Below are 72089 nucleotides of genomic sequence, written 5' to 3'. Positions count from 1 at the left end.
TGAAGGATTCATCCCCCCCGCTTTCTTTGATCAGCTGTGAAGTTTGTTGGGGTTGCCCCCAAGATTGATTCGGACATCTACTTCGCGAAGGGCTTATCCCCCCCCGCTGTCTTTGATCAGCTGTGAAGCTTGTTTGGGTTGCCCCCAAGATTGATTCGGACATCTAGTCCGCGAATGGCTCAGCCCCCCTGCTGTCTCTGATTAGCTGTGAAGCTTGTTCGGGTTGCCCCCAAGTTGATTCGGACATACACCGATGGGCGGCTCATCCCCCGGCGCTACGGCTTATAGGCGACTCATTTTGCCCCAAGCTTGATTCGGACATCACTGCGGTCCACGGCGGCTCATCCCCCAGATTCTCGGCTTAGAGGCAGCTCATTTTGCCCTAAGCTTGATTCGACATCTGCGGTCCACTGGCGGCTCATCCCCCCGCCTCGGCCAGAGGCGCCTCAATTTGCCCCTTAAGTTTGATTGGGACATCTAGTCCGCTGGCGGCTCATCCTTCCCGCCTCTCGGCTTAGAGGCAGCTCAATTTGCCCCCCAAGTTTGATTCGGACATCTAGTCCGGGCGGTGGCTCTCATCCCCACTGTCTTTGGTCATTTGTGGAGCCCTGATGGGGGGCAGCCTCGGTTTGCCCCCCAAGTTATTTTCGTTCATAGCCCAATACTCATGAAACAATTTGAAGAAGTATGCTCTCGATTTCATTGATACAACATTTAACACAAACTACCAGTCCTCAGCTCACTTAGCAATATCTAAAAGCAAGCTTTCTCTCTTTTAATTGAAAAACTAAACAAAAACTCTGAGGTTCTTCGTATAGCTAGTATAGGGCTCGACTCTGGTCTTACTCAATGTTGTATCATGCAATCTACAGTTAATGCAAACAGTAAATTCTCTGATGATAATATATATAGTGTATGCAAATAAGGTAGTAAATGAGGTGAGATGGATCCATCTCCCAATACCAGCTCAAACTCCGCTCGGTTCCACGGTACCTTAAAGTCTTTTTTTTTTCTCAGAACTCTGAACTTTTCATGTTCGAGTATTGCACAAATAATACATGAGTTTTAACAAGGAACATTAATTCAGCATATGTATTTGCATGCAAAGATAACGGCGATCATATGCTCCAAACGGTGTACAATCTGTTTTACCCTACGGTGTATAACTGTGTTTCTCATTCATGGTCCGCGACCTCCTAGAGCGATGATAATATGTAAAAATGAATAGTTTACCTACGAAATGAACTACGAATCCACAACGTAAGTAAACTAAACTTGTCTTTTTACGTGTGTGATTATCAAAGCTTCTACTCTCAATGCTTAATTGCACTAAATGGAGTAATTAAGTTCGCTCCACTCCTAGTTCCCTAGCATGGATTGTTTTCTAAGTCTAACTAGTCGCTTCTTAAGTCAATGAGAGCTTTAATGGAAGGGTGTTTTACTACGATGAAACTAAAATGAGTCTACGTTGAATTTAACTACTTAATACTATGGAAATATGCTTGTTTTTGAATCTAGATAAAGGATTGTAGGGGAATTGAATCCACCTCGAATCCAACTTAATAACCTAGTATAGATTCTTGTATCTCGATTCTCACGCTCTCATGGCAAGAAATTCGAAGTTCTAATCCCTAGTGTTCATGGCATTTCTACCGAAAGTACTAACTAGCATGTGAAGTCGCCTCACCCATTCTCATGGCTTAAACACGACTTTCTAGAGTGGAATAGAATCTACAAACAATTCTACACTAACAACTAAGTTTTCATCAAGGCTTCATCAACCCCTCTAATGGAGGTTTTAGCCTTGATTCATTAAACTAACATTTCCCATTGAATCTAAACTAAACATAATGAAAAGATTCTAACTTTATGCGATTTCACTAAACAATAATCAAAAATCTAATTAATAACTATGAAATGATAACAAACAATAATGGAATTTAGATCTATAAATAAAATTGTCAAAATAACTATTTTTATTATCTAATCAATCAAGAACAATAATTTGAGAGTTTAATCTAAAACAAGAATTGAAATGAAATTAAACTTAATTAATCTAATGAAAACTAGATCTAGAATTAAGGTTTAATGGAGGCTAACTAATCTAATTTATTTTCTAACCTAACTATCTACCATTAACAAAGACTTAAGCTTTTGTTCTTATACATTCAGATCCAAAATTCGTGCATGGGCTTGAGCCATGTTTTGGGCCGCAGAATCGCCCAAAACCCAATTCTTTTCAAATTCAAAAGGCCTCTTCAGCTGCAGTTGACTTCCCCAGACTTTTCGTCCACTTCTGCTCCTCTGATTGGGTCAAGGCTTGGACCATTGCAAAGCTCTTTCCGAGCTGGTCGTTTTGACATAAGGTAGGCCTCAATCTGGAGGTCCGAGTCCAAAGATATGGCATTCGAAGTTCTCACGACTTTTTGCTCCTTTATCTCGCTTAAAGTGGTACATTTTCGCACATAATGGACTTTGAAGCCCGAAATGCATAAAACGCCAGAATCGGTGTTAACTCTTACTTATTATTCACATAATTGGTCTAACAAGATGATTATTAAGGGTTAAAACTACAGTTTTGGGCTCTTATCAAACCACCCCCAAACAAAGATTTTGCTTGTCCTCAAGCAAATATGAGAAATTAGAATAAGTGACCAAAAATGGAGTTCTAACTACTCTCGCTTTTCACTGAAAGCGATTGCTGACCATATGCAACAATCTTTAAACCACTAGGAATTCCTAGTGGACGAAGTTATAGCCTCGTGAGAGTTTTCCATTGAAGGTACTCACAAACTTCATCTATACTACAACGACTAAGAAAATAAAACTATTGTTTCCTTTATTCATGCTCAACTATCTATACATCTCTCTAGCAATTACACAAGAATAACCAAGTCAAAACCTAAGTTAATATATGCACAATAATCAATCATCTACAATACACATATATACAATGAGTACTACTATCAAATGTTTAGAAGGGGTTGTTTCGAGAACTCTAATAGCGCCCTTAAGTAGGTTCTCACAATAATAGTCAAGAAACAACACTGATTTTTCACTCAAGTTTTCAAGTATCTAAAGGGTACAAGCAGTGGGCACACTTTACCTTACAATCTCCATGACAACAAGGAAGCCGGGTCAATCAAACACATCCGCCACTTACTATCACACTAACCTATTCCTAATCGAGCTAGAGGTCTTTATTAGGTGTTACGGGATTAGGAGATGGTTTAAGAAGGAAGGAAATGGATATTCAAAAGGACAAGTCCGAGATAATAGAGTCTTCAGAGTATGTAACTTAGAGAAAACCTTGTTATTTTCTTTTTTTCTACACTTTGTTTCCATCCCAAATTTTTTTTTTTTTTTCCTTGGCTTTTGACTCCTTTTATTCTATTTTTTTTGGAGTTTTTATTTTATTTCTATTTTCTTTTCTTTGGATGGAAACTTCTTTTCTTTATTTTCCAAGCAAGTAACAATTTTGTTTTTTAATGTGTTTTTTCTTCTTCTTTCTTCACTCATTCTATTCCTCGGACTTATTCTAAATGGGTAGGTTGATTTATTTTTTTTTTTTATTTTGTTTTTGTTTTTGTAACAGTGGTAAAGGAATTGTGGTGTATGGAAGGCTAAAGAAAAGGCTCGAGTGGTGACTAGCGGAAAATAATTCATAGGTTTGAATTTTCGGCTATATCGATCCAAAGAGCGGCCTAAATTCTCACTTAGGATATGGTTTAGTGATCAAGCAAGTGGACGTGTGATTTTCTATCCGATTTTACTTCTCCCTTTGTGTCATTTCTCAAATGTTTCGGCTTCATATAAGGCTTTTAGGCTATATTCTCACAGGATTTGTAGAATAAGTACTCTAGCCTAGATTTTAAACTTCATCGCTAACAATCATAGATACTCATGTAATATATTTATAGATAGATGCAAAGATTATTACCTACGATTAACCTAAGTTTCTAACAATTATTTCGATGCAAATGACTATGTGAGACTTCTAGATTGTTAAAAACATGGAGAAAGAACAATACCAATATTCCTAAGTGTATAGCATAACTTATTTATTTATATTTTTAAATTTTTGAAATTTATAACTAGAAAACAAATGCATATTATATATATTTATATCCTAGCAGATGTCTTAATTACACGCGGTTTCTATGCCCCCCAAACAAGAAGCATGCTTTGTCCTCAAAGCATTTAAATAAAGAGGGTAGAAAAATACCATGGAAACGCCGCGGAAATTCATAAACATCCGCAAAACAAGGTTAGAACGCATCTAATATAGGAAATAAAATTGACGAACTCTATAAGAGTTCCACCCATTATGGGGTTAATGTAATGAAATTGCTTTTGGGACATAAGCATACACTAACGTAAACTAAAACTTACCTCCACTCCCCGGACATGCATATTATCTACCCAATAGCATCATGGGTCTTGTATTTCAAATGGGCATGGCAAGTCCAAGAACAATTGCTAGCAAGACCCATAAGCGGTTCCTAGCCTACGGTGTGATCACTCACAAAACCAAGCACCATAAGTAGTGCTTTGGAACAAATCTTTGAAAGACTGTTCTCGTATTATTATAGGAGATGTCATCTCAAAATTACGCCTGAATAGCTATGAATGATCCGAAACTACCCACCAGAAAAACGGAATTTTTCTCGTCCACGGAAGTCAGCTGGCGCTGGCCAGATAGGGCGCTAGCCGCCTCTGAAATTTTAGAATTCCAGTGTTTTAGCGCTGGTCGCGCATTAACTTTGTAGCGCCGGGCGCTTCTAAGTCCGATGATGATGAGGGTGGTCACAAATTTCGCTAGCGCCGCTTCTAGGTCCATAGATGAGTATGGTCGCCTTTGGGCGCGCGAAGCCCGAAAGCAAAATTCAGAACAAAAATATACAGAGCGCCGAAAGCGCCTCAGAAGCGAAAAGCGCTTCGAGAGTTGCTGAAAATTGAAAAATGAGACTAAACGGGGAGGAAAGGTGAGTGATGGAAGTTAGGTGTAGTGTGGGTTGTGAGTGTAGGATGAATGAAGTTTATATAAAATCATGCCGAATAGATAACACCACCCCCAAACAGTTTGGGAAGGTGGGATCAACATTAACTAATCACGACAATGAAAATAACGACATTATATTCATATTGTCATTCAAACAACATTTCACTACAAAAGTCAAAATTAACTACGGAATTTAACAACGTAACATCCTATCTACTAAAAATAATAAAAGACAACATCAAAACAACAAACAAGTAGAAATCTAGCTACTCTTCAAGGGAGCGAGGTGGGGTAAGAATAGGAATTTGAGTGATCAAGAATGGAAAAACCAAACACCCCATCTCCCCAAACAAATTTTTGAAAACAGTTTGTAAAAATTTGTTTTAAAAACGGGGTCTTTTAAAGTCGATTCCCGAGACTTGCTAGATTACTATTTTTATAGCTTTAAACTTTTTTTACTTTTTTATGAATTAGGTTTAATATAAAGGAAAACAATAAAGTAAAGACATAATTCACACCATAGAGAAACATGACTCAAAACCGAGAAAACATGCAAGAGTGGAAAACGGAATTATGTGAAACGTGGACTTAGGATCCGTACTTACAGCCACACACTCCATAGGGAGGGCCCGGTTACCTGAATGGTGCACTCACCAATATATGGAAATGAAAGGAAATGCACCAAACACAAAATTGAGTCGTTTATAGTCGATACCGGAGACTTTATCTAAATATATGTATGAATATGCAGTTTATCATATATCAACAACCAAATAGTTGTGGATCATTCCATAAATAAATATCAAAGAAAACATATCCAAACACAAACAAGCACCAAGATTTCCTAGGACATGACCCTAGTGGAATGAAAGCGGCCGGATAGACCTATAACATAACCGAGCATACACCTTAGGTTTCATCTTTGAACGAGAGGGTGTCCTAGTGAATAAATGTGGAAAAGTGAATGGTTGTGGAAGATATGGTGGATTGGGATAAGTTTTAGAGAAAAGCATGGAAAAAATGAGGATGTGGGTTTAGCACAAAACTCATTCATGGTGTAGTTAGTGGACCGCCCCCAAGTCTAAAAATGAAAGTGTCAAGTGGTTTATCCTTGGGAAGTATTTGTTTACTAGGTGGATTTAAAAAATCATGAAGCACGAGGAGAAACTAAAGGATCGAAAGTGCAAACTCGAGGTTCCTTTGAAAAGGTGGAGGGTGGGGAATATTGGTGATGGAAGGTGAATGATTCTCGCCTAGAGCCTCAAGTCCATATCATCGTAAATCTTGATATATGCAAGACATTCCTCAATAGGTGGGTCAAAAGGATCACTGGGATAAAGATTGAAAAATTCATCTTCCGCCATAGCATCAAGGGATGAATGGTTGTTGGCAAGGGGACTCGCTGAAGTGGTAAAGAAGTGGTGCAAAAGAGTTGCGTGAATTCTTCTTCGATTTCGCCTACTACCGTGGAGTCATTGTTAAAGTCGGAATTTCGGCGAAAGGAATTTGTTAAGTCTGTTTCTCCGAAACATGTTTTGAAGTAATCTTGAGCTAAGCTCGATCATGCTAACCTCTCCATGTGTATATGAATCGATATCGCGGTCCTAGTTTTTAAAACATTTACCTCAACGAAAGATGGCCAAAGGACAAGCGACATCGAACCATCGCTGCAGCTTTATGAGCTGGCGTTGGCGAGCCAAGAAAGGACGCCCTAATATGATCGGTACAGAGTCATTAGCTTAATTTCGTGATCGAGGATAACAAAATCGGCAGGATAGTAGAAATTTTGAACTTTAACAAGCACGTTTTCCACTACACCCTTAGGATACTTAATAGACCGATCGCCTAATTGCAATGTCATTTTAGTAGGTTGCATCTCCTCTAGACCTATTTGTTTATACAAATAAAACGGGAGTAAGTTAACACTAGCCCCCGTGTCTAATAGCCGGGTCGCCGGTGAGCATCTCCTAAGGTGCATCAGACAAGAGGGATCTAATTGTGGTCCTTGTACTTAACAATTCCATTATTTTCGATAGCGTTGGGAATTGTTCCGCTAAAAGGCGCCTTTTGGTATATTGGTCTTACGCCTAGTAGTACACAACTCCTTAAGAAACTTAGCATGGTGTGGTAGCTTTTTAATAGCTTCGAAAGGGAAGGTTTATAGTTAGATTTTTGAAAACGTTCCTAATCTCCCTCATAATTTGTATCCCTAGTTAACATGGCTAATTTTGGGGAAACGGTGTTTTCTCTATAATTAGCATATGGATCAACAGGATGTTTAACCTTGGCTTTTGTTTCTTAGGTTGTGGTTTAACCGGTACCTCTACAGCGGTTGTAGGCTCTTCGCTTTCTATTTCGTATCTAGTTCGACATCCGTTGTAGGAGTAATCGATGGGGTAACTATAGGCATAAGTTACTTTGTTATCAACCACTCTTCCGTAACGGAGAGTGGTGATGGCATTTAGCTCACCCACGCTTTGTAGTTTCCGTGACTAGTATTACCGCTTTACCTCAAAGCGCCGTGGTTTGCCGCTCTAGGGTTGGGTATCGCCGCCCGAAACACTTTGGTGGGCTTTCTCTTGGGCTAACCGTTGGTTTAAATTATTAACAGATTGTAGAATGTGTTGGTTAGATTGAGCCATGGTTTGGAAAAGTTGTTGGCTCACTTGTATGAAGGTGTCAAGACGATCCGGTTGTGTGGGTGTAATAGTCACGGGTGGTGCGGATCGAACTATGTCGCTGATTGATTATTTATAGGCGGATTGTGATAGTTATTATTTACCGAACGATACCTCTATTAGCATTATAATTATTATAACTATATTGACCTTTGTGCTTGACCTTGTCGAGGTCAGGCTTGGTTGTTATAATTATTATAATTACCCCGACTCGCCCTTGTCCCGAGGAGCTTGGTTATAACCGCGTGTGTTGGCCTAACATATTGATTATTGTACCTCGGAGGTGTGACTTGTTGGTTATTTCTCCAACCTAAGTTGGGATTTTGTCTCCATTTTTTTTTTTAGGTTCACTATTAATAGAACAAGAATGTTCATAGGCTATGGGGTGATGCTGGAGTCCGGGATGCTCGTGACTCCAAACGAAACTACATGGATTTGAATTTACATTCATGACGGGATAGCTTTTGTTGTACCGAAATGGCCTCAACCTTTTTAGTTAGAGATTCGATTAAAATTTTAAGTTCTAGATCGGGTTTTATCTCAAACATACCGGGCGCCTTTAACGCTGGAAGAAGAACTAATCAGAGAGGGGATATCATGACTACCCCCAATTGTTATTACGTTTAGTTTGATCTTCTAAAAATTTGTAAGCCTCCCGGAGGCTCCTTTACTTAGGAAACTACCCCCATTCATTATGTCAAGGACTTCTTTATGATGATGTTGAAGTCCTTTTGAAAAGGCACTAACTAACGGTCTTTTGCTAGGTTATGGTGTGGACACTCTATAAGCAGATCGGTGAAACGATTCCAAGCCTCGTAAAATGATTCATGAGGATTTCACGTCGAAGAAGTGAATCTTGGAAAGCATTTCATCCGCCTTTAGGGGTGGGTAAAATGTTCCATAAACAATTGAACAAGTTTGGCCCACGAAGTCCACGTAATTAGGGCGCTTGGGCAGTTAACCAAGACGCAGCTTTATCGGCCTAAGGTGAAAGGAAATACCCTAGTTTAATCGTTTCCGCACCAACGGTAGGATGATGGAATGTTGTAAGGACTTGTTCAATCCCTACGATGTTGGTAAAGTTTTTCATGGTCTAGACCATGGAAAACGGGTAATGATTAAATATGTTTGGGGAATTCAAAAACCATTGGTCCGCTAGACGATGCATGATTTAGGGCTATCGCCAAAGCTTTGTAGAAGTCGGAGAGAGAGGAGTCTCTTTCTTTCCCGCCATAATATCAGGTGTAGTGTGTGAAATTCTAGATAGGCGTGTTGTATTTATTTCTACGAAAAACAAGCCCGATTATACTAGAATTAAAACTCCTCCGACGTAAGATAACGCGAGGAGTGGAAGAAAGGAGTACCCGAATGCCTCCCTTGCTACGCTTTTTGAATAGCGTCTTGTTTACGCGTGTTCAGATTGTAAATAAGAGATTAGAACACCGAAAAACTTGACAACTCAAGTTCGAATCAAACCCGGGAAATCGAGAAATTTTCAGCTAAGGCTGGCGCTGGCTTTATCTTTCGCTGGCGCTGCCGGTGTAAATTCGAAGTTCCAAGAACTTAGCTGGTCGCTTTCTCATCGCCAGGCGTAGGCGCGGGTAAGAAGAAAATTCCAGAACTTAGCGCTGGTCGCTTTGAAGGGCTTTCGGTGTATTGTTGAAATTCCAAGAACATAGCGCTGGTCGCTCTCCTTTGGCGCTTCGCGTATTTTTTTCCGAATTTTTCAAAAAAAACGAATAACCACACAGATGAATCAAACAAGGGTGGGTGGGTTTAATGGACTTAAAATGACTACTTCTACAAAGAAAACAATGCTAAAGTGCAACTAAGATGGCAAAGCCATTTGATAATATGTAAAATGAATAGTTTACCTATTTTAAATGAACTAAGAATCCAAAACGTAAGTAAACTAAACTTTCTAACTTTTACGAGTGTGATTATCAAAGCTTCTACTCTCAATGCTAATTGCACTAAATGGAGTAACGGTTCGCTCCACTCTAGTTCCCTAGCATGGATTGTTTTCTAAGTCTAACTAGTCATTTTAAGTCAATGAGAGCTTTAATGGAAGGGTGTTTTACTACGATGAAACTAAAATGAGTCTACGTTGAATTTAACTACTAATACTATGGAAATATGCTTGTTTTTGAATCTAGATAAAGGATTAGAGGGAATTGAATCCACCTCGAATCCAACTTAATAACCTAGTATAGATTCTTGTATCTCGATTCTCACGTTCTCATGGCAAGAAATTCGAAGTTCTAATCCCTAGTGTTCATGGCATTTCTATGAAAGTAATTAACTAGCATGTGAAGTCGCCTACCCATTCTCATGGCTTAAACACGACTTTCTAGAGTGGAATAGAATCTACAAACAATTCTACACTAACAACTAAGTTTTCATCAAGGCTTCATCAACCCTCTAATGGAGGTTTTAGCCTTGATTCATTAAACTAACATTTCCCATTGAATCTAAACTAAACATAATGAAAAGATTCTAACTTTATGCGATTTCACTAAACAATAATCGAAATCTAATTAATAACTATGAAATGATAACAAACAATAATGGAATTTAGATCTATAAATCGAAATTGTCAAAATAACTATTTTTATTATCTAATCAATCAAGAACAATAATTTGAGAGTTTAATCTAAAACAAGAATTGAAATGAAATTAAACTTAATTAATCTAATGAAAACTAGATCTAGAATTAAGGTTTAATGGAGGCTAACTAATCTAATTTATTTTCTAACCTAACTATCTACCATTAACAAAGACTTAAGCTTTTGTTCTTATACATTCAGATCCAAAATTCGTGCATGGGCTTGGAGCCATGTTTTGGGCCAGAGAATCAGGCCCAAAACCCAATTCTTTCAGTCCAAAAAGGCCTCTTCAGCTGCAGTTGACTTCCCCAGACTTTTCGTCCACTTCTGCTCCTCTGATTGGGTCAAGGCTTGACCATTGCAAAGCTCTTCCGAGCCGGTCGTTTTGACATAAGGTAGGCCCTCATCCCGAGGTCCGAGTCCAAAGATATGGCATTCGAAGTTCTCACGACTTTTGCTCCTTTATCTCGCTAAAGTGGTACATTTCGCACATAATGGACTTTGAAGCCCCGAAATGCATAAAACGCCGAATCGGTGTTAACTCTACTTATTATTCACATAATTGGTCTAACAAGTATGATTATTAAGGGGTTAAAACTACAGTTTTGGGCTCTTATCGTTTACTAGGTTCGTGGAATACCAATGCAGGTCCCGAGACAATCCTAATCGTCCCCATATACATCTCTATTGAAAGACGGGACAAGGCTTGCTTGCCCCCAAAGTGTAACTTTTTATCGACGGCCGAAGTCACTACTCGCCTATCTATTATGTACATGACGGTAAAATAAACCAGTTACCGCAGCAAGCAGTGTCTCGCGATATCTCCTATAAGTATCTTACTATTCAGATTCGACGCCGCTTAATGGCCGATCTTAGTCTCAAACGCTGGATCTCCTTGTTCCTTTGCCTCGAAACAATGCATACTCGGCAATCAATTCTTGCTGGAGTAAAGCTTATTTCTGAAAGTAGGGTAGACACTATCAACACTATCGCGGCAATCAAGTTGACCTCCATCTGTTCCATATAACAACAGCAAGGCAGAATGCTATCATAATCCAGTTCGCCTCAGGTATGTACATTCGTCCATGTATCGGACTCGATGTATGAACTATCTTAACACCACCGAAGTGCTCGACACTGGTGGATAATTGAGTAAGAAGCTGAAATTGCTACTTTACTTCCTACAATCGTTGCCAGATGTGCAAGAATGAAAACTGGCCGAAAGATACGGTCAGGAATGGCCATGTAAAAGCTTCTCTTAAGGTTTCCCTTGTTCTTCTTGGAAAGATAAGCAGAAATCACGCGCGCAGTGTACCAGGACGCTGATATTTATCTCCTTGATGACCCTTTCAGTGCGGTTGATGCTCATACAGGCACCCAACTATTTGAGGAATGCTTGCTGGGAATTCTCAAACACAAGACCATCATTGACGTTACACATCAAGTGGAGTTTCTTCCTGCGGCTGACCTCCTTCTGGTGATGCAAAATGGAAGAGTTGCACATGCTGGAGAGTTTGAAGAAAGTTGAAAATACAAGTAGAATTTCGCAAATACCAATATCAGACAGCGAAGTTGATACAGACACCACCACAAATATAGAACTTCAGTACTTAATAACTCCTCTATGAGTTTTTTTCTTTTTTGATCCTTTTGGCTTTCGTTTCCGCTTATTGGGCTTGTTATTGCTACTGTTGTCTTGACCATTAATATTTGTTTGGAATGAATCTGATATTGATCTGTGAATAATTATTTCTTCTTCATCGATGAAACCGTTGATGCCGCTAAGGACATCGAATGAAAGTTTTCTTCCACCCATCAGATTGGAATAACAGAAAAACAAGAGGGTTTGGTGTCGCACCCTAATCCGCGACTCAGCATCTCAAATCAGCATCAGCATTCTCACGACTAAAGCACCCACAATTTCTTTTCAGGATAGACTCCCACGGCCCATGGCAAAGAGGCCCAACAGCATCCAACAAAGCCCCTTTTGACCTAATCTGAGATGGGTCCAACCCGACCCATTTCTCCATCTTCTCCACCCATCTCTCCACTCACCACCAGATCTGACCGGAACACCACCTCCCCACATCAACCACACATCCGAGATCGGTTTGTTCTCAAAACCAAACGCTTTAAGCCATTTGCTTCATCAAGTTTCATAAATAGTTGTTCGACACGCTTACCCACCTTCTATATTTGCACGATTCAGTTCAACGGAGAGTTCCTGAATTTTCTTATCCTCCTCATCCGGAGTTGGTTGTTCTTTGTTGGAGTTAACTACCATTGGATGATTGTGTTTCTTCCCAAATTTCGTGACAACCCATTTCCCAGGCTTCTGTCTCTTTGCCAGCATCATTGCCATGCCACCCTCTCCTTGAATCTGCCGCTTCCTAATCCGAACCCTATCAATCTCTCAACTACTAAGATTGAATCCTTCCTTATTACATGCAAGCTACGGCCACACATAGACATAACATGACTGCAGAATGTTAAAGTCCAAAGACATTGAAGAGAACAACAGACCGGAATTCGTTCCTGAAAACAATTACCAGGTATCATATAAAGGGAGCACTTCCTTAGTCAGCATTGTTCCTAACAAGTCTGCCCCAATAGCATCCACGACCTCCATCTTCCTCACCCTCTCTACTCCACTTATCCACAGAATAGGAACGGACCAGCAGAGTTGGAATAATGTCTTTCCCCACAGACGGCGCCAAAATGTATGATCAGATTTTACAACCTCTGAAATTACTATATCACTCTGGTGTCCTCTCTCTTTTCTTTTCCTCCCTTTCTATATATCCCATAACCGCTCTCTTTCTCCAACCGCTCCATCCTCTCTAACCGCTCTCCATGATCTCTTTTCGTGTCCCACGTCTGCCTCTTGTCCAACCGTCTCTTTAGGTATTGTGTCTTGGCTATCAGGTTCTCGCTACTTCTTTCCTTAATCCACATTCCTTTAGGCTCCGATATTTCACTGAAACTTATGCCTTTCTAGGTTCCGCGGTACATCTCTGTTCCGCGGGCTTGATCCGACGCTCCCACTCTTTCTCTGGCAGTGACAGGGCAGTTCTCGGCAGTTGTATTACCGCGGACACGATCCACTACATTAGGTCTCTTCTTCGCTATTCGGCATACGACCCACTTGCCACCTATAACCCCATGTGTCATGAATACGTCCTATATAGCTATAATATATATCTAAGGATGGACTATAGTGTAGGAATTAAATTGGTTTAAGTGCATTTGATACACCATGGGTTGGCAAAGAGACCTGGGTACCCATTACTAGTTAGTGAGTTAGTAAAAAACAATTGCTCTATTGGGCGGGGAAAAATAAGTCAATTCTTGTTCAGCTAGGGTTGTGGATCAATTCTCTTTATGTACTTATCTCACTCGAATCATTCAAAGGTAACACAAATTTCAAATGCCATCCAAGATACTGTAAGGTTTTTTGAACATGTAACCGGCCTTTAGCCATGTGTCCATGTTTACAAAGAATGCAACCAAGCAGCCAACTACTTAGCTAGTTTGAGAGGAGAGAAAGAATGTAATTACTTTGTACCTCCTCTCGATGAATGCCTTATGAAAATTGTCGAGGAGGATAAAGCAGGAAAAGTCTATGTAAGAAAGCCAAAATTTTAATATAGGTTAGGGAATTCTTAACACTGAGCTTCAAAAAAAAAAAACTTTTTCTTCAATTTCTTAGGGTTTAATTTATTTATTGTGCACCACCCATAAGTAAATTTACACTTTTTACATTTATGAATCTTCAAAATTTGAGGTTACTTTAGTTCCTGCTGAAAAACAGTTAAATCTGAGGAGAGTAAAAAATAAATTGGGATTTCGGGGTTTGCTTGGGCAGAATTAGCAAAGTCGGTAAAATCTTTGGGTGATGATACCAGAGGTCTGGGGCTCGAACCCCGCCAGCATCAAAGAGTTACTGATCTCATTTAAAAAACAGGCTTACCAATAAATAAATAAATAAATAAATAAACCTAATTAATTTTACTTTTTCCACGCGGAATTTTGATTTTGAATTCGGAGCCATATATATATATTATAGCTATACCCTATTAGCTCTATTTTTTGAGCATTCACAGAGTTTCCAATATTTGTAAAACTCTTTGACTAATTATGAAAAAACCAGACTCCAGTTTTTTCTAAACTCTATTACTAATTACTAAAAAAAATATGATATAAAGAAGGAAACAATCCCATCTAGAGTTTCATAGATTCTCCAACTTTTCCCAAACACTATAGCTAATTATGAAAAAATAAGAGACATAAAACTAAATTGCTAAAAACAATAGTTTTCACCGAAAACGATTTTTCTAAAACTCTTACGCCACGAAGAATAGTTTCTACACTAATCTTAGGTGAAGTTTAACATAACAAAATTTATTTTTAAAAAAAGACAATGAAATAACGAAGGAAAAAATAAATTGAGCTGCCTGAACATTTACTTTCTATATTTGTTAACTACACATGTGACTGGGATAAAAAAAGAAAAAGAAAAGTCAACTAATCATAAATAAGTAACGGTGTACAATCAAAACTAAGCGGACAACAAATAAATTGAATTGTATGCACTATATGTTTATATGGGCCTAAACAAATAAAGTTGGATAGATTTAATGCATCATCCACTTTGGATGCAAATTCATTGAACTAACCTCAAACAATAATTAACGGAAAATCGGAAACTAAATGCAAATGCAACCTTATCGAATAATAAACGAGAAATCAAAAATTGGATGCAAATGTATTAAAATAATCTCAAAAAACAATTAACAGAAAATTGGAAATTGGATGCAAATGCATTGAACTGACCTCGAAGAACAATTAATAGGAAATTGGATACAAATGCATTGAACTAACTACATTGAACTAACCTCAAAAAATAAATAACGGGAAATTGGAAACTAGATACAACTGCATTGAACTAACATCAAAAAATAAATAATGGAATTGAAAATCAGAAACTGAATGCAAATGCAATAAACTAACATTTTTTTTGCTCGGTAAGTGTAAATTGAATTAAGGAAAGAAACGAAATAAAAAGAACTCAGATAGGAGTGGTAGAACCTACATGCTATAATGATGTAGGCTCAAGATATTATAAAATAGCAACCATATGGAACCTCCCATTCATATAGCCATGGGGGTGCCATTTGATACAAAAGCCTCATTCTCGCCTAAGAAAGATCCAAATTTTGTCACTGTTTCAAGGGCTAGGGTTAGCCTCTCTCCGGTTGTTCGACACTTTCAAGCTTTGCACCTTCGTCGGCAAATTTTCCATCTGCATAGGAGTTGCCAAGGGATGCCCGGAAGTTAAAAGTCGCGGACAGCTCATGCCGAATCTAATTCCACCCAGAGATTGCTCTATCCTTTTGAAAGAGCAAGCTCCACACTCTCCAATATAGCCATACACTTGGCTGTATAGTTGTCTGCAATTCCGATACCCTTGCTCAAGAGTAAGACAAAATCACCATGAACATTTCTAAAAGATCCACCCAACCCAGTTAGACCTGGGTTTCCTCTAGAAGCCCCATCTGTGTTGACCTTAATTTGATCACCAATTGGAGGAAGCATTAAACTAACCTCAAAACATAGTTGTGTTATATGTTGTGGGAATGTCTCAATAAGTATAGTTTTGAATTTAAAATAGTGTTTATCTTATCTCTTTTCGTATGATTGGGAACGCCTTATTATTCAAGTAGTGTCAATATGAACTTCGCCTTATTAGGCAATCTCACAAAACTTTAATCAAACTTATATTATTAAACAACAAAATGAAGTTGAAGGGTTTTATCAAAGGTGAGTTTTTTTTTTAATGGATAGTGCGGTTTTAACATTATAAGAAATTTGGATGAGTGATCAATATAATATTCATATATAATAGTTATGTATATATAGTTGCAAATATTTTTCAAAATAATTAATATAACATCACACGTTCGTAGATAATCTTTGAAAATCCCACATAGTGGGTCATGTATAATTTAAAGAATAATTAACGGGAAATCGGGAACTAGATAATTTTTTATGATCCCACATGGTAAATCAAACATAATTTATTTTTATGCCCTGTTTGAAGTTGATATTACACACCACACTGGATAATTATATTAAAAAGAAATCGAAAACTGACTTCAAATACATTGAACTGAGCTCAAAGAGTAACTAACAGAAAATCAGAAACTTTATGTAAATACAATAAACCAGACTCAAAAAGTAATTAACTAAAAATAAAAAACTGGATGTAATTGCATTAAACTAACTTCAGAGAATAACTAACGAGAAATTAGAAATTGGATGCAAATCTTCGAAAAATATTTAACGGGAAATTGGAAACGGTATGCAAATACATCAAACAAACTTCAAATAATAATTAATGGGAAATCAAAAATTGGATGCAAATACATTGAACTAATCTAAAAAAATAATTAACATAAAATCAAAAACATAATGGAACTGCGTTGAACTAACCTCATAGAATAATTGGAGGAAAATCAGAAACTAGATGCAAATGCATTGAAATAACCTCAAAGAATAGTTAATGAAAAATCATAAACCAGATGTAATTGCATCGAACTAACCTCAAAACATAAATAATAAAAAACTAGATGCACATATATACATTTTTTGATGGTTGATGCATATATATTGAACTAACCTTAGAGTTATTAATGGGAAGTCAGAAACTGTATGCAAATGTAATGAACTAATCTCAAAGACTAATTATTGAAACATCGAAAAATGGATGCAACTGCACTGAACTAATCTCAATGAATAATTAATAGGAAATCATAAATTTGATGCAACTACATTGAACTAACCTAAAAAAATAATTAACGGGAAATCGAAAACTTGATATTGAACTAACCTCAAAGAACAATTAACTAGAAATCGAAAATTGGATGCAACTACATTGAGCTAACCTCAAAGAATAATTAACGGAAAATCAGAAACTAGATGCAATTGCATAAAACTAAAATCAGAGATTAACTAATGGTAAATCAGAAATTAGATGCAATATCTTGAGGAATATTTAACGGGAAATCAGAAACTTGATACAAATGCAATGAAATAACTTCAAATAATAGTTAACTATAAATAAAAAATCGAATGTAACTGGTCGAAATAACTTCAAAGCATAAATAACTAGAAATTTGAAACTAGATGCAAATGCATTGAATATCGAACTAACCTCTAAAAATAATTAACTGGAAATCAGAAACTGGATGCAGATGTATTGAACTAATCTGAAAGAGAAATTAATGAGAAATTGGAACCTCGATGGAAATGCAATTAACTAATCTCAAAAACTAATTAACGAAATATCGAAAACTGGATGCAACTGCACTAAATTAACCTTAATGAATAACTAACGAAAAATCATAAACTTGATGCAACTGCACTGAATTAACCTCAAAGAATAATTAACGGAAAATCGAAAATTTGATGCAACTGCATTGAACTAACCTCAAAGAATAATTAATGGGAAATAAAAAATTAGATGCAATAACTACATTGAACTAACCTCAATGAATAATTAACAGAAAATCGGAAACTTGATGCAAATGCATTGAACTAACCTCAAAATATAATTGTATTATTTATAGGGGGAATATAATGTCTCAACAAGTATAGTTTTGTATTTTAAATAATTTTTATCATAATTCTTTTATTATGATTGAGAGTGTCTTGCTATTCAAGTAGTTTCAATATCATCTTCGCCACATTGAACATTCTCATAAAACTTCAATTATTAAACCTAACAACTAAAAGAAGTCAATAGGTTTTATCAAGGTTTGATGTTTTCTTTTTATTGAGAGTGGTACAAGAAATTTGAATGAGTGATTAATATAATATATATATATATTATAGCTCTACTCTCTTCAATTAAGGAAGCGTTTCCAGAGTGTCCACATGTCAAGGCTAATTAAGACAAAATAGGAGATAAAATAGGAAACAAATATTTATCTTTATCCTTATATATATATATTATAACTATACCCTCACAAAGACTCCATTTTTTTTTAAACTCTATTACTAAATATAAAAGCAGTTTTTTCTAAACTCTATTACTAAATATAAAAAAGTAGGATATAAATAAAAAAAATAATCTCATTTAGAGTTTCACATACTCTCTAATTTTTTCTAAACACTAGCTAATTATGAAAAAACAATCACATCTAGAGTTTCACAAAATCTCCAACTTTTCCTAAACAATATAGCTAATTACGGAAAAAAAAATAGTAAACAAAAAACTAAATTGCTAAAAACAATAATTTCCACCGAAAACAATTTTCCTAAAACCCTTTCGATTTGATGAGTCATCCACTGTGTGATTTAGACATTTATTCATAGTTAAGGATTCAAAAAATCACAATTACGACCACAATAATTACGACATATATATATATATATATATATATATATATATATATATATATATATATATATATATATATATATATATATATATATATTCCAATTCCTTATAGTTACACCCTCACCAATCTAATTTTTGGAACACTCGCAGGGACTCCAGTTTTTTCTAAACTCTATTACTACTTATAAAAAAGTAGGATATAAATAAAAAAAACAATCCCATATAAAGTTTCATAGAGTCTCTAACTTTTCCTAAACACTATAACTAATTACGAAAAAACAATTCCATTTAGAGTTTCACAAAAACAATCTCATCTAGAGTTTCATAGAGTCTCCAACTTTTCCCAAAAAATATAGCTAATTATGAAAAAAAAAAATATGAGACAAAAAAACTAAATTGCTAAAAACAATAGTTGCCACTGAAAATAATTTTCCTAAAACCCTTTCGATTTGATGCGTCATCCACAATGGGATTTAAACATTTATTCATAGTTAAGGATTCCAAAAATCACAATTCTGGTCACAATAATTACGACAAATTCCAATTAAATTTATGAATTTATAAAAATTTTATATATATATATATATATATATATATATATATATATATATATATATATATATATATATATATATATATATATATATATATATAATTCAATGGAATAACGAGATTCAGTTAAAGTGAACGTTGGGCTTAAATAAATTATATGCCAAACCAAAACAAATTACATGTGGAAAATTAAATTATACAAAAAATAACATCACAAAATATATAATAGAAAATGAAAAAAAAAAATAACGGCAAAGCAATAATGATAAATATTTCAAAACATATATAATACTAAATGAAATTAACGTCAAAGAACAATTAATGGGGAACCGAAAACTAGATGCAAATGCATCGAACTAATCTCTAATAATATTTAACGGAAAATCGGAAACTGGATGCAAATACATGCATTAAACTAATCTTAAAAAGTAATTAATAGAAAATCGGAATATGGATACAACTGCATTAAACTAACCTCAAAGAATAATTAACGGAAAATCAAAACTTAGATACAAATACATCAAACTAATATAAAAATAATAATTGTTGGGAAATCGGGAACTGGATGCAAATGCATTGAACTAATCTCAAAGAAAAATTAATTATAAATTGGAAACATGATGCAAATGCGAGGAACTAATCTTAAAGAATAATTAACGGAAAATCGGAAACCGGATGCAACTGCACTGAACTAATCTTAAAAAATAAACTGGATGCAAATGCATTGAACTAACCTTAAGAAATAATTAACGGGAAATTAGAAATTGGATGCAAATTCATTGAACTAACCTCAAACAATAATTAATGGGAAATCGAAAACTAGATGCAAATGCAATCTTATCAAATAATAAATGAGAAATCGGAAACTGTATACAAATGCATTAAACTAATCTCACATAATAATTAACGGGAAATCAGAAACTTGATGCAAATGCATTGAGCTGACCTCAAAGAACAATTAATAGGGAATTGGAAATTGGATGCAAATGTATTGAACTAACTGCAAAGAATAATTAACGAGAAATCGGAAACTAGATGCAACTGCATTGAACTAACCTAAAAAAATAAAAACGGGAATCAAAAATTGGATTCAACTGCATTGAACTAATCTCAAAATATAAATAACGGAAAATCAGAAACTAGATGCAAATGTATTGAACTAACCTCAAAACATAGTTGGATTATATGTTGTGAGAATGTCTTGATAAGTATAGTTTTGCATTTAAAATGATGTTTATCTTATCTCTTTCCGTATGACTGATAACTCCTTACTATTCAAGTAGCTTCAATATATATGAACTTCGCCTTATTAGGCAACCTCACAAAATTTCAATCAAATTTATATTATTAAACAACAAAATGAAATTGAAGGGTATTATCAAAGGTGAGTTTTTTTTTTTAATGGAGAGTGAGGTTTTCACGTTATAAGAAATTTGGATGAGTGATCAATATAATATTAATATATAATAGTTATGCATATTTGTAAATATTTTTTAGAATAATTAATATAATAACACCCGTTCGTAGATAATCTTTGCAAATTCTAAATAGTGAGTCATGCATAATTTAAAGAATAATTAATGGAAAATCGGGAACTGGATAATCTTTGATGATCACACATAGTAAATCAAATATAATTTATTTTTTATGTCATGTTTGCAAGGACACTACAGATGGATCAGTAGAAGTTGGTATTACACACCACATTGGATAATTAAAAGGAAATCAAAAATTGGATTCAAATACATAACTGAACTCAAAAAGTAATTAACGGAAAATTGAAAACTTTATGCAAATACAATAAACTAAACTCAAAAAGTAATTAACTAGAAATCAGAAATTGGATGCAATTGCATTAAACTAACATCAGAGAATAACTAACAGAAAATTAGAAATTGGATGTAAATCCTTAAAAAATATTTAACGGAAAATCATAAACGGTATGCAAATACATCAAACAAACCTCAAATAATAATTAATGGGAAACTAAAAACTGTATGCAAATGTATTGAATTAAACTCAAAAAATAATTAACAGAAAATCAAAAATCGAATGCAACTGCATTGAACTAACCTCATAGAATAATTGGTGGGAAATCAGAAACTAAATGCAAATATGCATTAAAATAACCTACAAGAATAGTTAACGGGAAATCAGAAACAGGATGTAATTGCATCGAACTAACCTAAAAGCATAAATAATCAAAAACTAGATGCAGATGTATTGAACTAACCTTAAAGAATTATTAACGGAAAATTGGAAACTAGATGCAATTGCAATGAACTAATCTCAAAGACTAATTAACAAAACATTGAAAAAGGGATGAAACTACACTGAACTAACCTAAATGAATAATTAACAGTAAATTATAAATTTGATCTAAATGTATTGAACTAACCTCAAAAAATAATTAACAGGAAATCAGAAACTTGATGCAAATGCATTGAATTAACCTAAAAAAACAATTAACATAAAATTGGAAATGGGATACAATTGTATTGAACTAACCTCAAAGAATAATTAACGGAAAATCATAAAATGGATGCAACTGCATTAAACTAAAATTAGAGATTAACTAATGGGAAATCAGAAATTGAATGCAAATGCATTGAAATAACCTCAAAGAATAGTGAACTGGAAATCGGAAGCCGGATGTAACTGTATTGCACTGACCTCAAAGCATAAATAACTAGAAATTGTAAACTATCGAACTAACCTAGAAAAACAATTAACATGAAATCAGAAACTGGATGCAGATGTATTGAACAAATCACAAAGAGTAATTAACGAAACATCAAAAACTGAATGCAACTGTACTGAATTAACCTTAATGAATAAGTAACGGAAAATTATAAAGTGGATGCAATTGCACTGAACTAACCTCAAATAATAATTAGCGGGAAATCGGAAACTTGATACAACTGCATTGAACTAAGCTCAAAAAATAATTAATGAGAAATTGGAAACTGAATACAACGTAATATATTGAACTAATCTCAAAGAATAATTAATGGAAAATCAGAAACTTGATGCAAATGCATTGAACTAATAACCCTAAAACATGTTTGTATATATGTAGGGGGAATAAATGTCTCGACAAATATAGTTTTGCATTTTAAGTAGTGTTTATCATAATTTTTTTTATTATGATTAAGAATGTCATGCTATTCAAGTAGCTTCAATATTATCTTCGTCACATTGGGTATTTTCACAAAACTTCAATCAAACTTCTATTATTTAACCTAACAACAAAAAGAAGTCGATGAGTTTTATCAAGGTTTGGTGCTTCCTTTTTATAGAGAGTGGTGCGAGAAATTTGAATGACTGATTAATATAATTTTCATATCTCATAGCTATATATAGTTGCTAATATTTTTTATAATAATTTAATATAACGGCATCCGTTCGTAGAACGGGTTCGAAAGCTAGTATATATATATATATATATATATATATATATATATATATCAGTCTTTTTCAATCAATCATCCGAAGGAAGGGTTGATTTAGGACTTAGGGGAAGGGGGTGGGTGGAGGGAGGAAACGAGGGGGGTACTAAATTCTTGATCTTGACAAAGTGTAAGATTTAGACGGGTTAGGCACTTGGGCCGGCATCTTTAGTTGCATGGTTGGACTAGAGTGATGGGACCGCCTAATTGCGTTTGGCACGTAAGGTACCTTGACATTAAATGTAATGCAAGTGCTCTGGTTCTATGATGCCCTTTTCCCCGTTAGTAAGAGAATGTTACATTAATAATTGTAAATCCTTTGTGTTACATGTTAATAATGTCGAACAAAATGCGCTATCTTTTATCGTGGAAATAAACGTTGTGTTAGTTAAATGCTAGCATTCTGTCCTGTTTAGAAGGGATCACGTTTATCTAATTTTGATATAGACAAGTATTCATATAAGGAATGGGGACCTTAAGTGAGAGAAAAGGGGTTACTTAAGTTTAAACTAACCCTGCGATCTAGTGCGCCTATATTCTTAAAATAGATCTTTTTAGTTAGGTTTCGCGATCCTATCTTCTTTTCATCAAGTTTCTTTCCTTTTCTGGGCAGTTTTAGACCAATTGAGAAGAGGGTTTTTGATCGTCTGTCAACTTTTTCGATATGGCTTCATCTTCCGCTTCCCACCCCTTTCTCTCCCCCCCTCCACCATTCCTTTGGAGTTCGTTGTTCCAGAACTTGAGCTCAGCTGTTACAGCAACCACGAATTTAAATAGCTTTTCGCCCATCATGGAGGATGGGGCTGCAGTTGTCCGGCAAGAACTTATTGATGAAGGTATTGATGAATGGAAAGATACATTGGTAGGGTATTTCTTAGATAAGAGAATGGGATTCCCTTTTGTAAAAAATACTCTTGAAAGGACCTGGAAGATCAAAGGATCTATGGAGATAACAACGGACAGAGACTTGTTTTTCATTAGGTTTTATATGATTGAAGACAAACAGATGGTGTTGGAAGGTGGTCTTATCTTCATTGCAGGGAAGATATTTGTAGTTAGGTCTTGGTCACCAGAGATTGAAGGGCAAAGGAACAATACTAACACCGTACCAATATGGGCAAAAATCTTCAAAGTCCCAAAAGAACTCTGGACTAAGAATGGGCTCTCATATTTGGCCAGCTTGATTGGTGAGCCACTCTGTATGGATGGCGCAACATCGGAGAAAAAAAGACTCGACTTTGCTAAGGTCTGCGTAACCATTCCCCTGTCTTTTGATTTTCCCAAATCGGTAAAACTCAAACTCGGGGGTAAATATGTGTACCTGGATGTGGAGTACCCTTGGAAGCCACCCTCTTGCACCATTTGTTGTCGGTTTGGGCATACAACAACCAAATGCCCTGCTTCCCCACCTCATGTCTGGGTCCCTAGGCCACGAAATGTAGGAGTTCAAGAAAGGACAGCACCAGCTACAGTTAGGAACGTTGACAACGCTCCTGAAGCTGCTCCTGCTACAGCTCTGAATTCTGAAATATCTCCTGAGGCTGCTGCTGCTACAGTTGCGAATTCTCTTGGTGCAGCTGCTGCTATAGTTGCGATCACTGACATGTCTCCTGATGCTGTTCCAAGCTCAGCTTCTGACAATACTGCAGCTGCAAGACCTAGCCCCTCTTTACAAGTGGTATCCTCTGAGTTCACTGCGGAATTACATGGAGTCACAACTGGTCGAGCAGAGTCAACCCCGATGAGCGAGGAGGCCTTCTTTAGCCAATTCGACACTCCTTGTTAGGAGCTCGAGACTTGGTAGCGAGAGAGCATAGTATACCTACCGTATTGGACCTACCAATACAAAGGCACCAACAAAGAGTTACTCCTCTTAACCAACTCCCAATTAGTAGAGAAATAAACATGTATGAAGGGTTAGTTGTTGGAAATGAGGATGTAGAAGACGAATTCTCAGAGAGTGAATCTGAGTTGTTTGGGGATACGTATATAAGGGCTCCAACGCTTGCATTGCCTAAGAGCACATCAAAGTATCGCGGCGTCGAGAATCAATGGATTACCGTGGAAGCCAAAAAGAAGCAAAAGGATCCAAGAGCGTTCTTCAGGAGAAATAGAGCCTACACTTGCAATGATGAAGAAGGTTAAGTCGTTAACCAAAAACAAAAAGATGAGACATCTTGAGGACTATACAAAAGAGTTTTGGGATGACACTTTGGGACTTACTTATGTGTGTTGTGCTTGCGAAGGTTTCTTTTGTAACTATGAGAAAGCGCAGACTCATCTTAGGAAAGATCATCCTAAGATTGTAAAGGAAATCATGACTAGGAAGTAGGATTCCTAGCTCTACTTTCTTAGGGTTCGATTGTAGCATGTCTAGTGATCTCAGGTATGTTAGGTTTATAGTATGTCGATTTGCGTCTTTGTGTGCCTCCTTTTAATGATCTAACTCTTAGGGAGGCTTGTACGATTTACCCTTTTGCAATATAAACCGATGGGGGTCTGCCTTAACCCCATAACTATTTCAAAAAAAAAGTATTCATATAAGGAAACTTTAAATATGCTCAAGTCGCAAAGACCAAGTTTTCGATAGAGCCACCCTGTCCGATTATCCTTTAGGCAGTGACGATGGCCTCCAAGAATAATCCTATAGTTGCTTGGGTTGTATGTAGGCCTTATATATTAAAGAGGTCTACAAAAGAAAAGATTGAATTGGCCTCATAAAATATATACAATAAAGCTGTGCACATGCAGAAAATACACAGAAGCTTGAAACTATTAGAAACTGATCGATAGAAAGCTAGTGAACTGTTAAGCAAATAAAGAAGACGATAATCATGTCCTGTGTCTAGCACACTCCTACAACAGAACAACCCAGCCAAAATACATGCACTTAATTGGAAGACACATGATTGTTTGTGTTTTCTATGTTAATTGTTGTGACTTCACTCCCAATTCCTCAATCAGAGCAGTCAAGTCATTGTAGGAAGATCCACCTTTTGCCAGTCTGCTTTGCTGCTTCTCATGGCTTCTGCTTCTAGTACATTGCCCATGAGTTGAGTCACAACATCATCTATCCTTTCCTTTGTGACTGACACAATTTCAGGTTTTAACCACGGAGTCCAGATTTTATTACCTGCGCTGATTCCAATCCTCAATACCTCAGTGACAAGCTTCTCATTGTTAAATTGCTCGGCAAACAGTGACCACGTTTGTGATCAAGGGAACGCCTGCAGTAATGCCCTCAAGTGTTGAGTTCCACCCGCAGTGGGTCACAAACCCTCCAACAGCTGGATGGTCAAGTATGAGCACTTGAGGTGCCCAATATATCTTTGATTATCAAGCCCTTTCCTGCCATTCTTTCTTCAAACACTTCAGGCAAGAACTGGTCATTCTCCTTAATCCTGTTCATTCTTACAACCCAAACGAATGGGACTTCTGAAGCTTCAAGTCCCATTGCAATCTCTAGCAGTTGAGCTGTACTGAAGCAAGTAACACTCCCAAAAGATACATAGATCACTGAATTTGGCTCTTTGGAGTTGAGCCATTTTTTTTTTCTCAGTAAGCAAAAATTTGTATTGATAAAGGTGGTTGTGGGGGGGGAGAGTACATGAGGAGTTACTTACAGTCTACTCACACAGTAGCACTATAAGAACTTAACAAAACCTATAATAAACATGTTCGAACCTCCCATTTGGTTATCCATGGGGTTTTACAATAAAAACAACTTGATCATTGTCTTGCAACCGACCGAGTACTTTGCCAATTGATCTGGTTGTGAAATTGGCTTCTCTCCAAACCGAGTCAATTTGCGATGAGTCTAAAAGATTTATGCATCTCGCTTCATACACTAAGGTACACTTGAAGTTCCAAAAGCATTAACCGCAGATGTCGAAGTCCGACTCCACCCATACCTTCCTCCAATTTCTCTTAATAGCATACTCCCATCGCCTCTAGAATTGTTAAACATTCAGCTATGAAATTGCGTCGATGACCAATATTCCTGCAAAGACACGCTTAGGAACACACATTCATAATTTCTAAAGCACACACCATAGCCCGAAGGGCGGGGATTACCACAAGAAGCCCCATCGACATTAACTTTTATGATATCACCCTCAGGTGGGTACCATTTGCAATCCTTAATCCTAGGTGCCCTCCTTAGCTTGTTTTGCAAACCCCAATTCTTCAAGATCTGAGACTCACTACCCCTCTTTTCATCCGACCAGCAAAGGCAAAGAAGAGAATTGGATATTAGTCCTTAATTGTGCTTTTCTTTGACATAGACTTCGGTTGTTCCCCTTCAAAGATGCATCGATTTCTACTTCTCCGGTTGATGACCATGCCTCGCTAATACCGTCGACACCCACAACCGCTTAACGAGAACCGCTTCTTCTATGTAGCCTAAGTGCCTCCAAAAATTTGTAAAATTGTCGTTACATCCAAACTGAAATCCAGCCCATTCCCATAACTTCTTTGCCTCTGTACAATCCCACAAAATATGTTGGAGTGTATCACCGCATTACATCCCATGTAGCATCTAGAAACTAGTTTAACACCTCTTTTTGGAGAGACTCATCGGCAAAGACAGGTTCCTCAATAGCTTCCAAGCAAGATGCCGAGATCTTTGGTTGCAACCAATTGTGCCACAAATGTTTGCACCACCCAAGAGCCCGGTGCTCTCCTTCTAATTGTCTCAAATGCAGATTGAACTGAAAATTGACCTTGTTGGTGGGGCTTCCAAATCGCATGGTGCGCCCTATTGATAATAGGTACCTGATTTAAGTTAAACCCCGCAATCATAAGAATGACTTGAAAGAGCTCGAGGGATAGACCATGCACCATCGAGATAATCGCTAACCTTAGCTTTACATCCCTTGAGAACCTCTGGTTGTAATTGTAGCCTCTGTTGAATTGATTGCTCCCCAATCCAGCAGTCTCTCCATAGATCTACCTTCTCACCTGAGCCCAAAATCCACTGAGCCATAGAAGAAACTTCAGGCAAAGCCCACTTAATTCCTGGCCATATAGTAGACTTTGCATAATAGTTTATCAACTCTTCGTCTCTGTAGACTTTGAGCCAACGTAGACACTGGTGCTCATCAATGGAGGATTTTTTCCCTCGTTGGGCCTTATCAATAATACTACTATTGTAACGTGAAACGGGGCCTATGTGCCATGCTTTTCTTCCCATATCCTTTGTGCAGTATTCATCAAATGATGACTCCAACTCATATAAACTATTTACCAAAACTCCGAAGCTTTTCACCTCTGTTTCTTGTATTTCATCTATAAATTTTGCAAATGCTTTATCGGAATCACCCTGACAAGGTAACTGCAATTTTGTCATCTCGCACCACAAAGATCTCTGAATCAAATGTAACCTTCTTATGAGGAGCATAACGATTAATATTTTATGTTACACAGAGAGAAAAGTAGCTTGTTCCGTGAAACACAAGCCTTGGAATTTCATACTTATTAGCTGCATCTGTCATTCTGTTGTCCAAGGTAAGAACATATCAGATATTACACAAATGGGGTGATAAGCTTCTAGCAGCTGCTCAAAAGGTTGTTGGTCCTATATGTAAAGTCCCACATTTCTATAAGTGTGGACAGCCATAACTAGTAGTTTATATTATCATGTTTTTTGTTACTTCACACTCAAGATAGATTAAATATGAAACTCTGGGTGAGAAAACTAAAAAACTCTGAACTTTAACCCTAATCAATCTCTCAATCAATCAATCTCTATTCTTCTTCATTGTTCTTTTTCTTGGTTTCTCTTAATATGTCAATGTCACAACTCTCCTAGCACCACCACTAACATGGAATTTAACATTTCAGTATTCAAAGTTCGCTTTATCTCGCAATTTCTAGTGGAAGGCGCACACGCTTTCGATCCTAAGCCTTACGCTGGAGCGATGCGCCTGGGTCGTCGCTCTCAGATCTGAGGTCCAGCCAGATTCTTCTTCGGCCGGTTTCTCCTCGTCTCAACTAATTAATATGATTTGGTAGAATTCTTGATTATTGGTTGGTTGATAAGTTCTTTCGTTTGTAAATGTTTGACTCCCTTTCATGTCATGGTTCTGAGTTCTATGGTGTTTCACCGGCTTTCTATTTTAGCCTTCTTATTAAGGAGCTTCTCATATGTTGTTGTCGTTGATGGTTCAACTTTTCAGGTTTTCATTCCTTTTATGCCGCAGTGGTGTCCGGTACTGACCTTCCACTACAAGAAAATGGGCTTTTTGCCACGGAAGCCCGGTATTTTTACCCACGGCTACTCACCCTAGCTAAATATCCAACAGATGTTGGCCGCCGCTCTTCGCTTCAAAAAGTCCGTAGCACTATTTTGGAACTCGTGAGCCACTATTGTTTACACTTTTAGCCGTGGCTGTTGCTACGGTTTCAACCTGGGATACATGTGTGAACGGCTTTAGATCTTGTTATCTTCACAAAAGCCGTAGGCAAAGGTCCACCTTATCACATATTATCTAAAACACAAGAAAACTTTAGAAAGACAGCTCAAGCCGCCAGATTCAACACTTGAAACCAACGAGAAGATCGCCACTCCCACTTTCAGGGTATTTGGATGAATCGGAGTTATTATTTAATCGTTGGGATTTATGGGTGGAGGACGGATGCGCCTCTTTTTATTTCGATATTCAAAGGTAAAAAATTATCTCTTTTGTGTTCTTCCGTAAGGTAATTCTACAAATACCATCTTTTTTATATTTTCGCTAATTGGGGTTTCACTTGTCATGTTTAATTGAATTAATGTTGAAGCTTTGGTTTTTCGAGAACCCTAGTTCTTATAAGCCTAATTTCTTGAGTATTTAGGGTTTGGAAAGTTTAAATCTGATTTGAAAACATTTCTTGGATTTCAAATAGAAACTAAAACTACAATTGTTGAGCTCATATAATATGAGAGATAAGAGATCTGGCTTTTGAACAAAGGTAGTGGCTAGATTTACTTGAGTTTAATTCCCTTTTTCTGTTTTTGGTAGCATTGTGTTGTCTTGGCAATTAGTTCACAATTAGGGCAAGGCAAATAAACTGAGAGAGTTGTGTTGGCTTGGCAATTTTTTGTTTATTAAAAAAGAAGGAAGATCGAAATCTGAATTAAAAGAACTTGTTACTCTTATGTCTATTCATCTCGCCAATCTCCGTCAGGTTCGTGTTTTTTCTATGTCTATATTTGGTGGTTGTTGTTGTTCCATTCAAGTCGAAATCTTTACAGCTCCTATTGAACTATTGGTTGAAATGAAGACGCTTTTTCATAAAATGTATATATACTTCACGATGAGGTCTTTAAACATATTTTATGGTTTTGATGTAGGCAAATCGTTCCATCTTCCTAGAAGAAGATCGAAGTTAAAAGCTGAAACCGAACGTGCAAAGGCTCCAGTTGACTTTACTACATTTCACAACGTTGTATGAGAAAAACACTATTTGAAAGCCATCAAGGCTTGCATAGATTTCAAGTCAAAGTATCCCGATATTGAACTTGTACCGAGGCAGAATTTTTTCAAGAGTGTGCCTAAAGATATTAAAGAAACTTCAATGTCGAAGGGACAGTGCTCATGATCTTATGCTAAAACGGCTCAATTTTGAACTTCACTAGGTAATTACATTGGTTCAGCGTTTCTATTATCTCACACGGCATTGATATGAAATATGAATTGTTTCGAAACATCTTGAAGGCTTCTATGCTTTTAGAACTTTTTTTTTTTTGTTGTTCTCTTGCTTTGGATGACACATACTTGGTGCTTTAGTTATTTATATTTTAAAGATATCTAGTTTCTAGACATGAATATTGTATCCGTTGAACAAATGAAAAGTAACACTTACAGGTAAGCTCACGGAAGAAAAGAAGGTTTACTCGAAATTTCTAATTTATATTAGAAATTTGATTTATAGATTTACTCAAAAGATGGAGTAATGTATGGACATATGGTCCTTTTTAGTATTAGAAACAAACGGGGAGGGCATTATTTTTCAACTCGCCTTTGTTAGAATTTAATCATATGCTGCTCAGTTTTATTCATCAGTTCCTCAATGTTATAATTAATCCAGCCATTAAGCATGTCATCAGCTTGATTGGACTTAGAACCCCTTACTTGGGAATTGAATTAGTGACTCAAGTATCAAAGAAGAAAATAACAAAAAAAATTGGTACTCGTCTCGCAAGCACTCGGCTTGGCTCGTTGTTTTACGTTACAATATACTACAATTGCATCCTACTAGATTGGAGATGAAATTAATTAAAATGGTTCCAGCTTTGTGATATGGATCATTGTTTTTTATTGTATGTATGTTACTGTAGGTGCTCAATTTGGTTAATTGGTGTGTTTGATATGTCTTAGGGGTAACAACATATATTGTCATTCAATTGGTATTGTATACCTTTTTCTCAGACGCACCCAATATGTAGCGGATTTCAAATTATTGATACTTTTCTTTAATACTTAGTATAAATATATTTATACAGTTAGTTCGATTTTCTTTATATCTTAGTGTAAATATATTACTTTTGTTGCTAGTGCAACTTCCTTGGTCGCACCAAAATCTCGTCAGGGTGTTTGTTTAGTCTCTTGAGGACTAGTTTCCAGGTTATGTCATTGGTTTTTAGGATAGGGTACCTAGCTCTAATGTTATATAGGCCTTTTAAGTCGTATGCTTGACTTCATCAGATTAAGCACTAACTTGAAACCAGTTTCGAAAAATCACAACAAGCTGGTGCTAATATAAAGTTGTAAGCATTCTTATTTTTTCTTGCAGATGCTTGAGAAAGCTCTTGGAGATCTTGGGAATAGTGTAAAGACTTTTACAGAAGTTGAGATTCATGCTAGGTATGGTCATTTCTTCGTTTGGTTCTTTGAACTTTTCTTTGTACTATTTATTTACGATATAACCTTATTATTTAGTTCTCTGACAATGTGCCGTTCTTTTGCATTTTGTATATTGGTTATATATATGGGCATGCTGAAATTATTTGGAGAAAGGTTGAAACCTTCGCCATAAATCTAAGAACTTATAAGTCTCAATAGACTTGTAGAATTGAAAAACCTTTCTAACACTCAATAATTCAATTTATTGGACCGAAGTCAAAGACTAATAATTTCCCGTTAAGTTTCTTTGCTAATTCCAATGCAAAACACCAGTAGGGACTGATATCACAATAACCTTTTCCTTGTTTGTAGAACAAGTAGCGCTTGTTGTTAACATACGCCTTGTGGTCGGTTCATCTTGACGCCAATGTACGAAATGTAGTCATTTCTGTACATGTGGCTGGTGAATAAACGGTTCGTAATACTAGCATACCGAGCACAATCACAAATTTTGTACCTATAGAATAATAAAATTGAAGCGCGATTAAAAAAGGGATGTGCGGACGGCGGGTATGGGAAATTTGGGAGTGAGATTGGAGGGAAATAGAACGTGTAAACTAGAAAGAGATATCTGAAATCGATGATATATCTCGATATAATAAGAAATATCAACAAGTATCATTGGTTTTTGATATTTTGTACTATTATGTCGCATAAGATTTGGAATATCCATTAAAAGAGTGAAGAGCCCTTGGCAGAGGTGCTACCTGATGACCAAACATGCCCATGCAAATCTTGATGATGACTAGACACGAAGCAAAAGTATGAAAGTGTACTAAACTTCTTATGAAATAGAGGTCCATAAGTTACTTGAGAGAACGACACTTGTACATGAGGTTAAATTTTGTTCTTGCAGGTACATTTCTTATGTGGTTGCAAATGGATTGGAAATTTAGTTGATTGCAGTCGGCCTAACCTTCAAGTTTTTGAACTGTGGAGCTTACTACCTCTATATTATATATTCTAGATTAGAGGCTTCCTAAAACTGTTATCAAAGTTACACAATGGGGGTTTATTTTCAGATAGCTAGCCTCTCTATGTGACTGTCTTGTTAGCATTTTTATCACCCCCGTGTATTCAAACCATAACTAAAGTCTAAGTACTTAGTCAATGTTATGTGTGACCGCTCAAATAGGCCGGTCATTATAGGTTATGTTAATTGTCTCTGTAGAAACAAAGTGTTGACCATCGGGTAACTTGTGCCCCTTCGACTCTAAAAAAGTCTAAAAATTTAATTTCCACTCACTAGCTCTCCCACTTCTACACTCGTGACGGTTAGGGTATCAACCTCCACCCTCTCTCTCTCCAGATTAAGTCCGCAAAACAACGACCAAGAATAGCAATCAAACCAAAGTTAGTTTTTTCGCCTTCAATCCTCCTTTTCCTCTTCCATGTTAGGTTTCTCTTGATGTATGTAATTGGAACATTGATTCGGTCCTTTTCGTGTCACTACAAGAAAATGTAACGTAAATCTTGATTTTCATCATAATCTATATTTGCCTTGACTTGTCATATTGTAGATTTCGATTAAATTGCGGTATTTATCCGAGAATGGTCAATTAACATTTCGAGTGGTCAATTAATTAGGGACCATCAGTAATTGGTGCTAACTTGGAACAGATAAAAGGTTGTTGAGTTAAATAAGTTATTTTGTGGTCAATTAAACATTGTTAGTAAAACTCGCTAGTGTAATTGTGGGTCTCAGGTGTTTAACCCAATGCTTAAATTGGATAAACTATAATGTTGAATCTCTCCTTGCGGGAGTTATTTGGAGATGGAGAAGCGATTTAAAGTGTATGTGTGCGAAGAAGGGAACATGCCCATTGTTCACGGTGGACCATGCAAGGATATCTACACATCAGAAGGAAGGTTCATACATGATTGGGTGAGTTTTCTTTGCTACAATTTGTTTCTGATTATGTTAGAGTTATTTCTCTGGTACCCCTTCCGAATAGGACACAAGGTGCTTGATCACTTCATGCTCTCTTGCCATGATTGGGTGAGTTTTCTTGCCCCTCTCTCCCATATAACTTTAGCTACGCTGCGTTAATGAAGTATTGCTTGTTAAATCAAGGCGAGATGAGTTGCATAAGTTTCACCGCACCTTAAATAGTTAAATGAGACACATAAATTTTGTGTCCTCTAGTCTTGTGGTATGTATGCAATTCACCACAAATGGCATGGTTAAGCTAGTTATATTCTTGATTCATATGGGCCGAGTCTACTCGGGCCCTATATAGTGTAGGAAAGAAGGACCCTAGTATGAGTAGTTTACTGATTGTCATTTGTCCATGGTTTAAATGTGAATGTTTTTCCTCAAAATGTTATTTAAATTAAAGTTTGGGTCTTAGCTAGTTATATAACCAATTGATCCTGAATTTTACCATTGTGGTCAGGAGGCCTCTCAAGTAGAAACACTTTGCTCTACAAATGACTCAATCGAGTGGTCTTATGCAATGCCAACACTTCTTGAACTGTTGTGAAGGTTAGTTTCCCATATTGAACTGTTGATGATGGGAAACATGAAGTGGCCTGAAGTATATAAAGGGTTAGACTTGCCTTAACGGTATCGTGAAGGCCGGATGCTGAAGATGGGAGTGTTCAAGTCCATGTTCTTATTTTAGAGTAAAACGTAACTTATAATTTCCTTTTTTCAATTGAACAACTTGTATTTCTCCTTATTAAGTATATTTTGATAATTGTGTAATGAAGAATCTGTACAAAGTTTTGTGGATGATTGGTGGGTGTGCAACTAGAAAAAATGTGCAGAAACAGGTTGAAATGTGACATTGGCCCTAATATTTTTTTTTAATAAAAAAAATCCTTTTCCCACGGTCCAAAGCAATGGCTAGTATTGTGTGACCGTAGGCATAAACCAGTATTTCCCACGGACTTAGACCGTCGCTACTTCCACGGACTTAGACCAACCCAATGACTGTGGCTATTAGGTGGCTTTTGCTATGGTCATGGCTGTGGGTACACCATTACCGACGCACAAAAAGCCCACGGTCGTGTGACGGATTTTGACAGTGGGAAAAACTCTTTTGCCACGGTTTTGGGCCGTGGCTAAAAACCTGTTTTCTTGTAGTGTTTGTCTCTTTTTGTGTGTGAGATGGTATATGGATGATGTAGATATATGATGGTCGTTGAACAAAATAGAAGCGTATCAAAACCTAATTATCCCTCAATAAGTAAAGGATGAGTAGGGTATCGTTCCACTTTTAAGTGTATGCTTATATGAAGGACAAGACTGGAAATGGGGTTTGAGGGATTAAAACTAAGATTATAGATATTGTAGATTCTAATGCTAAACTAAACTAAACTAACTAAACTATTGAGAATTTATAAGAAAGAGAATTTAAGAAATTAGAATCCACCGATACCTTTAATCTGTGACCTTTTACTTCATGGTTGTTCTCACAAGTAGACTACAATTAGGCAATCGAGCGAGTGCCGATGTCCCTTTTGGACAAAACATCGTTAACAAATAACTCTATTCAAGGTTGTTCCTAAGTTCATGTTACTAGTATCTTATTTCCTTTTATGTGAGCTTGGGCAGCTATTCAATGAATCACCATCTAAGGCAAACACAAAGAATACTTCCCTTACTCTAAAACACTACACAACTAACAGAAAAGTAGAGAATAATAGTATAATATTCAATTACAATAAATAAAACCCTATTCTAGCATTATATTCAATTGTAATAAATAAAACCCTAAACTAGCATGATATTCGATTGCAATAAATAAAAACCTTAATCTATACTTCCATCCCATGGTCTAGGCAATGGAACTAATAACTAAAAATATAAAGAACTAACCTGATTGAAGAACACCATGAACCATAAGAATAATTAAACCTTAAGCACCGGCTTCATCTTCTCCCTTAAAGGAGAAGTTTAGCCTTTCATAAAGAAAGAAAAATACGAAGAACGAGAAGAAGAAGAGTCGAAGAACATAAGACTAGAAAGACTAATTTATTAAGACTCAGCTAGTTAAAACCGAATTTTTTTATTATTACTCTTTCTCTGCCTCAAGTTATGGAGACAAGAATATAAGTGAATTGACAAATTACATGAGGCACTTAGGTCTTCTATTTATAGGGGTTACAATGATTTATAGAAGCATTCCAAACCGTCATTTGTTTCCTAATACAAATAGACTTCTTTCAGAGTCTAACTTCGTCTCCAAAACTGAGAAGAAATTGGCTACAGTGTCATTTTATGCGTCTGGACGCACGATCCATGCGTCCCAGATTCGGAAGTTTATTTTGTCTCTTTTGCTCTATCCTTCTATCCTCTTTTGCGGGCTTTGGTCCAAGCAACTAATCCTTTGGCCTTGGGCTTCCAAATAGGCTTTAAAATAGGTCCCAGTCACATCTTTAATAGCTTCACTTCCTTGGCCTTCTCCATGATTGTCCACGGGTTTCCCATGTGATCCTTAATGCTCTGAATTGCTCCGTTTTACCCCTTTTTCTCTAATATTCCACAAAACTCTCTCTTTCACCTGTAGAATCATAAAACATAACTTATAAATACTATTAGTCCACTAAGATGACTAAACAAGAGGCATAATCGAGGGTTAAATTGCACTTTTTGAGCACTTATCAGGTACTCAAGTGTTTCATTGACTCTTACTATCTCTTGCAGAGCTCTTTGGCTGAAAAGCATGAGCTTTCTATATATTCATCTCTCAGGTTGCAGTCACATCATCATTGCACTATTCAGATTCATCTCTCAGGTTGCAGTCATCACACAGGTGTTCTGTTTCCAGTTTGTGCTTGTGGTACAACTTCAATTTTCAGGTTAGGCTATTGTCTACACCGACAATTTCACTTTTCAGAACGTTTCGTCTCAACAGTTGTTTGAGTTCTTCAACTAAAGGCAATTCTATGTGAAAGGGAGAGCTGTATTCTTATATTTTCTTTCTGCCATTTAAGCTGTAATTTGCATAGTTTGCGGCATTACAGCTTGAGGGGAAGTATTAGAATATGTCCTATATGTAAAGTCCCATGTTTCTATAAGTGTGGACATCCATATGAGATCATATCTAGTAGTTTTTATTATCATGTTTTGGGTTACTTTACACCCAATGTAGGTTAGTATAAATATGTAACTCAGGGTAGAGAAGAAAAAAAACTTTGAATTTTAACCCTAATCAATCTCTATTCTTCTCTATTGTTCTTCTTCTTGGTTTCTCTCAATATATCAGTGTCACAACTCTCTTAGCATCACCATTCACCACTAACATAGAATTTAACAGTTGGATCGGAGCATACATACCTACAGCCTCGAAAAAGTTTTTGAACATATCAGGCGATGGAATAGAATCTATGCTTTCACATCCTTCAGGTAACCCCACTTCTACAGCCGGGAATGGGATTACTTGAACTCCAATATCGAGTCCGGATTGTCTGTCTCGATCTATACTCTCTGCAATGTTGAGGGCAGTTAGAGGAGTGGTGATTATAGTAGATTTAGTACCACGGGCAGCGAATAGTCTAGCGATGTCAATAAGTGGGATGATATGACCTTGAGCCATGAGCGGAAAAAAGAAGACATGAAGTTGCGGAGCTTCAGACCCCATATGAAATACAACTGGTCGTCAACGCAAGAGCTTTAGAAATTGGCTGGAGGCCGGGGATAGGTTAGGAGTGAGGATATGTGGGGAGACCGCAGAATATGAAGCCTTGATGCATCTAATGGAGAGCTTGTCAGTGTTACTTATAGAACGTTACAGATACTATAAAAAAAAAAAAAAAAAAAAAAATAGAACGTTACAGATAGAGAAAACAAAATTGATTTGTTTAATCACATAAACTTTGGATGTGGTGAGATTAGTACTTTTTTAGTCTTGATGATATATAATGTGTGTGATTTGGAGAGACATTGGTCGATAGGCTGAACTGTTGTCCAACGGAAGCTTTATGTAGAAAAAATGTCTTGCATCAATCTATTCAATTTTAATTTTATTCACTTGGTTTCTACCTGTGCTTAGAGGATTCTTTAGCGTTCTAGACTGGTTTTTCTGTAGCTGTTCTAAAAGTTAGAACTGGGCTGCATGGGACTTAAAAGTTCCATTACCCAGCTAAAATTCATGACTGTAAGAAAAACCCAGCCACAATTCATGCACTCAACCGGAAGTAGACACAATGCTGCATTGTATGCAGCGCATTATGTTGATGGTTGTGAATGCAATCTCAGTTCTTCAATTACAGCAGTCAAGTCACTGTAGGATGATCCACCTTTCTCCACAGCCTTCTTTGCCTTTTCTCCCAATTCTCTTGCTCGCTTTCTCATGTCTTCTGCTTCTTCTCCGTTGCCCATGAGCTGGGTTATCCTTTCATTTGTCACTGTCGCATGTTCTGTTTCGACCCATGAATTCCAGAACGTACCTCAATCCAATCTCCTTGGTGTAGTATTCGGTATATGCTGACTCCAATTCGTAAAACCTATTCATCAAAATTCCAAAGCTCTTCACCTCGGATTCTGTTCTTTTCTCCTTTATTTCTGCTAGTGGGTCATTGGAGTCGGCACGAATAGGCAATTTCGATTTCGTCATCTCTATTTGGTCCGGAAGACCAGGTACCACAAAGATCTCTGAATTGGGAGTAACCTTCTGATGCGATGCGTACCGTTTGATGTTTGCCGTTACACACTCAGAAAAACAGCTGGTTCCATGAAACACAAGTCTTGAGATTCCATACTTTCTGGCTGCATCTGTTGTCCAAGGAAAGAACACATCAGCTACAATGCAATCGGGACGGTGTTCTTCTAGCAGCAGCTCCAACTGTTGTTGAAGCATACCAAATTACCAACAGCCATGAAGAAGGTACCAAATAAATCTTCTGATGGAACAGAATTTGTATTTTTGCATCCGCCATGTAAACCAGCTTCTACAGCGGGGACTGTTATGATTTGAACTCCTACATCAAGCCCAATTTTTAGGTTTTGTTCTATGCTCTCAGCGAAGTAGTGGACAAAAGCCCAGAATGATATGACCATGAGCCATTAGTGGATAAAAGAAGACGTGAAGTTGCCGAGCTTCATACCCCATTGCAATGCAAGAGCTTTGGAACTAGGATGAATAGTGTATATGGTAGAATAGTAAACCATATTCACAAAAATCTCATATTTAAAAAAAAAAAAAAAAAAGGTAAAAAGTCTCTGAATTTACTGGTTACCGAATTTCTAAAAATAAACAGTAAAAACGGTAAAAGTTTCATAATTTTTGATGTTTACCAATTTTTAGCGATGTTTTTCAATTTTTAGCGAATTTCTGATTTTTTCCCGCTTTCTATTCATTTATTTTAATATTTTATTTTTAATTGCAAATATTTGTAGGATATAACAAGACTTTACATATATATTTACAAATTTTGAATTTGATATATGCTCCAAGTAACCCTGATTTTGGTTTTTGGGGCAATGGGGAATATCTTTGGGTCGACCAGTTGTGACATAACTTAAGTTGCCGCAATGATCCAGTGCCCTCTTTCTTACTTAGATTAACAAAATATTTTAGGTTTAGAGATCTTATCCTAATCTATCGGGTTTTTTATTTCCTTTATTGGTAAAATCCTCCGCTGTGAACAGTGTGAGTTCATAAGGGAAAGGAATCAAGAGTTGTTTTTTCTCCTCTCGCAACAAATTGTGTCTTCTACTTCGTTGCCCTTTGGTTTCGGCTTTGGAAGAAATCAATCTTTTTTCTCGAATAGAGATAATACCACCCCTTTGGTTGTTGCACCTCCTCCAACGGAAGTAACTACCACAGCAACACAAAAGGTATCATATGCTACCAAAGCAAAGGAATTGCTTAAGAGAACGGTGGACCTATCTGACCTCCCCACCCCTTCTCTGAGAGGTGAAACACCCTCTATCAAAATTCCATTTACTTCTATTCAAAAAGGTTGGAACTTCTACAAGTTTGCTCTGGTGGGACGTATTGACCTTAAGGATTTGAAAATGGAATCCGTTAGGCAAACTGTTGCTGAACAATGGGGAACAAAAGCCAAAATTTCTCCTCTCGGTAAAGGATATCTTCTTTTCCGATTTGAAAATGAAGAAGAACTTCACAGAGTTCAATCTGGGGGACCTTGGTTCATTAAGCAACAACTGGTTCGCTTTACTAAATGGTCACCCAATTTTAGTGTTGAAAAGCATAAACCCTCTTCAGCTCTTGTCTGGGTTCGTTTTCCTGGCTTAAGCATGGAGTATTGGGAAGTGGATATCCTGATGGCTATGGGTAGGACATTGGGTTCACCCATACAGGTGGATAAAAACTCTAAATGGTTCAATATGGGGTACTATGCCAGCATATAGGTGGATATAGACCTTACAAAGAAAATCCCCGATCAAGTTCTTATAGAAGTGGAGCAGCAGAACATCGAATTCTGGCAAGAAGCTAGAGTGGGAAAACTCCCAAAGTTTTGCAACAATTGCAAAATCGTTGGCCACATGGTAACAGAATGTAGACACATTCAGAAGGAACAAGAGAAAAATGCCAGAGACAGCTTGAACAAAGTAGCTGGAAAAACAGTGGGTGACAATGCTACAGAATATGATAAGATGTCCAAGAGACAAAAGAAAATATGGAGACAACAAAATAAGGAGGTTGTCATTATTGGAGGTACCTCAGTTTCGACCAATTCTGGGAGTGGCAGTAGTGAAAAATCAGCTGGCCCTATACAAGTACCGGCTACCATGGTGATTCCTAACACTATGGAAGGTGGTGTACCTATAATACATGAAGGCCCACCAGCTCTTGCTAGTGAAGAACCCCTGGAACCATTAGATAGCCGGCCACCAGCTCTTGCTAGGGAAGAACCCCTGGAACCATCAGAGGACAACCATGTTTTACCTGACACAGTTGTAATTCATGACCAACATAGTGTGCAAGCACCTATGGGATCATAACTGGTTGTGTTTGAGGACATACAAAATGTCATAGGCACTCATAGCGAACTACTGAGCACTAGTAACCCTTTTGAGGTGTTGTCAAATGATGACGAAGAGCAGATTCAAGTGGCAGTAGAAGCCTCAGTAGTGGCTCAATGATGGGTTGATCAGGTGGAAGATAATGCCACCATCATAGTGCCAGATGTGCCAAAAAAATAGTAAGAGGAAAGAAAATTGAAGTATATCCTCCAGATTCTGCTTCACATCCTTCTACTATATCACAAGGTCAGGTGTTTGAACCCCTTCTCCAATGAAGATCATATATTGGAACATAAGGGGTGCAAGAAAAGATAAGGGAATTGATTGACTAAAAGAACTCTTTCAGTCTCACAATCCTGATTTAGTTTATTTAGCTGAACCCACTTATTAGGCCTCAGTTGGACTTCTTATCTACCAAAGATATTAGCAATGACTACCATGGTGTCTGTTTCCATAATGACAACCCTACCAGAATTGGTAACATTTGAGTTTTTTACAGAGTCGGCCTCCAAGTTACTCTCATCAGCTCTTTTGACCAGCAGATTACTGCTCTTGCAGAGGATGTGCTTGTATATTTTGTCCATGCTAACTGCTCTCTAGTGCATAGACGAAGGCTCTGGGATCAACTTAAGCTTATGAATAACAACAATCCATGGCTTATAGCAGGTGATTTTAATGTTGTTCTCAGGTATGAAGAGAGAAGAGGTACCAATTTGCCAAACATAACCGCAATGTAGGAATTTAACTCCTTTGTTAACTCATGCAACCTCATTGAAGCCAATTTCGAGGGATTAAAATTCTCTTGGTCAAATAACATAAGAGGCCCTCTTAGGGTGTCTTCAAAACTAGATAGAGTTTTTTTTTAATGATGCTTGGAATCTGAAATGTGTTGGTTTGAAGTATTTTGTTGGAGCTAGGCAAGCGTCTAATCATGCTCCCCTCATTGGAAACTCCCCCAGCATCCCCAAACCTACCAATGCTCCTTTCAGATTTCTCAAAATATGGCTCACCCATCCTTCCTTCATGGACCTAGTCAACCACAGCTGGAACCAATTTATTGAAGGTGGTCCTTTATTGAGAGCAATAAGGAAGTTCAAGAAAGACTAAAAGAAAGACAAAAAAAAAAAAATGGAACTATGAGGTTTTTGGGAATGTGGACATCAATATTAGAAAAGCACAGGAAGCATTAATAAGTGCACAGTTACTTGCTGAGGACACTGACAATGAGGTACTCATCTCGCAAGTTATTCTTAAGGAGGTCAAGTTGGACAATGCAAGGGAGAACCGAGCTAATGTTCTGAAACAGAAAAGTAGAATTAGAACAGATCGATGAGGAGGGCAACATAAACTCTGAATACTTCCATAACATTTACAAGCTTAGACAGGGAGTTGCACTGATCACTGAACTCCAAACAGAGGAGGGGGTTTCTCTTATGGACCAGGATCAGATCAAACAACACATTGTTAAGTTCTATCAGGAAAAATTTAAAGCTTCTCCAGTCACTCAGGATGACTATCTGATGGGTCTAATTCCTAGACTCACAACTCAAGATGACAACTATAACCTCTCCAAAACCCCTGATTACTTAGAGATTAAGAAAACAGTCTTTTGCATAAACTCGAATAGCTCCCCTGGTCCCGACAGCTTCCAAGGACATTTCTATACTAACTGCTGGAATATTATAAAGGTGGACATATGTCTTGCAATCCAATCTTTTTTCATCAGCAAGATCCTCCCAAATTGCCTCAATTCCAATTTTATCACTTTTATCCCAAAAGAGAAAAGTGCAAGTAAACTTAGTCAATTTCGTCCTATCTGTATGGGGAATTTTCTCTTCAAGATAATCACTAAGTTGATGCAAAGAAGACTGAATGTGACAGTGGATAGAATTATAACAAAAGAACAAGTGGGGTTCGTTCTTGGAAGATGTTCTCAATTTAGTATTGCTCTAGCTTCAGAACTTATAAATGAGCTTGAATTCAAAATATATGGGGCAACATTGCTATGAAGATTGACATTTCCCAGGCTTATGACACCATGTCGTGGGACTTCCTCTTCAAAGTATTAACTGCCTTGGGATTCTCACAGGGGTGGATACAGTGTCTTCACACTATCTTTCACTCTGCACAAATTTCAATTATGGTGAAGGGTGGCCCAGTTGGCTTTTTTCATATGGAAAGAGGCCTGAAACAGGGCGACCCTCTCCTCTCCTTTTTGCCTTGGTTGAAGATGTTCTGATCAGAGGCTTGCCTTATCTCACTTCAAATAGCATAATTAAGCCTATGGTGTCTCTAAAAAGTTTCCTAGCCCCCAGTCACCTATTTTTTGCAGATGATATTATCATTTTTGCAAATGGTCAAATTGCAAGAATTCGGCACCTCAACTCACTCCTTGAACGATACCAAGCTGCATCAGGTCAATTCATGAACAAATCTAAATGCAAGATCTTTTTTTAGGCCTTCTCTCAATTCAGGAAGTTCAAAACTCTTAAAGAGCTTAATATTTCTGAGGGATTCTTACCAGAAAAATATCTTGGTGTCCCTCTGACGCAAGGTAGAGTTACTAAGTCCATTGTTTATCCTGTTCTGGATTGGATTAAGAAAAAGCTTTCGAGTTGGAAGGGTCGTATGTTATCTTTTCAAGGAAGGAGTGTTTTGATTAAGTCTGTTATCAGTAGCATTCCAATTTACAATACGTCCATATACAAATGGCCATCTCTTATGATCAAGGAAGCATAAACATGGATTAGAAACTTTCTATGGGCTGGGGATGCATCAAGAAAGAGAGCAACAACTGTTAGTTGGGATAAGGTGTGCAAGCCTTACTCTGAATGTGGTCTTGGTATTAGGCGATTGAAAGACATCAATAAATCCATGTTGATGAAGTTAAGCCTGGAAATTCTTAAGTAAAGATGATGATTTTGCGAAGTTCATGCAGCACAAGTACAAGAACAACAGGGGCGATCTTGTTGAGTACTACAAAAGGTCTTCGGTTTGGGGAGGCATCAAAGAGGCACTCACTGAGATACTAGCTCGATCACAATGGGTGGTGGGTAATGGCGAAAACATAGACATATGGAGAGACAATTGGCTGCAATCTTCTTCTATCAAGTCTATTCTAAACCTTAGCTCTCATAATCTAAGGGGATACACTGCCAAGGTGAGCTCGCTCTTGATTAATAATGAATGGGTCATTCCAACTCTCTCATTTCTCCTCGATGTTGCTGGTATGAATACAATGGGAGTGATTAGAGATCTGTCACAACCCCTCGACTGCCTGATATGGTGCCCCGACCTCAAGGGATGTTTCTCGTGCAAATCAGTACATGAAACTATCAGGAAACACAGGAACAAAATTGCTTGGCATAAACAGGTATGGAATTTCTATATACACCCGAGAGTTGCTGCTACTGCCTGGAAGATTCTCAAGGGGTGTACTGTTACAGATGATGTCATTCAAAGAAAGGGTGTCCACCTAGTTTCAGTATGCAGATTTTGTCAAAAGCATTGTGAAACTCTGGATCATATTTTATGGGAGTGTCAATTTTCTCAGGCTCTTTGGAAGTGGACTGCGAGTAGATTTAAAGTTCGTCAACCCCTTACTTCATTCTCAGATGCTTATAAAATGGCGAAAATGTGGAGTGTGAGACTCAAGTACTTATGGACCGCAGCTCTCATTGGTGGTATGGTAGTTCTATGGAAGCACAGAAACCAAATCAATTTTGAGAGCAAAAAGGCGATTTTGGATGAATGTAAGCATTTGATTCAATACCACATTTTTACCACTGCACGTCTTTCTAAGGCAAGTAACAACTCTTCTTTTAGAGATGTGGCTACTCTTAGAGCATGGAATTTAACCAACAGACCAAAGGCAGCCCTCGCGATTAGGCAGTGTACTTGGGTACCACCAGAAAGAGATTTTATGAAGCTAAATACTAATGGCTTTGCCTATCCAGGTCCCTCGGGTATTGGTGTGACTTTTAGAGACTTCGAAGGGTCTTTTAAACTGGCTCTATGCAAAAATATTGGTAATGGGTCAAACTTTAAAGCTGAATGCTTAGCATCCTGGAGGGTATTGAACTAGCTATAAGTAAGGGATGGCTAATGTTATGGATTGAAGCGCACTTGGAACCTGCAATCAAAGCTTTTTGTAATGTTAGCCTACCATGGGAGATGCAACCGCGATGGAGAAATTGTTGCACTAAGCTTCAGGCTTTTACATTCACATCAATTTTTTCAGATAAGCCAATTTCTCATCGGATGCAATTGCAAAAGCTGGAGTGGCACTTCAGACTAATGAAAAGCTAATCTACGAGGGCAAACCACCATAGTTACTGCACTAGGAGTTACCTTTTCAGCGGTTTTTTAGATTCTAATTTTTTTTACAATTCAAAATCATGTACTATGTTTTTGGATATTCTGAGCTTGATCATAGTAGGACTTCATAGTCCAGACCACACAATTTTGTAACTTTTTCCATTTTTAATATAACTTCTACTTGCCAAGAAAACAAAACACCCTGACATGATATACAATCACACACTTCATACTATTTTATATTTTAATTATTTGTGACTTTCTCAATTTTTTCTAATTTTTTAAATGAATTTGTACGAATTAACGATTTCATCCTTGCCAAATTAACAACGAATTCCAAATTTGTGACTATGAGTAGAATTGACCGAAAAAGAAAATGTTGTGAGCGTTATGTTTTACACAAGAGTTTCTAGCTAAATTGGTTGTGTACCCCTCTCCTTAGTGGCGTAGCAGAGATTTTAGTTCGGGATGGGCAAATTAACATGCAATTCATTAAAAAAAAATGACTCAAAATTCTTAACACAAAAATCCAAAATTCAAAACATGTATACATTAATTATCCAAAAAATCGAAAAGCTCAAATCAAACAAAAAATCACAAGTGTCCACTTAGTATCCATATTCTGAAACCATTGCATAATCACCATAGAATCAATGCTTTTAAATATTTCATTCTCAATATATGTTACTAGACAATCATTCACCCACTCATCTTCTATACAATTCCAAAGTTGATTCTTTACAATATGTAAAGCTGAAAATATTCTTTCAACAGTTGTATAGAGAATTTATGATAAATTAGAGATTTTTAATAAATCAATGACACAAGCCACACTTGACAGGGCGCAAGTTTTTGAGTAGGGGTTTATGCACCATGTTAGTGAAAGTCTAGCCCAATTAGTAAATCTTAATTAAATCAAGTGATAGAAAAACAACACACTCTTGGTGTACACTACGTCAAAATAGAGAATATATGACAGGCATGACGCCCCACAATAGGACGGCTTCTAACTGTCTAAAAATAAACCACGGCTAATTTCTTGTATTAGACAGTTGTTACCAGTCGGGTCATATTCGTCGGTCTTTGTCTGTCTACTTCCTCCTTTTAATTCCCATTGTCGAGACTTCTGCTTTGAGCCCTGAAACCATTTCCCACCAAAAATAATTGAGAACCCATTTGCCACCAAAAAAATTGACGAATTTTGTGTTTCCCCCTCAAATTTCATAGCTTACCCAAATACTATATATTATCTCATCACATGATTTTTTACTCACGTTTTACAAAGGTTCAGACTTTCTCTCTATTAGGGTTTTATTTATTTCGTTCACTAAAATTGATCGAAAAATAATAGTCCTTTTGTTTGTTGTTCAAGAGCTTATTCGACCAGGCACCTTATTCGTATTCTCCTATTATTGTTCATTTCGAGAATAATAGTCCTTTTGCTGTTGTTCAAGAGCTTCTACGAGAAGTTGAAATATCTCATTTGGGGGGCAGCGTCAAAGTTACAGAGCATTATAAACTTGTTCACGCTGGAGCTCAACACAAAGGCATCTTTTCCAGGTAAGGCTTCATACATTACTAAAATTATCTCTTATTTATTAAGAGAAGGCCCCCTTAATTGTTGCTTCGTAAACTTATTAGGACGAGGTAAGCCAAGTTTTGAGGATGTCAACATTATACATCGTGTTAATTTTCTTGTCTTTTGTGACAACAAAGTCTTTAGAGTCCCATTACTTGAGCAAAAACTCTATCACGGTAATACTTTCACCTTCCGTTCACTGTTGAAATACATACCCATGATCTATAGTTGCATTGCATGCATGGAGAGAAAATAGACCAGATATATCTATTACAGAACCTAACATATCTCAACTTCTGTTTCTCATATTTGGAGAGCTACTGTGTGACAGACATAAGTTCCATTCATAAAGTGTGAGCTTAAGAGAGTTATTGCTAGAGTGATCATGGGGTTGAGTGAATCCGATATAGTGGACAAGAGTGAACAAACTTCTTATAACAACACTCCTTATACATATAAGAAAAGAGTAGTTAAATTTCTAAAAAAATGCTTGCAAGATGTCGTTCGTTTTCCAAGAAAAAGGATTTAGAGGTGTGATGGATTATCTCTTCATCTCCCTCACTCCTTGTTAGCTATACATTCCAAACCAAAATTTTATCTAATATATAAGCTCCATTTGTAAGAGTATTCCATGTCATAGTGCATCATGTTTCAGACCCATATCAACATGTTATAATGGAATTAATATTTGGTTTATAGAAGTTGGTCTGTGACACTAAGTGCACTACTAACCACCTTGCAAATTTATTCTTTCTTATTGTATTTAACCTTTCATATTTTCTTATCTTCTTAAACTACCATCTGGCAGGGTTGAATATCAATCAAGACCATCTATTAGTGGCATATCTTCATTTAAACATCTTCTTGTCCAACTGCCCCCACGGGTTCACTATGTGTACTATCGAGATGGAATAGGAAACATCTCGACATCTCGCTCACTAATGTTGGTGCAAAAAGGTACTTACAATTTAATAAATGTTTTTTTTAGGGGTCTATAATAGTTATCAAAGGGCATTCTATAGTATACTATTTGTTGTATTGTGTGCAAGATATAAAAAGGGCTCAAGGTGCTATAGGGGGATTCTGCCCCCAAGGAGTAAGGCTTAAAACTCACAATCACTATGTCAAAACAAAGGATTTAGGACAGACATGACACCCCAGAATAGGACGGCTTCTAACTGTATAAAACTAAACCACGGCTAATTCTTGGCATTAGATAGCTTATATCAATCTATTCATATTTGTCGGTTTTCCGCTGTCTGCTTCCATCTTCATCATGTTGTCGAGTCACTCCCTTCCTTTGAGCGCCTAAAACCATTCCCGCCCCCCTAAAAAAAAATTGACCCAATTTGTTTTCCCTCTTAAAATTTCAGGTTCCCAACAAATACCAATCTCTCACTCCGTCTTTCTCTCACTACTATACAACGTTTTTGCGAAAAGAAGGTAACCACTTCTTTCTTTTTTTTTTCCACTGAAATTGGTTTCGCACTTAAATCCCCAAATTCAACATCACAACATTCACGAAATTAAGCTATCCTCGATATCCAGCAAACAAAAAAGAAAGGGACAATCCATTATTTTCTTTTCCCAGCCGTACTACGACTTGCCAACAAATTAAAGAATCCTCACATAGGTAATTCCTTCACTCGGTAGCCACTGTTTTGCTTATTAGTGTCTTTTTTCTATTTTGGCGCTTCGGGGGTTTGCGTGTTATTCACGTTTTGCTGATTAGTGTCTTTCTTCTGTTTTGCCGCTTCGGGGGTTTGCGTGTTATTCACTTTTTGCTGATTAGTGTCTTTCTTCTGTTTTGCCGCTTCGGGGGTTTGTGTGTTATTCACTTTTTGCTGATTAGTGTATTTCTTCTGTTTTGCCGCTTCGGGGGTTTGCGTGTTATTCACTTTTTGCTGATTAGTATCTTTCTTGTTTTGCCGCTTCGGGGGTTTGCGTGTTATTCACATTTTGCTTGTTCTTCACTAACAAGTTTGTGATGTTTTGATTTAATAGGTTCTTCTCCTGTTGAAATTTTTCTTCAAGTAAAGGCTGAATTTTTCTCACTGGTTCTCCAAGGCAAGGTATAAAATAGTTTAACTATATTTATTCTTTGTTTCTAAGATTTAACTTTAGAACTAGGAAGTGTTGAACCTGTCGAAAATGGCTCTAACATCCATGTTAAGTCTGGAACAATCATTGTGAAGCTTTTAAGTGGAATCGTAGGAAGTCCAATGTTGTGAAGATTTGAAACAATCCTGTCAAGCTTATGTTAGAGCTGTTTTTACTGACAAGCTTTTAAGTGGCTCTGACTTAACATTTTGGAACAATCCAGTTTCAAAAGATTTAACAAATGATTGTTCTCTACCTCTTCCCTATACGTTGTGAAGATGGGCATACTAGAATTTGAAGTGGAATAGGGAAAGGAGTTGAAATCCATGTTAAGAAACTTGAAATTGAGATTAGGGACTTTCAAAAATTGATTGTTACTCGTACACTTGGGATTAAGAAGCTTGGCATTCCTTGCAAACATAGAAAATTAATATTGAAGTACATCCACAATTAATATTAAGATGACTGCATGCCTGCAATGCTAGCGTCCGAACTGTTGTTGTTTCATGCATGATCAAGTAGTATTTGGGGCTTGATGATAGCGAAATTGTGTATCTCAGTAGCTTTTGCACAAAGTGAATTTGGCTTGAAAATTGTAGCTTCGAAAGCATCATGAAGCTTCTTACAATATTCTAGCTTTAATTAGGTTGTTCTCTATCACATTTTTTTGTGTGATAAGTAGCATTTGATTGTGAAGAGGTAAATTTAGCTAACGCATTGCTTGGGTGGTTCGTTATAATTTTAATCATCTCCTGCAATCCATATTTATCTAGTTTATGTTCTAACTTGCAAGATTAGTTTTTATGCATGATTGACATTATTATAGTGATCATGTGTTACTATTCGGTTTTATTTAATACAAACTTAACCGAATGTCATGTACCTCTGAAGGAAAACATAACAAAAACAAAAGAATAAAAGATTGGAGGCTAGAATTTAATATTAAAGACGAAAAATGAACTATACATTCTAGTTTCCGTAGAAACAAATATATTTGTTCCTAAAGAAATTTGTTCTCCTACTCTGCAATAGACATGTTATCCATGAGGGGAAATCTTTAAGAAAAGTGTATGTCCAATGATTCGTGAAGTTGTAAACCTACTACATTTATATGTTTTGTTTATGTTATCTCAGATATATATGGGGTTTTGCTTGTTTTTCTTATTTGAAATTTCAAAACTTGAAACTTTTATTTTTGGGGTTTTGCTTGTTTTTCTTATTTGAGTTTTCAAAGATTGAAACTTTTATTTTTAGTTTTAGTTTAACAAGTTTGTGTTGTTTTGATTTAATAGGTTCTTCTTCAGGTTGGAATTTTCTTGAGGGAAAGGTTGAATTTTTCTCATTTGCTTCTCAAGGCAAGGTATAAAATGGTTTAACTTTCTTTATCATTTGTTTGTCATTTGTTGTGTTTCTCTTGTTATTTTATGTTATTATGTCGTTGGTATTATTGTTTTTATCCGATGGTATAAGTATAAGTATAGTTATGAGTTTTTTTTTTTTTTTTTGTGGAGTCTTTAAGAACATCAAGTGCATGGTCGATTGAGTTAGGTATTTTTCATTGTTTGGATATTCAGCCTCTACTTGATTTACAATATATATCTATAGATTTCAGTTTGAGTTGGACTAGTTTATTTCAAACTTTATATTTTCAAATAACCCCGATTTCTTGTTTGTAAATGATATGACTTCTTTGGCATTAATTGGTCTTGGCCATAGAGAATAAAGAAGTTGCTATTAACATGAAATCACCAAGTGTCCTATATATATATATTGTTTGCATTGTTACTGTAATTGTTCCAATCTTGAGCAAACTATTTAGACTTGGTAGGTGGGTTGTTGGGGTGCTAAGTGTGTTAGGAGGCAGAAAGGAATTTGAGTACCACTTTCTATGATATATACCTTTCCTAGGTTTCAAGTTCAATACTCTTTTTGAAATCATACTAATATTATATATGTTGATGTATTTATCTAGAAAATGTCTTCAATGCTTCCAAGCAAGAACTGGATGAAAGCACCGACTTCGTCTACTGAATACCTTCGAGGTGTTAAATCATTCATCCAGTTCACGCAAGAGAAATTAGGAAAGGAACTTGATTGGTATTGTTGTCCTTGTGCTAAGTGTCGTAATTTAGGGGGGAAGTCAACAGCAAAAGATATTGCCGAGCATCTTATCTGTGATGGTATAGACAAGACATATACATCATGGATACATCATGGAGAGTCATCTTCCAAAAGTAGTAACTATGTTGAAGCTCCCACTAGTTCTTCTACTAGGGGTTCTGAAAATATTTTGCCAAGGATGGAAGAGATGGTCAATGACACATTTGGACAAAGTCATCCTGTTGACTTAGATGCATGTCTTAATGAAGTTGATGATGGAGATGATGATGGAGATTCACCCAATGCCATACCGCAGGATGTTCAATACGACAAGTTGATGGAAGATGCTTTAAAACCAATATATCCATCATGTCGGGGTGAAGATTCGAAATTATCGACGACGATTGAGTTGTTGAGCATGAAGGCTAGACACAAGTGGTCTAATAGTAGCTTCACAGAGTTGTTGCAATTCCTTAAAAAAGACTTTACCGAGAAGAGAATACACTACCCGAGAAGACATATCTGCTAAGAACTTGATCAAACCTCTTCGCATGAAGTGCGCGAAATTATTGATGCATGCCCAAATGATTGTTTTATATCTTGGGGTGATGAATATAAGGATTTGATTAGTTGTCCCACTTGTGGTGAAAACAGATGGCAACCGGTGAACCCGTTAAAACCAAAGGCTAAGATTAAACCATGGAAGAAGCTAAGGTATTTTCCTTTGGCTGAGAGATTGCAAAAGATGTATAGCATACCATGGATTGCAGAGAATATGAAATGGCATGCAAATGCAGTTTCTGACCAACGCTATATGCGTCATCCTATTGATTCTTCCATGTGGAACTCAATTAATCCTAAATGGCCTGAGTTTGCTGTGGAGCCACATAATGTTAGATTAGGGATTGCAACAGATGGATTTAATCCATTTGGGAACAAAAACAGCATTTATAGTTGCTGGCCTGTTATGGTTACTCCATACAATCTGCCTCCATCATTGTGCATGCGGAAAGAGTTTACCATGTTGACACTTCTAATTCCTGGTCCAAGTAGCCCAGGGGATAACATCGATGTCTTCTTGCAGCCTTTAATCGAAGAGCTAAAACAGTTATGGGGTCCTAGAGTTGAATCATATGACTCCCATGCTAAAGAGACATTCACTATGAAGGCAATTTGTTTGTGGGGCGATACGACGATTTTCCCTGCGTTTCACCATCTTTTGACGGGCGTAAAAACGGCGGGAAGGTATGCATGTCCTATTTGTAGTGAAGATACAGATTCTACTTGGTGAAGCATGGAAAAAAGTTTGCTTATATGGGTCATCGAAAGTTCCTAGCGGACCGAATCATTGCTTTAGAGTCCGAAGGCACAATTTAATGGAAAAAGAAGAACACGGTAAAAGCGTCCTATTCGTTTAAAGGGTTCTCAAGTAAAAATTAAAATGAGCCAAATTCAGAACAAGTTTGGCAAGGTGCGGATACACCGGAAGGAAGGAAGAAGAAAGAGAAAAAGAACTAAAGAACTAGAAAATTCAGCATTTTCAAAGGATTCTATCTTCTTTACATTGCCATATTGGGAGGTATTTTTAACATTTGTGTAGTAGTATATCATGTAACTTTATGTATACATATCCATATATTCATTTATATATTTAATTCCTACAGCATCTGCCTATTTTCCACAATCTAGATGTGATGCACGTGGAAAAAAAATGTTATGGAGAATCTGTTTGCAACAATCATGGGTACAGGTAAGAGTAAGGATGGACTCGAAGCCCATTATGGACCTTAAAGCTAGGAAGATAAAGAAACACTTGTGGCCGGTAATGAAGAATGACAAGTGGTCTTATCCAATAGGTGTTTTTTCTCTTTCACGTGCAGAGAGAGTTTTGCTTTGTAGAACTTTGCACCAATTGAAGGTTCCTGTTGGATATAGTGGAAATTGGAAACATAATGTGGACTTGGAGGATTTTCAGCTCAAGAACCTAAAATCCCATGACTATCACATCCTTTTACAACATTTATTACCCGTGTTATTGATGCATCTATTCAAAAAACACAAGCCATTGCGTGAAGCTATTCGCCAGTTGTCTTTATTCTTTAACGTCTTATGCTCCAAAGTCATTTGTCGTGCGAACCTTTCGAACATGAGAAAATGCATTGTGGAAACTTTGTGTGTCTTTGAAAAATACTTCCCGCCTTCACTTTTTGTTTCAATGATACACCTTGTTGTGCACTTAGCGGAAGAGGCACAAATTTGCGAACCTGTTAGATATAGGTGGATGTATCCTTTTGAGAGGTGAGTAAAGTTCTTTATATATATCTTTCTTGTGATTAGTATGTAGTAATTTTGTATTAATTAATGGCACATGCACAGGATGATGATGAAAACTTATAAAAGGTATGTAACCAATCGGACTTTTTGTCGAGGGTTGCATCCAAGAGCAATACCTCGTGGAAGAGGCGATGATGTCTTGTATGGAGTACATTCATGATGGCAACTTGGGAAGCCATAAGAATGGGAGAAGGGTGATCATGAATGAGGATATTGAAAGTGCACACCCTATGGATAAAAGGGAAAGCAATATGTTCTTCCAAATATAGAGTATCAACAAGTTCTTAAGAAGTGGGTTTTGGCATTCTCTGGAAAATGCCGAGTGGGAAGAGTAAGTCGTGCATTTACCATTGTTTTGGTAGTCAATACTTGAGTTATGCATGTCAACTGTCCTGAATTTTTATTATTTTCACAGGAAGTACCAAGTATACCTCCAAAGTCAGAAATCAAGGGGTAAAAATCGTAGGGGCAGTCAAGCAAAAGAGTTGGACTACATTCCTTGGTTAAGACTACAACTACAAAATGAAAATGTATCTCCTTTCAAGAGGATTGTTGATGGTCCATCTTTTACAGCGGTGTCATATAACAGATACACAGCGAATGGGTATGTTTTTTATACGTCGGATTCGGAATCAACGACTACAACACAGAATAGTGGGGTTTCCATGAAGGCTGTGACTAGTTTTAGGGCAAGCGCCAAGGATAGGAACCTTGTTGATGACGAAGTCACTTACTATGGAGTTGTCAAAAGAATTCTTGAACTTGATTATGTAGAATTTAAACAAACTGTGTTCTACTGTGATTGGGTGCGCATTGAGGATAAAACAAATGGTTGCCGCAGTTGATCGATCTGAACTTGGTATTTGTAAATCTTGGGAGGTTCATGAGGAATACAAGTGATGTTGACGAGCCCTTTATTCTCAATTCTGAAGCTAAACAAGTCTTTTATTGCCGGGATTTGAGTAGAGATAATTGACATGTTGTCTTGGATGCTCCAAAGAGGTTGAGTCAAGAGATAGATGCTTATGAAGACCCATTGGTCTTGAGGCGGAGAACAAGTGCTAATGATTCTTCTTCGTCAACAACTCTAATTGAGGACGCTCTAGAAGTTGCGTAAGACTGGATTTAATCTTAATGAATAATTTTTTTTTTTTTTTTATGTTGATGAATAATCTTAATTGAGGGGCGTTCTTAGGAAACTTATCAATGAATAATCTTTTTTTTTTTTATGGTTGATATTTATTGGAAAGTTTATTTGAATTGGGTATCTTTTGTTTCTATTCATCTTTTCCAATGGTACAAGTGAGTTAAACAATATGGTTTGAACATCTTGGGTGTTACGTTTAGTGGGTTTTTTCTTTTTTAGTTTTTTTTGTTCGAGTGGTGCAACATATGATACATGCTACATCTATTCCATGTTTTGTTTAATTTATTAAGCCTTGGATTTTAACCATTTTGTTGAACTTTCTATTTAGGTAAAAGAAGTCATGTCGAAGCATCACGGAAGCAAGTGGATTTGAAGCAAATGAATCTGAAGCAAGTGAGACGACGACAAAAACAAAAGGTAAAGTAACATTTTTTATTTGATTATTAATTTTTATTTAATAACGTAAGTTGGCTGGGAAAGTGTTAAACCTATAAAAATGACCCATGATAGTTGATTAGATCTTGGTCTTTTAGTGCATGACTTTCAGTGGCATGTACTGGTATCTGGTTTATGGCAATGCTGTCCTAGGCGTAGGACCATACCATATAGCTGGGAAGCTTTTGATTCTTAAGAAATGCCAACCAACCGGGAGAGCATCTCTCCAAAAGCAGCTTTGCTAGTATCCCAATATGGGTTAAGTTTTATAATGTTCCTCCGGGTTACGTGGACACCGGAAGGAATGGAATACCTAGGAAGCAACATTGGGAATCCTCTCTACTTGGATAGTACCACCAGTACAATGAGGGTCTCTAACTTTGCTATAACTTCAACCATCGACTGTACTTGACATGTGGGTGCTTCTATCGACCTTTGTACTTCCATTGTAGTAATGCTTTGAGCCTTTCTCACAATAAGCGGTTCTGGATCGAAGAATTTCCATTCTCCGGTACGTTTACATAATGCTTGGTGATCAAACCTGGACGGATGAACCATACCGATGATGCGACAATGTTGGCTGAAGTATTTCATTGAACCCGGTTTACGGTAATACAATCAAGCGGTTGAATCTGGCTAAACGGTACCACGACCCCTTTGCGCTGCCCTCGGCATTGACTCTTTTCGATTCGAGAGTTCGCCGATCGCAATGTACCGACTTGGTCCACATTTGCGGTCTTTATGATCGCCCCTTTTCAAAATCTCCTTCTTTGAAATTCGCCGTCCTTAACTTCGAATCTCGGATTTCATAGTCTCTTTTCTTTCATTAGGAATCTTTGTATGAATCCTCGTTTGATTGTATCAAGGCTCGGCGGATATTGTCCTTTGGTAGTAGGGCACGAGGTTACGCTTCGCCTAAATATGTATTATTGGTCCAACTTCTAATAAAAGCGAATTTTCATCGTTTTAGGTAATGCATTTAGAAGGTGTAAAATGCAATTTAAGGAAAGAGAATGTCAATGTAACTGGTTTTGTTGGATTGTCCTAAGGAAATTTCCCCCATTAGTTTGATGCTTGACTTGACACTTTCTATATCTCTATCTTGTAATGTTTAGTGAATTTTTGGATTAAAGATAGGGAATGAACCCGTCGAGAAAAGTTTTATTAACCGTCTTGAGTAAGTGCTCCCTGGCTTAGGTTATCTTTGCTTGTGCCTTTGTGTAAGGTGCTTGTCCTTTGTAGAAGGACTAAGTAGTTCTTTTCCCGTGGTTGTCTCCTTCTAGGGTCTCGTGGTCCGGATCTTCCCTTGTTATTGTCGGTTTTCCTGCTTTTTTTTATTATGCGTATGGTTTGAACCTGGATTCCCGGGTTAGGTATCTAGGAGTCTCGTTGAGAAGCGGGTGTAAGTGTAGTGCCCATTAGCCCATTTGGAGGAATTGGGAGAGAGAATGGCCTTACCGCAGTATTCTCAAAGTCATATCGATAGTTGGAGTGAGGGACCGGCGCTCGCGTCGGTAACGAAAAGAGAGTTAAGGGAATGGTTATTCCTCGAGTTGGTTAATTCATCTCCCGTTGTTGAGTGAATCGATCCTGGATGTAGTACTTTAAGTGTTAAGCATTTTTTTTTTAGTAGCTAATAAAAAGCACCGAAGGAAGTAAGTACTCACCCTCCAAGTAGCTAGCGGTGCTCGGTAGAGAAAGGAAATGTGAATGTTGTAAGTCAATACAACTTCTCTAAGGCCGAATTTTTTACTACTGAAATCCATTTCAATGTTGGAGGCGGGGTCAATTAACTGCCCTTAAAAAGCATGAAAATAGGCGTTTTAATGAGATCACAAGTTTGAGGTCATATTTTGGTAAATAGAAAGAATAAAATGGGATTGTTTCTCTTGAAAAGCGAGCACTATACTATTTCTTAGAAAACGGAATCGAATCAACTAAGTCATGCCTAATCACTCGCTCACGAAGAAGTGAGGAAAGCCCAATATCTCATTGGGGAAGTGCTCCGTGCCTTCCTCAGTGATTTATATCCATACTGATTTTGACACCGCCTATTCACAAATAAAAAAAAATAAGAAATGAAGAAGAAAAACTTCGGATACCATAACATACTACTACTATCCGTTTTCTTTGATTAATTTACAACCTGTAATAGGATAAATTATCAATCATAAAGTCATTGTATTGTTCCATTATTTTTCTGTTCCATTACCATTTTGAAGAGCTAGCCATGTATGAAAGGTTCATCACTCTGTCTTTCACAATCGAACTATACTTTGTGTGCACTTAGAAAGTAAGCACTTCCATATAGGCATTTAGAGAGGTCAAGAACCGTTTTTCTATATGAAGCTTTAGCTTTCACCATCCCTACATATATATATCCCCAGACATCATACATTAGAAAGGGAAATCATACTTCTCACAAAAATGGTTTTCAATCACGGTCATGTGACTCAAGTCCGAACGATTTGCTAAAAATATTACGCACTAGAATGAAGTGAGGGTGATTGATTAGATCTTATTCAATCAAATCTATACTAATATTTTTCAGTAGTTCTGATGTTAATTAGATCTTATTCTTTTTCATATTCTTGTTAATTAGGTCATTTGATCTTTATCCACAGATCATTTGAAAAATAGATCACAATAAATTGATTTTGTCTATTATCATTTTTCTAGTAGTGAAACTTTTCTGCGTCCTATTTGTACTTAATCGGTTGCTAATTAATCCACTTAGGTCCAAGATTCCAAGTGGAGTTTACTGATGATGGACAAGCTACTGGACAGTATCGAGCAAAGTATGCCACTATAGTCGGGCAGGTGGCTAGGACACACTGCCCACCTATGTACAAGGACTGGGCAGAAGTTCCAGATTTAACAAAGGATGCTTTGTGGAAGAAAGTATTGGTAAGTGCAAGTCACTCCACCTGATTTTATTTCAGTAAACATTTTAATTTGTATTGTATCCAAATTTGTTTAATAATGATTTTGACATGTCCAATTTACAGGTTGAAATTGATCTTCCACTCATCCGAAAAGAATGCACTCTTCGTAAGCTTAATACAGCTTGGAAGCAGAAAAAATATGAACTTCGGCCGGGTGTATGATAAATTTCAACAGGAGATGCAGAGCTTAAAAAGAAATGTTCCTAGCAAGGAAAAAAAAGGAAGAATGGGAGGCATTAAATGACGACATGTGCTCAAATGAGAAGAGGATAAAACCAAGTGATTCAATGGAAAGTTAGCAAGGGAACAAATGAAGAACCCACATACAACCGGGTAGAATGGGAGCAGTTCCAGTTATTGAGCAGTTGGTAAACATCTATTTAATGCCATAAAATTATCGTATGCACTCAACTATTATTAGTCTTTATCTACATATTTGTTTAATATGTTACAGAAAAAAAAAATAGCCCAACTGGTGAGGTTTCAAGGACAGAAGGATATGTGGCCATCCATACGAGGAGAGATGGGAGTTGCATCAATTTTGAAACAAAGCAATCTCTTGTAAGAGACAACAAGACATTTATTTAGTAATTGCTTATGTTTGTATGACCAGGTATTACGTACTTAAGAAACGGTGACTTTGATTTCTTTTGTAGGAGGAAATTGACAGACTTGTTAGCAATGAGCCTAATATAGTGGAAAGGGATCTAGACAATGATCCCGTTGCTTTGGTGTGATGCTGCTTCCCATCTTGTTTTTTTTTTCTAGTGGGTTTTCTCTTAAGTTCTACCTAAACTTTTGTTTGCTTAATAGGTTATTGGTCGTGATGGAAGAGGGCGTGTTCGTGGTCTAGGTAGTGGTGTCACTAAGACTGTTTACCATGCTTCAGCTCCTTATAAGGAGATTGCTCAATTCAAAGAGAGAAGAGAGCGCGTGAAAACAGTGAGTCAGGCTATGAGGCGATCATGGCGAGACTTGATGAAGCAGACAAGGCTCGCAAGATACTTGAGGATGAAGTTGCAGACCTTAAGCGACAATCTTCAGGGCTTGGAAATGCATCTCAGGTAATAATGTGTTAATTTAATTATGTCTAGACTAAGAATATGAACATAGCATATGTCCCTTATTAAGTTAGGAGGAAGTGGATGGGGTTTCACCAAGTTCTCTCACATTGATTATGTTAGATAGAAGGCAGAGAACATGATTGTGCCTGGTGTCAATGCCAAGCTTCTTGGATGCCAAGACCCATGATATTTTTACTTAGGCACTTTATCTGTTTTGGCCTTAACAAACCCAATATCAGGACATGAGCTTGAACATAGTTTATTTAGTCATGATTCTAATTCTCTTGTTTTGGTCTATTTAGTCGAAGGAATACTTATAGCATAGGTCTGTATAGCCTAAGCTTGAACATAGTTTATTATGATTTAGGACTAACTTAAGAAAATAAACTTAGCTTTAACGCAGCGAAACTTGGCTGTTTGAACTCAATCAATACCATCTCTTAATGCATAGAGATTTCTTTCTGCTTTGACATGAAGAACTGCTTGTCTGCATGCACCAGACTTTACTTTGTTTGTACTGTGTTCCCTTTCTTTGCTTTTAGCCGTTCATTCTTGCTTTCGAGAATGGCGGCTTGTGTGTGTGTTTGTGTTAAATTTTTTTGTTTTCTATTACATATTTCATCTCCCTTAAACGAAAATTATTGTTGGATTGTCTAGGTTTTGTTTATTTTGTTTGTTTTTCAATGTTTTTTTTAGTTATGTTTCAAATGGTAGTAGTATTTTCTTAGTACAGTAGTAAGGCTGAAATAATAAGTATAAAAAGATATGCTCCAATAAATATGAGATTCCTAAATATTGTAGAATCACCATCTGATATCTTAGTTTGAAAGGGAGAGAATGAAAACAAGCAAAGTTTCTCTCAGCCATCATTTGTTTTATTGGCCCATGTAAGCCGACTTGGCCACCACAACTTCCCACATTTCATTTCTTTAACTTGACCGCTAAACTTTCTCATATTCAACCCCACGACCTCAACGGCTACAATACAAACCAATGTTCTCTTCCTTTGACTTCATTTCCCAAGTGTATATATTGCATTCTCTTCAAACTTTGTCCATTTTTAGATTTTTAACTTAAAAGTGCATGTTGAGTGTTTGGTTGAAAGTTGAAATGTTATAATTAACTAATTTCTTCCTCACTGCTCATCACAAATTTCAGATGAAAATTAAATGATTGCAGATCATGAGAACCCCTATAGGATTGAAGGGAACCTTTGGATTCGTAAACTAGCACAGAAGTTCTCGTACATAATTTTTATGGCAGTGTAATAAGTACTAGGAAGGAACGAAAAATTAGAAAACAAAATGTATAGCTATGTTCTTGGTTTCGCTCTGGAAAGAAGCAGATGGTTCACTCCTCAATCGTCATTTGGGCATTTGGCAATAGCTTAGCTTAATCATTTTGTAGAAGATTATGTAAAGAACTAGAAAAGCTTAGGCCTAAGGTTTGTCTATTTGTTCTAGACCTTGATGCCCCGACGCGGCGTGGAGTCCCCCAATCTTAGAATGAAAGAATGGATTAAGAAAACATGGCTTTATTGGTTATTCATTTCTAGGCCATTTACGAAAGGTGGTGTAGATGGCCATTTACCCTTTGAATGACGATTGTAGCTCAAGGAGGAAAAGTAGGGAACAAATATGACATCAGCCTCACTTGAGTTGAGGACTCTTACGACACTAGAACCACTATTCTAGTCATGAAAACTTCTCAAGAGAGAAGATCCAATGTGAGCCAATATTCAATAATTTTCACGCAAATTTAGACCCCTGTGGTAATCGGGGATCCTTTTTTTTATATATAGGGCCACACACATCTCCTTTGAGCTTTCCAGTCTAGGGAGCAAAATGGAACTCGGAGGCATATCATACATAAACACTTTCAAAGACACCTTACTCAATTTACATATCACCCTGTTGAAAACTTTCCGGATAACTTTTAGATAACCATGAATGGTTGTTTGAATCACAATGCATTAGCCATGTACGGATTATCTCAAGAACAAATCCAATAACGCCCATCCAATTAACCTGGGTACACCCACCGTGTTCCTATGGGGGTCAACAAAGTTAAATTTAGCCGGATGGGTTCGGGTTGAAATTGCCAAAACCCTCCATAAAGGATAAAGAAGTCAGTATCCATGAAGATGAATAGGGTGGTTTTCAGTTACAAATATATTTGTATCTTGTAGTACCAATTGAACCGTTGTCCCAAATTTCAACCTCAGAGAGGCTTATGTACCACGATGGGAGTCCAAAGAGCCCGACTTATGTTACCTGTGTAGTCGAACCGAGTTGGTGGGATTGGTGGGAAATTTGTAGTAAAACACCATTAACACCTCTATAGTAAGCTTGAAGTATGGATAATGTAGATGGCAAAACAAAGGAAACGTTGTTCATGCTAGCGGTGAAGTTGGTTCCATTTGGGCCTTGACAAGTAATGGCCCGGCATTACCTGGGTTAAGGCCCAAACCCAATGCGGAAGAAGAGGCTTACATCAACATCGGCGGGGACTTTGGGAGTAAGATAGGAGGAGCTTCTAAGGCTTGTAGTGAAAGGCTGTGGCGGTTTGAGTATCATCAGAGGCGAGGGAGAAATGGAAAAATGGGTCGAGGGCTGTTGCATTTGGACTTCGACTTTGAATGGGCCTTTGTTGATGGACATGGTACTGACTTGTATTCAAGAATCAAGAAATTGGGCTAGAGAGTCTCATTTTAAAAAAAAACAACTCTAAAGCCCTATCCATAATTTTTTTGGGTTTTAATACCTCTACATTGTTTTTATTTGCCATAAGTATTTTTTTATAGAAAATCTTTAGAATCTAAGCTTTTGACTCGAGACCAGGTGCCACCTGTTATTTTTAATATAAATTACTCTCTTTTTCACCCTTCCAAGATAATTACTTGTAGATAAGTGATAAAACATAAAATGAATAATTTACCTACGAAATGAACGATGAAACTCAAAACGTAAGTAAACTAAAACTATCTTATGAGCCTATATGTTTATATTTATCAAAGTTTCTACTCTCAATTCTATCAAAATAGAGTGGAATAACAAATTTGTTCCACTCCTAGTTCTCTAGCATGGAATGTTTTATAGTCTAATTTGTCGGTCTTAAGTCTAATGAGAGTTTTACGAAGGGTGTTATACTACGATACAATATGAAATTGATTATGTTGAATTTAAACTACTTAATGCTATGGAAATATGATTGTTTTAATCTAGATAAAGGATTAGAGGGAATTGAATCCACCTCGAATCCAACTTAATAACCTAGCATAGATTCTTGTATCTCGATTCTTACGTTCTTACGGCAAGAATTTCGAAGTTCTAATCCCTAGTGTTCATGGCATTTCTACCAAATACTAACTAGCATGTGAAGTCGCCCACCCATTCTCATAGCTTAATCATGACCTTCTAGAGTGGAATAGATTCTACAATGCTTCTACACTATACCACTAAGTTTTCATCAAAGCTTCATCAACCCCTCTAATGGAGGTTTTAGCCTTGAATCATTCCGCAATCATTTCCATATGAATCTAAACTAAACATAATATCAAGATTCGAAATTTACTAATCTAAATTAAATAATAATTAAAATCTAATTAACAACTAAGAATGGTAACCAACAATAATTGAAACTAGATCTAATAGATTGAAATAACAAAAATCGAAATGACAAGAATAATAACTATTTTATTTATCTAATGAATGATATTCAATGATTCAAGAAATTAATCTAAAACAAGAAATGAAATTCTAAAACTAAGTTCTAAAACTCATTAATGGAGGCTAACTAATCTAATTCTAATCTAGGTCTAACTATCTACCATTAACAAAGAACTAAGCTTTTGTTTTTATACTTTCAGATCCAAAAATCGTGCATGGGCTTGGAGCCATGAATCAGGCCCAAAACCCAATTCTTTCATTCCAAAAAGGCCTCTTCAGCTGCAGTTGGCTTTGACAGATTTTTCGTCCACTTTTGCTCCTCTGATTAGTTCAAGGCTTGGACCATTGGAAAGCTCTTTCCGAGCCGGTCGTTTTGACATAAGGTAGGCCCAATTCCGAGGTCTGAGTCCAAAGATATGGTCTGCGGAAGTTCTGCTGACTTTGTGTGCTGTTTCTGCCCGCGTTGACTTTGACTTTTTAGCTTTGACCGGGCTTTAGAAAGGCTTTGTCTTCTTGAATCTTGGCCTTTAATCACAGAACTACTTAGTAACCGACCTTTGCTCCTTTATCTCGCTAAAGTGGCACATTTCTGCACATAATGGACTTTGAAGCCTGAAATGCATAAAAACACGTAATCAGTGTTAACTCTTAATTATTACTCACATAATTGGTCTAAAAGTATGACTGTTAAGAGGTGAAAACTACAGTTTTGGGCTCTTATCAAACCACTCCCAAACAGCATTTTGCTTGTCCTCAAGCAAAGATGAGAAATTAGAATAAGTGACCAAAAATGGAGTTCTATCTACTACCGTTTCTTGTTTGCGACAGATTGCATTGACCATATGCAACAAGGCGCTTAAACCACTAGGAATTCCCTAGTGGATGAGTTATAACCTCGTGAGAGTTTTCCGATGAAGGTACTCACAAACTTCATCTATACTACAACGACTAAGAAATAAAACTATTGTTTCCTTATTTATGTCTCAATTATCTATACATCTTACTAGCAATGAATACAGAATAATCATGTCGAAACCTAAGCTAATATATGCATAATAATCAATCATCTATGAATAAACATATATACAATGAGTAATGCTATGAAATGCAATAACAGTCCGTTCTGAAACTTTGGAATAAGCGTCCTTAAGTAGGTTCTCACATAAAGTCAAGACAAAAATCACTCGATTTTTCCACTCAAGTTTTGCTATTCCAGTGTGCAGTGGGCATACTTTACCTTACAATCTCAATGACACACAAGGAAGCCGAAGTTGATCAAACACATCTGCTACTTACTATCCCACTAACCTATTCCTAATTAAGCTAGAGGTCTTTATTAGATGTTACGGGATTAGGAGATGGTTTAAGAAGGAAGGAAATGGATATTCAAAAGGGACAAGTCCGAGATAATAGAGTCTTCATATTATGTAACTAGAGAAAACCTTGTTATTTACTTTTGCTTCTACACTTTGTTTCCATCCTTAGCCATATTTTTTTTTTTTCCTTTTTCTTTTGGCTTTTGACTCCTTTTATTTATTTTTTTTTTTTGGAGTTTTTTATTTTATTTCTATTTTTATTTTTCTTTTCTTTGGATGGAAACTTCTTTTCTTTATTTTCTGAAGCAATTAACTAACTTTTGTTTTACAATGAGGTTTTTCTCTTCTTCTTTCTTCCTTATTCTATTATCGGACTTATCTAAATTGGGTAGGTTGAATTTTTTATTTTGTTACGTTTTGTAACAGGGGTAAAGGATTTGTGGTTTATGAAAGGGCTAATGAAAGGCTCGATTAGGGCTTAATTAGCGGAAAATATACTTAGGTCGGAATTTCTAGCTATATCGATCCAAAAAAAGGGCCTAAATTCTCTCTTAGGACATGGTATAGTGGTCAAGCAAGTGGACGTGTGATTTCTCTAATCGAATATACTTCTCCCTTGTGTCATTTCTCAAATGTTTCACTCATATAAGGCTTTAGGCTATATTCTCATAGGATTTTAGAATAAGTACTCTAGCCTAGATTTCGAAAACTTCTCGCCAAACAATCATAGATACTCATGTAATATATTTATAGATAGATGCAAAGATTATTACCTACATATTAATCTAAGTTTCTAAAAACTATTCTAATGCAAAAGCTAATTGAGACTTCTAGATTATTAAGAGCATAGAGAAAGAAACAATACCAATATTCCTAAGTGTATAGCATAAACTTTTATTTTTATTTTATTTTTATTTTTATTATTTTTAAGACAAATAATACATAATATACAACCTAATATGTGCTTAACATTTACATCGGTGTTTTCTATACCACCCCCAAACAATTTGGGAGAAGGGGTTCATGAAACAATTCAATATCACAATTAAATTATGTAACTAACTAATTTTTATAATTTTTAACATTTTATAAATAAAAGTGCGTAATTTACATCCTAAAAGTGTCTAATTTTTGCAAATGTTTCTATCCCACCCCAAACAATCGAACGTTTTGTCCCCTCAAAGTGTAAAGAGATAAGGAAAGAATTTACCATAGAAACGTGGCAAAAATTGGCGTGACACAAATGTAAATATTGTAAAGATGATACGATAATATGAAGCACAATTAAACCTGGTACATACTAACTAATACAAACTCTACCGAGTAAACATTACAGGCTTTAGGGTGGCAACATGATTTGAAATGAATACCAAAATCGCCACCCCCAAACAAAATTGGAAAACTCTTTTAAGTTTGAAAATTTTGTTTGGCCTATACTCTTAACGCGGTATTGTATTTAAAACTTGGGTCTTTTAAAGTCGATTCCTAGACTTATCTAAACATATGTATGAATATGTAGTTTATCATATATCAACAAAGAGAAATAGTTGTGGATCGTTCCATAAATAAATATCCTGAGAAAACATATCCAAACACAATCAAGCACCAAGATTTCCTACGACGCGCCTAGTGGAATGAAAGCTAAGTCGGATAGACCTATAACATAACCGAAGCATGCACCTTATGTTTCATCTTTTGAACGAGAGGGCCCTAGTGAATAAGTGTGGAAAAGTGAATGGGTGGAAAATATGGTGGATTGGGATAAGTTTTTTAGAGGGAAAGCATGGAAAAATGAGGATGTGGGTTTAGCACAAAACTCATTCATGGTGTAGTTAGGGACCTGTCTCAAGTCTGAAAATGAAGGTGTCAAGTGGTTTATCCTTGGGAAGCATTTGTTTATTAGGTGGATTTAAAAAATCATGAAGCAGGGAGAAACTAAAGGATCGAAAGTGCAAACTCGAGGTTCCTTTGAAAAGGTGGAGGGTGGGGAATATTGGTGATGGAAGGTGAATGATTCTCAGCTAGAGCTCTCAAGTCTATATCATCGAAATCTTGATATATGCAAGACATTCCTCAATAGGTGGGTCAAAAGGATCACCTGGGATAGAGATTGAAAAATTCATCTTCCGTTATAGCATCAAGGGATGAATGGTTGTTGGCAAGGGGACTCGCATGAAATTAGTGGTAAAGAAGTGCAAAAGAGTTGAATTCTTCTTCGATTTCGCCTACTACCGGGGAGTCATTGTTAAAGTCGGAATTTCGAAGGAAAGGAATTTGTTAATCTGTTTCTCCAGGAAACATGTTTTGAAGTAATCTTGAGCTAAGCTCTCGATCATGCTAACCTCGCCATTTGTAGATGAATCGATATCGCGTGTCCTCGTTTTGAAAACATTTACCTCAACCAAAAGATGGCCAAAAGGACAAGGACATCGAACCATCCGCAGGTTTATGAGCCGTTAGCGTGAGCCAAGAAGGGACGCCCTAAAATGATAGGTACAGAGTCGTTAGTGACTTCTGTGGTCGAGGATAACAAAGTCGGGTTGGGTAGTAAAAATTTTGGACTTTAACCAAAGACGTTTTCAACCACACCCTTAGGATACTTAATAGTAACCGATCACCTAATTGTTAAATGTCATTTTAGTAGGTTGCATCTCCTCTAGACCCATTTGTTTATACAAATAAAACGGGAGTAAGTTAACACTAGCCCCTGTGTCTAGTAAGCGGTCGCCGCTGGCGTGAGAATCTCCTAAGGTGCATTAGCGATGGGGCGACCCAGTGGTCCTTGTACTTAACAATTACATTATTTTTCGGATAAAGTTGGGAACTGCTCGGTTAGAAAGGTGTCTTTAGGTATGTTGGTCTTCGCCTAGTAGTGCACAACTCCTTAAGAAACTTAGCGTGGTTAGGTAGCTTTTTATAGCTCGAAAAGGAAGGTTTATCGCTCGATTTTTGAAAACGTTCCTAATCTCCTCAAAGTTAGTATCCCTAGTTAGCATGGCTAATTTTCGAGGGAACGGTGGTTTTCGCTTCTATATTTAGCGTGCATGGCTCGACTTGATGTGTAACCTTGGCTTTCGTTTCTTAGGTTGTGGTTTAACCGGTACCCTCTACGGTGGTAGGTTCTTCAGTTTCTATTTCGCATCTTGTTCGATATCGATTGTGGAGTAATCGATGGGATAACTATAGGCATAGTTACTTTGTTATCAACCACTCTTCCGCAATCCGGAGAGTGGTGATGGCATTTTATCGACCCACGGATGTAGTTTCCGTACTAGTATTACCGCTTTACCTCAAAGGTTGGGTTTGTTCGTTCCGGGTGGTGTATCGCTTTTTTGGTTGGGCTTTGGTTGGGCTTTCTTGGGCTAACCGTTGGTTTAAATTATTAATGGATTGTAGAATGTGTTGGTTAGATTGAGCCATGGTTTGGAAAAGTTGTTGGCTCACTTGTATGAAGGTGTCAAGACGATCCGGTTGTGTTGGTGTAGTAGTCCGGGTGGTGCGGATCGAACTATCTCGCTGATTATTTATTTATGGATTGTGATAGTTATTATTTACCGAACGATACCTCTATTAGCATTATAATTATTATAACTACATTGACCTTGTGCTTGACTTTGTCGAGGTTGGCGCTTTTGGTTGTTATAATTATTATAATTACCCGATCCCCGTCCTTGTTGTGGGTGGAGCTTGGTTATAACCGTAGGTTGGCCTAACATATTGATTATTGTACCTGTGTAGGTGTGCCTTGTTGGTTATTTCTCCAACCAAGTTGGGATTTTGTCTCCAAGGGCGTTATGTTCACTATTAATGGAACAAGAATGTTCATAGGCTATAGGGACAAGGGAGCTCGGATGCTCAGGACTCCAATAGAAACTATATGGATTTGAATTTACATTCATGACGGGATAGGCTTTTGTTGTACGTAAATGACCTCTACCTTTTTGTGAGGGATTCAATTAGAGTTTTAAGCTCAAGATCCGATTTAACCTCAAACATACCGGGTAAATTTTAATCATGAAGAAGAATCCAGCTTTGAGGGAGTAATCGCCACTACCCCCATTATTATTATTACGCTTTAGTCCGATTTTCCAAAATTTATAGGAGATCGTGAAACGATTTTCCCAAGCCTAATATGAGACAAGATACTTGTTTAGATGCTCAAATTAAACAAGGCACTACATGGCAATTATCAATATGCAGTAAATGCACAGAAGCCTTAGTGGACTTTTTAAAGGAAAAAGCAAGATGATAACAAAATTTAGCATACCAAAAAAAAAAAATACTTGCTTCGTCTATGCCAGCCAAGAAACGATGCTTCATTGTGTTCTCTGCATCAGTCGCTGTGAATGCTGTCTCAATTCCTCAATTACAGCAGTCAAGTCATTGTACGACGATCCACCTTTTTCCACAGCCTTCTTTGCCATCTCTCCCAGCTCTCTAGCTTTCTTTCGCATGCCTTCGGCTTCTTCTCCACTGCCCATGAGTTCAGTCACCGCTTTCAATACCATTTCTTTTGTCACTGACACATCTTTTGGTTCGATCCAATAATTCCAGACATCATTACCTGCCCTTATTCCGATATTCAGCACCTGAGTGAGAAGCTTCTCATTGTTGAATTGCTCTGCAAACACTGGCCATGTGATCAATGGAATGCCTGCGCTAATGCCTTCGAGTGTGGAGTTCCAGCCACAGTGAGTCATGAACCCTCCAACTGCTGGATGGTCAAGTATGAGTACTTGGGGTACCCAATCTCTGAAAATCAACCCCTTCCCCTCCATCCTCTCTTCAAATCCTTCAGGCAAGAACTGATCATTCTCATTGCCTGTGCCTGTTCTAACAACCCAAATGAATGGGACATCAGAAGCTTCGAGCCCTTTTGCAATCTCAAGCAGCTGGGCGGTACCAAAGCGAGTAGCACTCCCGAAAGATACAAAGATGACTGATTTTTGTTTCTTGGAGTCGAGCCAACTCAGACAGTGGTGTTCATCTATGGTGGATTTCTCCCCTCTTTGAGCCTTATCTATATTGTTTCTGTTGTGCCTCGAAACTGGGCCTATATTCCATGCTCTTCTTCCCATCTCCTTTGTGTAGTATTCGGCATATGCTGATTCCAACTCGTAGAAGCTATTCATCAAAACTCCAAAGCTCCTCAGCTCTGTTTCTTGTATATTATCAAGCAATTCTGCCAAGGGGTTATTAGTGGTGTCACCATAATTAGCCAACTGCGATTTCGTCATCTCTATTTGGTGTGGAAGTCCTGGCACCACAAAGACCTCCGAATCGGATCTAACATTCTCTTGAGGTGCATAGCGTGTGATATTTTCTGATACACACAGAGAAAAACAGCTCGTCCCATGAAAGGCAAGTCTTGGTATTCCATACTTTTGAGCTGAATCTGTTGTCCATGGTAAGAACATATCAGATACAATGCAATCAGGACGATGCTCTTCTAGCAGCTGCTCAAACGGTTGTTGGAGCATACCAACAGCCTTGAGGAAGCTAACATACATCTCTGGTGCTGTAATTGAATTTTCGTTTTCGCTTCCTTCCGGTAACCCGACTTCTACAGCGGGAAATGGTATTATCTGAACTCCTATATCTAGCCCTGACTTTTTGTCTCGATCAATACTCTCAGCAAACAGGAGTGCGTTTACAGGAGTGGTGATAATGGTAGACTTTGTGCCACGAGCAGCAAATAGTCTAGCAATATCTATTAGCGGAATCATGTGACCATGAGACATAAGTGGAAAGAAGAAGACATGAAGGTTTCGAGCTTCAGACGCCATGAGTGAGAGTTGGTTAAATGCAAGAACTTTAAGTCTTTAATAGTGGGATGAAACTCATGAGAGCACGTGGGGTTAGTGTAGTATTTGAGTACCATAGATTTAGCCTAAAGAAATACGGTGAAAGTATACATAACGAGTCCCCAAATTCCCATTTGCAAAATACAGTGAAATAAATATGGCACTCAAAATTACAATATTTTTGGTACGGTAGCTAACAAAATATTAAATACACCCTAAGTTTGGGGTTCATTTTTGCTGCAATTTTTCAAATGCTTAGTTTGCTTCCGGTCCAGTAAGAAACCTCCACCTGTCAATAAAAACGGACCCAAAGCTCATTCCGTTTCTCACTCTTTATTCCCACCCAAAGTCAATTTTACTTTATTCTTAGTACTGCCAGTCTGCCACTGCTAGCCTATAACCTATACTAGCCTAGCACAACATGACAAAACTGAAACATAACAAAATAAAATAAGACAAAACAAAAAATAAATGAGTTGGAAAGAAAATAGAATGACTTAATTTTTTTTATATATAACTAGCATTTCTGTTCTACAGTTCAAGGCCAAAAATATCAGCCGATATATATCAGTGATATTTTCGATATATATCATTACAAAATGATATTTTGACTGATTTACCAAAAAGAGAAATATCTCCTATATACCGATATATGTATGGGTTTTTTGGTTCAATATTTTGCCCAATATGGAAATATTGGGCCATGCTACAGTTAATAACATAATATATGCCAATGTGTTAAGGCCATAGTTCGTTATTTCTAACGGAATCTCGGAATTCAATTGAATATTTTGGTTTTTGAAAAAATTGAAATTTTATGTTAAGGGTCGAAAAAATGCATATTTCAAAATCTACTCGGATATACTTTCGAATACCTTAAAATCAGTTTTTGAAAATTTGGGATTCGACAATTTTGAAATATTTAACTATACCTTAACCATGGTTTAAAATTTCGAATTTGTGGAATTCGACAACTTTAAAAACTATAGTCTCGGTTTTGAAAATTTTGGAATTTTAGCAATTCGAAATATTGAATCGTGCCTTAACCATAGTTTAAGAATTAAACAACTTCAAAACTATAGTTAAGGATGTCCAAACTGGGTGCCGACCGAGCCCAAATATGACTTTTCGGTTTTGAGCGGATATCGGGTTACGGGAACCTGCACCGGTTTTAAATGGTGGGGTTGAGTCGGTATTTTGTTAAAGTGTGACCAAACCCTACTACCACATATTTTTTTTATCCATCGGACTCGGGTTGGTTCGGATAGGATAAAGCCCTATAAATGAAGAAATAAAACAATAAGAAACTTTATTTATATATCTACAATTTATTCATATTCGGCTTTATCCACCAATCCTTCAAACAAAATAAAATTTCTAATGAACTTTAAAGTAATTATCATCTATCTTTCGTAAGTAATTATTTGATAAGAACTTATTCTTTTATTCCGGAAAATTTTTACCATCTTTTTTTCATTTGAGTTTGATATGAACAATTATGTCCGCCCGATAGATGATAATTACTTAAAGTTCATTTAGAAATTTTATTTTGTTTGAAGGATTGGTGGATAAATGAAGAAGGAATAAATTGTAGATATATAAATAAAGTTTTATTGTTTTATTTCTTCATTTATACCTCTTTATCCTATCTCAACCAACCCGAAAACGATGGATACATTCAAATATGGGTTAGGGTAGGTTTGGTCACACTGGTAACAAAATATTTCGGACTAACCCCGACCAATAAAACCGGTCCGGTTGGTTGCCCCCGATATCCGCTCAAAACAAAACGAAAAGTCATATTTGGGTAATGGGTGCCCGTTTGGACATCCTTAACTATAGTTTTTGAAGTTGTCGATTTTTTAAATCCATTAAAATAGATTCAATATTTCGAATTCTTAAAATTCCAAAATTTTCAAAACTGGACTATAGTTTTAAAGTTGTCGAATTTCCACAAATTCGAAATTTTAAACCATGGTTAGGTATAGTTAAATATTTCAAAATTGCTTTGAAATCCCAAATTTTTCAAAAACTGGATTTCTAAGGTATCCGTATATCCAGTAGATTTTGAAATATGCATTTTTTCGACCTTAACATAAAATTCAATTTTTCAAAACAAAATATTCAATTGAATTCGAGATTCCGTTAGAAATAACGAACTATGGCCTTAACATTTGGCATATATTATATGTTATTAACTGTAGCATGGCCCAATATTTCCATATTGGGCAAAATATTGAACCAATTCTATTTTCTTTCCAACTCATTTATTTTTTGTTTTGTCTTATTTTATTTTGTTATGTTTCAGTTTTGTCATGTTGTGCTAGGCTAGTATAGGTTATAGGCTAGCAGTGGCAGACTGGCAGTACTAAGAATAAAGGAAAATTGACTTTGGGTGGGAATAAAGAGTGAGAAACGGAATGAGCTTTGGGTCCGTTTTTATTGACAGGTGGAGGTTTCTTACTGGACCGGAAGCAAACTAAGCATTTGAAAAATTGCAGCAAAAATGAACCCCTAAGTTTGGTACCCAAAATAATACTGTAAAAAATCTAAGCTTTTATTGCAACCAACGATTACAATTTTAAAAACTATGCAATTAATTATTATAAATAAATAATAACAATGTAAAGTAAAAATATATTACAATTATACAAGTTTTATCGTGGTTCGGTCAATAATGTCTATTTCCACAAGACGAAACACCATAAAAACCTTCAAATTCGATGCAACCTTCTCTCGAAGAATATAGCGTTTAATATTTTGGGATAC

General features: G+C 36.8%; 2 protein-coding genes, 1 long non-coding RNA gene and 2 pseudogenes across 3 annotated transcripts; 2 read left to right on the top strand and 3 right to left on the bottom strand.

Annotated features, from left to right (window-relative positions):
* Positions 1–25495: 25495 nt before the first annotated feature.
* On the bottom strand, positions 25496–37217 carry LOC147519665 (scopoletin glucosyltransferase-like; annotated as a pseudogene).
* A 700-nt stretch (positions 37218–37917) lies between these two features.
* Positions 37918–38379, bottom strand: LOC147519664 (putative UDP-glucosyl transferase 73B6 pseudogene; annotated as a pseudogene).
* Positions 38380–43443: 5064 nt separating this feature from the next.
* Positions 43444–44595, top strand: LOC147519663 (uncharacterized). Its single transcript, XM_086594164.1, has one exon. The coding sequence runs from the start codon at positions 43444–43446 to the stop codon at positions 44593–44595; it is 1152 nt and encodes a 383-aa protein (XP_086450290.1).
* A 13329-nt stretch (positions 44596–57924) lies between these two features.
* LOC147519662 (uncharacterized) lies at positions 57925–58376 on the top strand. Its single transcript, XR_015214271.1, has 3 exons — positions 57925–58029; positions 58125–58199; positions 58282–58376. It is a non-coding gene; the product is annotated as an uncharacterized LOC147519662 (long non-coding RNA).
* Positions 58377–67649: 9273 nt separating this feature from the next.
* LOC147519661 (scopoletin glucosyltransferase-like) lies at positions 67650–69386 on the bottom strand. The gene has a single exon (XM_086591229.1). The coding sequence runs from the start codon at positions 69300–69302 to the stop codon at positions 67833–67835; it is 1470 nt and encodes a 489-aa protein (XP_086447355.1). The 5' UTR covers positions 69303–69386; the 3' UTR covers positions 67650–67832.
* Between the last annotated feature and the right edge of the window lie 2703 nt (positions 69387–72089).

Source organism: Coptis chinensis, chromosome 2 (assembly GCF_015680905.1).
Source record: "Coptis chinensis isolate HL-2020 chromosome 2, ASM1568090v1, whole genome shotgun sequence".
NCBI lineage: Eukaryota > Viridiplantae > Streptophyta > Magnoliopsida > Ranunculales > Ranunculaceae > Coptis > Coptis chinensis.
Note: the sequence above shows the minus strand (reverse complement) of the source record. Positions and strands in the feature narration are given on the sequence as shown.

Bases quoted from the DNA above. Each gene is read 5' to 3' on its own strand.
- LOC147519663 (XM_086594164.1), top strand. From the start codon at position 43,444: ATGCAGCACAAGTACAAGAACAACAGGGGCGATCTTGTTGAGTACTAC.
- LOC147519661 (XM_086591229.1), bottom strand. From the start codon at position 69,302: ATGGCGTCTGAAGCTCGAAACCTTCATGTCTTCTTCTTTCCACTTATG.